Genomic DNA, 69,440 nt, shown 5'->3' on the forward strand with positions numbered 1-69,440 from the left:
AACAACCCAAAGCAGATCCACAGGGACCCCTACATGCCTGTGCATTCCCACCCCCCTGTGCGCACACAAGCCAGGAACACAAGGACAGGCCCTCGCCCATGCACCCTGCGTGGGACCGAAGCTCCCTTTCAAAATGCCCGTTCCCACCCCAAGAGGGCAGGAAACAGCCCTGTCTGGGCCAGATGACCTGCCTGCTCGCTCTGCGCCCATCTGCCCATTGGCCCATCCGCCGCCAGGGGCCTGGAGCATCCTTCCTGGGTCAGAGCCTCAGTGGCTCTCAGCAAAGGCGGCCTCTGAGGGCATGCTCTGCTTTTCTGTTCCAGCCTCCGAGGGATGCAGGCCCTTTCACCCTAGGCCAGCACCCCAGCTGCCGCTGGCCCCTCTGCACTGTGCGGTCCACTCCTTGCACCTGGAGGGCCCGGGTCCCAGGCGTTGGCCGCCCTGGCGTCTGGATCCCAAATCCCAGGGGCCTGGAGCCCCCACCCTCACCCCCCGCAGCTGCGCCCCATCCGCACGGAGTTTCTTTCCGAGTTGAATTCCCCCGCCTTTTTGATGTCACATCCTGTCCCAGCCTGCTTCCCCGCCGGCCGCCGGCCGCCGCCCTCCCCACTCCCGCGGCGAGCGTGGCGCCCGGGTCCCTCTGCGCCACGCGCCCCCGCCCCTTCCCTGCAAACTTTTGGCACCGCCGCCGCGCCGCGCCTCCCAGCCGGGCGCCCCGAGCCGCCGGGGGAGGGGCCGAGGAGCCGCCGCCCCGCCCGCCCCGCCCGCCGGCCCGCCCCGCCCCGCCCGCCCGGGCCGCCGAGCCCGCTCCGATCAATATGCAGAGCGGCCGCTCCGCGCAGCAGAACCCGCGCGCCGCCGGCTCGGGGTGCTGAAGGCGCGGGGACACGGCCGGGCGCCGCGGCGGAGCCAGCACAGCCGGCAGCGCGTCCAGGGCCACGCAGCGGCGGCCGGCGGGCACCAGGCTCCTGCGCGCCAGGACGTCGGCGGTGGCGGCGAGACATGCAACCGGCCCGGAAGCTCCTGAGCCTCCTGTTCCTCATCCTGATGGGCACCGAACTCACTCAAGTACGTGCATCCAACGCCATTTTCCTCCCCGCACGCGAGGCGCCCGCCCGCGCACCCCCCGGGAGCCCGGCGAAGTCGGGGAGCAGCTCCGCGCAGCAGGCGCCTCCCGCCCGGCCGCGCTCGGGGTGGAGGGAGGGCTGCAGGCTGACCGAGGCTCTCCCGAGGTTCCCGGGACCGCAGCCCTGGCCCAGCTGGGTGCACAGTGGGGGCCCCACTCCCTGCTGAGAAGTTCAGAGGTCAGCGTGAGGGGGGTCATTTGCTATTATCTGGTGGGAGGCGAAGCTGGATGTCAGAGCCTCTGGCATTTGCAGAGGCAGAGCTGACCTAACCCCCCCCCCCCCAAACACACACACTCCGCTCCTCTGGAGCATCCCTGCCTTTGGTTACAACGCTGCCCTTGGGGCTCCCCAAGCCTGTGGTGGTGATTGTGCCTCTAAGACCAGACCCGGGAAGGGCAGGCGGTGTGTGCTGGGCTGGGGTGCCTGGTGGGCTCCATGTGGAGGGCTGGGGGGGGGGGGGTTGTGGCCACATGCTCGGCAGGAAGTGTGTGTTGCAAGGCGCGTGTGAGTGGGGGTGGGGGGCCGCTGGGCATTCCAAGTGGGCTTGCCATCCCCCAAACAATGTATCCACAGAGAGCCCGTCTCCGGCTGGTGTTCTCCATTTTTAAAGATGCATTTCGGAGCTGGTAGGTCTGGCAGGAGGAGAGCTGTCTGTGAGCACCGTGCTGGCAGTGTTGCTCTGGCACCAGGGTGCTGGGAAGAGCCTGCTAGCTTCAGGAGCCAGGCTGCTTGGCAGTGACATTAAAATGCCCTTTGGATGGTGCCACTGTGCCACACTCTGAGCTGAGGCGCTGGCCCTTTGGAGTGGCAAGTCCAGGAGATGGGTGGGCAGCCAGCACCTTCGCCCTAAGGCCCTGAGCCCCAGCTGCCCCATCCCTCCCTCCCTCTCGGCTTCCCTTCCTCTCAGAACAAAAGACAAAACAAAAGAGAGAAGAGAGTGTTAAAGGTGGGTCACAGGAGAGAAAGCTCTGGAACGGCTCCCCTGGTTTTGCCTGAAGCCCTTGCCTGCTCCCTGGCTCTGCCCACAAGTGTAGCCTCAACCCCAGCACTGGAGGGCTTTGTGGCCCCTCTTACCCTCAGAGGCCCCAGACAACTGGCCGGGCCCCCTGGAGAGGGTCAAGCTGGTGCTGGAGAGAAGTCTCCTGGAGAGAAGTCTCCCTGCAGCGGACAAAGCCTGGCCGAGGGGTGGGCTGAACGCCGTGGGCGGACAGGTGCACGTGTGCACATGTGCACGTGCACTCACACACACTCACACCCACGGACAGGAGCACACACAGGCATGTGCCTTATTTAGACATCGCAGGGATGAGCTGGCTGGCTCTGGGTGGCTCTGGGAGTGGCTGCCCTGAGCCCCCCCAGCCTTGCGGCCTTCTCACTTCCAGGTCCTCGAAGCCCTCTTCTCAGACCTCAGCATGTTGTCCTCCATCGGTTTCCCCTCCTTGCGTCTTTGTACAGATCCCCTGTTCTTGGGGAAAACTTTTGGTTTCAACTTCAGTTGAAAGCTTTGTCTCGGCGGTTCGAGTGTTTGCCAGCCCTCTGTACCTCAGCCAGGCCCCCCCCACACCTGCAGCCTCACCCCGCATCCCACCGTCCCTTCAGGACCCCGGACAGCTCCCTGGCCCGCAGCCCTCCCCTTGGCCAGGATGAGAAATGGTGTTTTCCTTGCAAGGTTCCTCTTTCTGAATATGACCTGTGGGGAAGGTTCCTCTTTCTGAATATGACCTGTGGGGTCTCTCAGGGGACTGTCCCTCAGCGCAGCCAGCCAGGAGGCACCACCCACCCGCGAGGATGGCCCCAGCTCCCTGGGCCTGCCCCTGAGGTTCTGCCTTGGGAATCTTCCATCATAGGCCCATTATTCTTGATTGTGGTTGGATTTTAGAGCAAGGGCTGGCTGAAACTGCTGCAGGCATTTCAAGTCCAAGAAGGGATCAGAGAGTAGCTGCCTCGGCCACCAGCTCCAGAGATCCCGGCTGCACTGTTCCCACCCAGGGGGACCGTGTCAGGGTTGGGCCAGGTTCCTCTCACCTTTAACAGTGACCTCTAGGGCCTAGGAGTGGGTGTGGGTGCAGGGCTGGGATGCTTTGAATCAGAGATTTACGTGGGGACATCCATGCCCAAGAATCTTGCTTTCTTGATCCCAAAGTGGTTCGACCCTAGGACGCCCCAGCACAGGGTATCTCGAGCAACACTCCTTACCTTTGTAAAATGGGCACAATACCCCTGGGCTTCAGGAGACAGAGAGCAGAGCACTGGCAGCTGAGCTGTGTGGCGTCTGCCTCCCCTCCACCCTTTTCCTCTCCCACTTTAGGTAAACAGCTCCCCCAGCCACACCTCACTTTTAGGGCCCTTCCAAGGGGTACAAGGATCAGGGCTGCTGTGTTTATGGACTGGCCCTTGTGGAAACGAGAGCAAGTCAGAAACGTATGGATCTTACCTGCACGTTATAAATGCTGCTGGAAGGATTCAGGCAGACGGGCGGGGGAGCGGAGCACATGGCTGGCCATCTGTTCTCCCGACAGTTCACTTACAATGAGCCACTCAATCAAATGCCAGCTATTGATCGATGGCCTACTACACGCCAGGCTTGTGGGCCCAGTTGAACTTTGACCTCAGACAGAAAGACGGTTGACTTGGTCTTGTTCTGTGATTTTCAATAAAAGGGCTGGCATCTCACGCTCCTTGAGAAGCATTGTACGGAGTTTCCCAGCCAGGATGGGGAGGAGTTGATCTCTCTGTCCCAGGGGGTGGTGGCACTGCGGCAGTGCCCTAAGCTCCCAGCCCACCTCAGCTGCCATTCAGATAGAAGCATGTCCCCTCTCTGTGGTAGCCTGAAAGGGCTCAGAAGCTCTGAAATAATGACCTTTAGCCCAGCTGCCCTTAATGCCATCCCAGTCCCACCAGGCACTATCCAGTGACCTTGAGAAAGGCTCTTGACCTCTCAGCCTGGACTTCCACCGTGTGGAAGCAGGAGAGTTACACTAGATGATTCTAGAGGAAGTCTCCATACTGCGAGCCCCAGCCCTGTTCTTTCAGCCACTCTCGGTCCCTCCTTCCACACACAGTTCTCGGATGCCAGCTGGTTGGGTTTAACATGGTCAAACCTGGGCTTACGATGCTGAGCGAGTCCAAGCCTCGCCATCTGGCATCTGGGCAACGCAGTTTGTGGGGAGACTCAAGGACCTGCCATAATTACTTGTTTAAGAGGCACGAGAGAGTCTGAACCAAGTGGTGTGAGTGGAGGGAGGAGGGAGTTCTCCCCGGGAGCTGGAGAAGCCTCAGTGCAGGCGATGTTTGCACCCGGGGCCAGCAGTGAGCAGGGGCAGGGAGACGGGCGAGGCCAGGCGGGCGGCATGAGCACGGGCTCAGTAAAGTGTGTTGAGGAATTCGATGTACGAGTGAAGCAGAGCCCTTCTCGTTAGCCAGGCTAACCCCAGGCTGGGCACGGCCCTTCTTAACGACAGAACGTCCCCGACATCCTGGCGGGGTCCCAACTGTAAATGAGCACAGAGCCTCCTGAGTGCCAGCTGTGGTTGTCGTGTGGCCTCAGGCTTCACGGGGTGACCGCTCTGTGCTCAGACCCCGAGTTTGAATCGCTACTTGGGGGTCTAGGACCCTGAGTAGAGAGGTGACCCAACCCCAGCCTCCCCTTGGGGCAGATAGGGCAGGGGCCACAGAGGAGCCAGCACAGAGCTACCCCTCAGAATCCCTCTGTGCCCAGCATCCTCACACTCAGTTCCTTCTGCAGTAAAAGACTCCGACCCATACCCCTGAGCAAATGTGACAAGAATAAAACAGCACATTTTGTCACCTGCTGGATTCTGAACTTGGGCTGGAGGAACCACTGACTTCCTGCCCACCTGCCCCAGCTTCTGGGCCCCCACCTGCCCCAGACAGGAGTGGGTGTCTGGGGTTCGGGGGCCATGGGGCTCTCTTCCTGAACTAGACGGTTCAGGCCACATGGAACTTACTCCGTGTTTGCACTGCCACTGCCCGGGGGCTGGCCCTGAGCACACGAACTGCGTCCGACTGGCGTCCATGGGAGGGGTGCGCACCCCACTTAGGCCATAAATCCTCAACCCCAGGCAGCTGCTTTGTCTCCGGCAGCAATTTGCTTCTAGTCCCACTGACTTCAGCCTTCCCTAGTAAAAAGAAAGGTAATTTTCTGCTTTGGGTGGTATTTATTACTAAAGTTATCAGGCCCTGTAATCAGTATTAACACCACCGTGTAAAGTAATACAAAACTAATTACCAGCTAAACTGAATTAGATACATGGCCGCCAAGAGCCGAGGGATGAGAAGGAGCCAATTTTCGGCCCGAAAAGATGCTCTATGCATGCTCTTCACACTCTGAAACCAGCAGCCACGAGGCCTCCCATGTGGGAGCGGCCAGGGAGGGGAGACGGGAAGGGAGACGCCTGCCTCTTTGTTTTAGCTCATTACACCAGGGGCAGAACCAGTAACAAGGGTTCACATGTTTTGTGTTACCACACGTCAAACTCCCGGCCCAGCGCTTATCTGGGTCAAGTCATGACAGTCCTCACAACCCTGTTGTTGCCCTCATCCCCAAAATGAGGAAACTGAGGCTGGGGAGGCAGAGTAAGCTGTCCAGTGGCCCAGAAGTAGGTGACAGACCCCAGGTGCAGTTCCAGCTCTGTCTGACACCCGTGACACCCGAGTTCATGTTCTTGTTAAGAAAGAGAGAAAAATGAAAAGCGGTGAAACGGTTCCTATGTCTGAGAACCAGTGAAAAGGAGGCGCCTGGTGCCGTCCGCTGGAGCCCGACGGCCTCTGCAGGGCTGCACCGAGCGCCCGGTGAGCTGTGTCTCTCTAGCTGTGTGGCCACATGCTCGCCTGCTGCCGACCTTGAAACCTGGCTTTTAGCAGGGGAACAGCAGGGCCCGGGGAGGAGTGCTTGGCGGGGTCAGAGCATGGTGGTTCCTTCCTACCACTGAGGATGGGTGACCTTGGACGAGTCCCTTCCCCGCTGAGGGACTGAGATCTGAGAAGTAAGAATAGGACACCGTTGTAGTTGGCTCACAGCTCCAAGTCCGGGGAAGGTCTTCCTAACACCGTCTCCCCCTTCTTCTGTACCCAGGTTAAGTCTCACGACAGCTGCCTTGGTGACAGTGGGGGACGGTGCCTTTGCTCTCGAGCAGTGTTTGAAAGATGCGGGCTCTGCTCGTTCTGATCTGGGAGATAGGAAGTTGGACCGTATACTGCTGTGTACATTTAACATCTGGCTGGTGGTCTGTAACAGAGTAGGGTCTGGATTGAAGGGTCCAGGTGAGAGACAGGAGGGTGCCAAACCCCCAGCTTCGGTCCACACCCAGCCGTGCAGGTAAGAGCGTCACCCCGGAGACGCTCAGCTATTGCAGCTATTGCAGGTTTAGCGAGAACAGGAGGTGCCCTCCAGAGCTCAGACCTCAGGCAGACACTACTCCAGCGTGCAGAGGGGCTCGCATCGGTGGGGAGGGGTCTGGAAAGAAAGTGCCTCCCACCTGCTTCAAGTGATGCTTTGGGTGTTTGAGGGTGGAAGAAAGTGCAGAGTTGTGCTTATAAATATAATAAGTAACTTACTGAACACCCCAGAGTGCTGGTGTTAAGTCTGGACTCAAAGATAGAGCCGGTCATTTGCAAACGGCCGTGCTCTGGGACATGTGAGTCCCGGTGCCCCTGCCCCGCCCACGCACCCGAAGGCCGAATCTTGTGCTATCAACATAGTGGCAGTCGGGGAGAGGGGCTCAGTGAGTGTCATCAATTGAGTTGCTCCATGAGCAACTCCTGGGATTTCAAATCAAGCGATTTCTCCAGAGACAGCAGCCTTTGGCGAAGGTGGCTGAGTCCTGAGGCCAAGTCCGGCTCAGCAGGCAGGGGGTCCTGGTGGGTGTGAGATGGCATGAGCTCTAGGGCAGGAGCTCCAGCTCTAGAATCGGAGACACCGAAGTCCTCTGCTAAGGACCGATGCTGCATCCTGGGTGTTTCCTGCATCCCCGGCGGCACCCCAGCGTTGACTCTCAGATGTTTTTATAATGGACGCCCCTTTCTGTTTTGCATGCTGATCAATTATTCATGTCGAGGTCAATTACTTATTCATAGAGAGCAGCCTGTGCTTCTCAGCCAGTTGTGGCGAGTTCCCTGACCTGGGAAGCCGAGCTGGTAACATTTGTGGGGCCCTGAGACCAGGAGTGAAACCAGAAGTCAGCCCAGAGGGCCATATGCCTGCTGAATTATCCTGTCCACGCTCTTCAAAGTGCCTCCCAGAAAGGGACCCATTTCTTCTGGGCAACTAAGAGAATGGGCCCCGTGGCCTCAGGTCTGGACTGGGGCCAGCCCCAGGCGGCGGTTATGGGAGCAGCAAGAAACCTTCCGGGCAGCGGCGGGGGGCCGGGGGAGGGGCTGGGGGAGGCGCTGCCCACGGCCGGCTGGCCCGTGGGCCTTCTCGGCCCCGCCTGGACACGCTTCCTCGTGGCATCGGGAGAGCAGCAGCTCTGCTGGAGCGCATGTGGCTCTGAAGGCTTCTGCTCAGACGTGGCAGCTGTCCCCTCAGCTTCCCCTGGCCAAAAACGTCAGGCCACACAGCCAAGCCCAATGCCATCGGGCAGGGAGGCCCTGCAAGGCGCCTGGCCGCTGGCCGGGAGGAAAATCCTCTTACTGGAAGGGCATGGGAGCAATTGCCTCCGAGTCTGAGTCCAAGTCCAAGTCCGCCCCCCATAGACCCAGAGGCCACAGAGGGGGCGGGGTGAAGGGGACGTTTGAGTCGGACTGCCTGTGTTGGTTCTCTGTGGCTGCTGGAGAGAGGGTGCCCAAGGTGCCCAGCCCCAGACCGGTGCTCTCCTTGCTCCCAGAACGTTCTTCCCCTCAGAGACAGTGCGTGCAAAGGACCAACGCAGGGTGGAAGGGGGCAGAGCAGCGCATGAGCCCCTTCCTCTCCCCTCTTTCTGCCACCCCTTCTTTCTGCAACCATCCTCCCCCTCCCTCTCCCTGCCCCCCCCCACTGTGTGCAAATAGCTTGAGGAAAATATGCATATTTTTAAACAGAAAAAGAGCATCCACACTCTGTCCTTTGAGGATGTCACTTTGCCAAGGAGCAGGGGGACTGGCTGCACCTGAGCAAGACTGTGGACTGGAGACACTCAGGTGCTGCACAGCTGTCACAGGGCTTCAGTAGGTTGTGCTCTGGCACCGACACATGCCTGTCCCTAGGCAGCAGGTGCTCCCCCAGTGATGTGAGGAGGGCTGTGAAACCCAGGGCAGTGGAGGTTGGCGTTCTTGTTTGCACACATGCTGGTGAACCTGGGCCGAGCCCCGCAAAGTCAAGGCTGGGATGAGCTGGAACGAGGACGGAAACCTGGCCGTCCAGTGCGTCACATCTGGTGGCCCAGCACCACGGGCCTGGGCCAGAATCACTCAGCAGGGAGGGGGCACTCACGGCCTTCCCATGAGGGCCTAGAAAGTTCTGGCAGAAATGTGTCTGGTGGGTACCGTGCACCATGGAAGCCTTCAGGTGATGGGGCATCAGTGGCCATGCAGGTCACGCTCCTCCCGGGATTCATGCGACCTCACAGTGGCCACGTGCTATGGTGTGAATGTTTGTGTGGCCCCAGAATTCATGTTGAAACCCTAACCCCCAAAGGTGGTTGCAGTAGAGGTGGGCCTTTGGGAGTGTCTGCCTCCTGAATGAGGTCAGTGCCTTACAGTGGGGCTCCAGGAGCTCTCAGCCCTTCTCCTCATGAGGAGAGGACCCCTACATGACCGTGCCGGCACCTGGATCTCGGCCTTCCAGCCTCCAGGACTGTAGCAATAAACGTCTATTGTTTGTCAGCCACCGGCCGGTGGCCTTTTGTTACAGCAGCTGAGCTGACCGAGACACCATGCTGTCTGAAGGGCAGAGGTGGGCCATGTGCTAGAGCTTGGCCTGGGAATAGCTGGGCTCATCATGTGACCTTGGACAGGTCTCGTCATCTTTCTGAGCCTCACCGTGACAGGGAGCCGGCAATCGCACATCCCACGGGCATCTGTAAGGATAAAGGGACATTGTGCAGTTCACTGCGCAGTCAGTACAATATGGTTACTCAGAGCTGCAGAAAGGAGCCCTGGCTTCAAGGGAAGCCGTGTACAAACTGGGATTTAAATCCCTCCGTAGGCACACTTGGTGTTGGCTGGAGCCATGGATCGTTTAATCCAAATGCCTTCATTCTTCAACAATCCATAGTTTGCATTTGGAAATGCTGTGTAGCCTCCTAAATCAAATTAGACTCATTGAGGCTTCCTGATGACCCTTTCAAATGCATTAAAAGCAGTGTGTCTTCTGTGGAATCTCAGATTGTGGACACTGGAGGGCTCTGCCTCGGCATTAGATGAGTTGGGAGTAACTCCCCTCGACCCTCCCAGCTTGTTAAGGCAGCTGGGGTGCAGACTGGAGCGGCACAGGTGCCTCTTAGAGCAGCAGGTGCTGGCCACGGCCCTGGGCAGCCCTGTCCTGTCCACTGTCCCTGTCTGCAGGGCGGGGCGGGGGGAGACACTGTGTGTCCATTCAGTTCTCTGTAAACAGAGACAAGTAATGAAGAGATGACCAGGATTTAAAGGCATCGGGGTGGGTGTGAGTCAGCTTTTTCTCCCATCGCGCTCAGATTCTTTGACCTCCCCGGTCAGCTTAGTCCCCAGGGAGGCAGAAGAGTTCCCAGGCTTGGGCTACATCTGACAAGCCCAGTGCGAGCCACTGCAAGCCACATTTTTTAAAGGCTGCTTCTCAGGCAGCCCTTAGGGGATGCCACAAGCCCTTTTCTGGCTCCCCAACATGACCGCAAGCTCAGGATGATATGATAGAGAGTTTCAGATCTCCAGGCCAGCCCTCACTGCCTGTCCCCTACAGGGTGGGAGAGAGCCCCCAGGCCAGTCCTCCAGCCGCTCTTTGGAGCAGCACTCGGCCGCAGTGTCTAAAACCACCTGGATTTCCTGCTCTGAGAAGTGAGACGCCAGCCAAGGTGGCACTCTTCAAATTTCAAGTACCCACTGCAAGTCCATCCCTGACATGAAATCAAATCAGAAGTTCTCCAAGACCAGGAGAAGTTCTCCAAGACCAAGACCCATTGCACCTGCCTGTCTGAGGTGTTGCCTTCCCAGCATGTACCTGGGAGTATTTCCAGGTCCCATAATACCCCCTCCATGCGTAAGTCTATATACACCTCATCTCTTGTCCATGGTCTTTAGCCAAAAGCAACTGTGAGAGGTGGGAAGGACCCTGGTGGCTTCAAATCTCCCCTCTGCTACTTGCTTGAGCACCAGTCACTCGGCTGAGGGTCCTCTCTGGGCATGCTTGGTCTTGTGCACAGTGTGGATGACAAGGACTGGCACCCTCACTGGGTATCCCGCCTGCTGCTGCGCCAGCTCAGTCCTCAACACTGGAGAGGTAGGTTACCATTATTAGGCCCATTTTAGAGATGGAGAAACTGAGGCACAGAAGGGCTAATTACCTTGGCCAGGGTCTCACGCCAGTAAGTAGCAGAGGCAGGGCTCAACCCCAGTCTGCCCAGAGCAGAGTGATGGTTCCAAGATGCCTTTCTCCGCACGTGCTCGGTTGGTTGTGAGGAAGTGTTTGTTCACACATGGTGTCGGGCCATGGAAGGTGCCGGAATCTGCTACTGTGGTGTGGCTGTCACTTCTGTCCTGGTGTTCGGCATGCTGTATCCCTGTCTTGGGTTTGATCTGGGGTCTGCAGCCCACTGTACCTGACGTCTTCACTTAGTAGTAAATACCTGTAGCTTCTGAGATGGACGGCCTGAGGGTTCTGTCGGTTGGAGTGGGCTGGATTGGTTCCCACAAAATACGAGGTCACTGCCCTTTCTGCAGTGGGCAGTGGTATGAGCGGTTGTGGCGCTAAACCTGTGTTAAATGTGCATTGAGAGAGAGGAGGGCACTGGGCCTGGGCCCTGTGTGGTGCCCGCTGGGTCTCAGCAGACCATGCAGTACCAGCTCGCACTGGGAGATGGCGCCGTTCCCCAACAGTTGGAATCTGTGGCTTCCCACTCGCCAGCTGCCACAGATCCCAGGTATTAATCAGGAAAACAAATCACAGAAACACCTTCAGCTGGCAGGTCTCACGCCCAGCACTCAGGCCAAGGCCATCCGGCCTGTAACTGAGCCCCCTCTGCAAATAGGGATGGAGCAGTGAGCTGGTGTCCATCTCAGGTGGGCCTAGGGAAGGCGGGCTCCTTCCTCCCAGTGTCCATCCGGGAAGGGAGATTAATTTTCACACAGGCAGAGTGTAGGGAGTGATGGGGATGGGGGAAGGGCCTTCCCAAATTGCTGGGAGCACTTAATGGGAGGCCTGGAGGAAAAGCCTTTCATCCCGGGTTAGTAGAAATAAGCCCCATGAAGGTGTTTGACCCAGTCAGCCCCAGGCCCCGAGGACACTCACTGTTGTCCTCCAGCTGAAGCCGCCCAGGGCTGGGGCCTGGTGCCAGCCTCTCCTGCCCCCTGCCTGGGCACCCCGACTGTGGCTCCACCCCTGCCCCCAACCACAGACCCAGGGCCCCACCACCACACCGCTCATGGGCAGGACCCCTTTAGCGCCCCTGCCTGGATGCCTGAGCCCCAGACCTGGTTACACCCAGCTCCTGCTCCGTATCTGCACACCCCTCACGCCCGCACCCAGGAGCCCACACTGGTGGGTGCCCGCAACCACCAGAAGAATTCCTTTCTCCCAAAGGCCTTCCAGTACCTGGCTCCCCGGGGCTCCCAGGAGGGCCTTTCCCTTTACACCCTGTTCCCCTTCCCCAGCTCTGGGGCGGGAGACCCCGCTGAGGGCTGCTTTGGACCCGACCGAGCGCCCGCTCTCCCGGCTGCTGGGAGCCTGGAGCCACCCGTGAACTCCGTCCCCAGCGGCCGGGGTGGGGCGGGCCCTGGGCGAGGGTGGCCTCTGAAGGGTCCGCGGGCCTCGCTCAGCCCTGCGGCGTTGGGGGCAGGGGGCAGCGGCCGGTCAGCGGCTCTGCGCCGCGGGCAGCCTCTCTCTCTGCGCCCGGAGGCGGCGCACCGCGGCCGGGGCGCGCGGGAGGGTTTTTATGATTTAGGCGGCGGTGGTCTGTCTTTCCTCCCGGGTCGCCCCATGCCAACTCCTAGCGACTGAGGCTTGCAGACCTCACAGCCGGCAGCCAGGGGGCGGCGGGGAGCCGGAGCCGAGAGGAAAAATCCACCCATTTTCTGGGCAGATTGCGTCGGCAGTCGCCCGGCCTTGTCCCCGCCTCCCGGCCTCGGCCCCCGCGCGCAGTCTGCTTGGCGCTCAGAGCCAGAGCCGGGAGGCCCTTCCCGGCGGCGGCAGGGCGCGGAGTGACGCGGCGGCACCGGCACCGGCACCGGCACCGCACCCGGACGGCGGCGGGGCGCGCGGAGGCCGCGGGCAGCCTCTCTCTCTGCGCCCGGAGGCGGCGCACCATGGCCGGGGCGCGCGGGGCGGCGGCGGCGGCGGGCGGGCGGCGGCGGGCCGAGGGGGCGCGGGGACACGGCCGGGCGCCCCTGCCCGCCGCGGTGCCCGCCGCCTGAAGGCTGCCCGGGGCGCGGAGCCGGCGCCGGCGCGGCGCGGGCGCAGGAGGCGACTCGAGGCGCGATGTCGGTGCCGCTGCTTAAGATCGGGGTTGTGCTGAGCACCATGGCCATGATCACCAACTGGATGTCCCAGACGCTGCCCTCGCTGGTGGGCCTCAACACCACCAAGCTCTCGGCGGCCAGCGGCGGGACGCTTGACCGCAGCACCGGCGTAAGTGCGCCCGCCGCCCGCCTCCGCGGTACCCCCACCCTGGCTCCCCCCGACCCCCAACCCAGGGCTGGGCAGGCGCTGCGAGGAAGCGGGCACCGGGGCAGGGGCGCAGGCAGGGGGCAGGGGGCGGCTCCTCTGCGCTGCGGTAGTGACCCTGGTCCCCACGCCCCCCAGCCTGGCCACTCCCGTCGCGCTCCCTCTGTCCTCGCTTCCTTGCTGTGCCTGGTCCCCTCTCAAGGTGGAAGATGCCAGCTCAGGGACTCGGGCTTGGAGTCCTCCTTCAACTAAGAACAAGTCCCTCGCTGATGAGGTTAGGACACAGAGGCAGGGACTTGGGGACTTGTCCAAGGTCACCCAGCAAGTAAGGGGTGGAGACGCGGCCGCTCAACCCCAGCCTTGCTGGGTCCGCCCAGGACTCTGGAGGAAGCCCTCCCTACTTTGGAAAAGCAGGACTTGACCGGCCAGGCCTGGGCTGGGGAGCTGGTGCCCTCTCCTGCCTGCACGTCCCAAAGTCCCAAGGCACCTTTCGCTTCCCATCCCCAACCGAAGGTCCATCCGAAAAGGGTGAAGAGGGGCGGGGGCTAGGCCCCTGGGTGCCACTCGCTGGGGAGCTCACCCCCTTGCCTTTCTTGCTCCCCTCCCCGGGTCCTGCTTTCTTTCTCAAGGCCTGGGGGAGGGGGCGGGCGCCGGGCAGCTTCTGGGCAGGACTGACTTAGACTCTGGCTGAGAGGCTGGAGTGAGGCTGAGCTGGAACCACCGTGAGCCTTGGGCAGGGCGCCCAAGGAAGGGGTGCGCCCCAGGCCCGGCTCCCCGTCAGCTGAAAGGAGAGGTGAAGGACACGAGGCTCCTCCGCTCCCTTTTTGCCGTCAAGGGCACAGAGCTCTGGGAGGAGGCCTCCTGGTGACCCCCTCCTAAGACACTTACCGCCTCACCTGCTGTTTCAGGAATTGCCTGCAGTGTTTCCTTCTTAATGACTTGCTCCGCCTCTGGTTTCTGAGCTTCTGGGGTTGGAAATGAATGAAATGAAATGTATCCCCACTCTAGTTTCTCAATACCCAACTTCTCCCCATCCCCGTACTAAAAATAGCCCGAGGTGACCTAAGGCTCCCAGGCAGGCTGCAGGGGCTGAGCTCGGGGAGTGTGTCAGACCTCCGCCTTGCGTACCTGGCCCTCACCATCACCTGAGCTGGGCTGCAAGGGGACACCAGCCACTCACAGGTCTAGTTTCTTGGTGGCCCTTGGGCACAACTCAGGACTGAGATTGGGTGTGACCCCTGCACAGCCTGTCACCGAAACTTGGTGATATCCACCAAATGGCTCGTGGGTGGCAGCTCACGCAGAGCTGAAAGCCTGGCGTTTTCTAGGGCAGTCTGCGCCAGGCAAGGCGGGAAGATCGCGGGGGCTTGCGGCTCGCGGCTCCCTATCCTCCCAGCTCTGGGCTAATAGGCTGTTGGATCCCAGCTATTAATGGTATGACAGTGGGTGCTTCATCTCCGAGCATCAGGGAGCAGCAGCGAGAGGCTGCACCAGCCACCACAGCTCGCCTTAAGGGGGGGAGATCTTATTTCCCAGTTACTGCCCACTGAGAGTCAACCAGCGTGGCCTTCCTGCCTCCCTCCCCTCTCAGCTTCGGCCTGTGGTTGCCCCTCCCTCTACCTAACGAATCCATTTGGTCAGATGCCAAAACTCCAATATGCCGTGAATTTAAAAATCCCTTGAATTTAAAAAAATTTAAAGAGATGTCTGAGCCTGTCTGACTCCCTTCCAGCCCTGGAGACCCTGACTGGAGACTGTCTTTGTTCTCGGGGACCCCTTCCCTCCCTGCGGTCAGAACATGTCTTTAGATCGTTTCTTTATGCTTCCCCCGGGGGCTGACCGTGGACAGTCTTCCCTGGCGCCCTCCTATGGTCTCACTCTCTCTCCCTCCTCCCTCCCCATCCCCCGCCCGCTCCAGGTGTTGCCCACCAACCCTGAGGAGAGCTGGCAGGTGTACAGCTCCGCCCAGGACAGCGAGGGCAGGTGTATCTGCACGGTGGTCGCCCCCCAGCAGACCATGTGTTCGCGGGATGCCCGCACGAAACAGCTGAGGCAGCTACTGGAGAAGGTGAGTCTGTGCGGGGTGTGCGTGCATCTGTGCGCGCAGGCGTGTGTGCCTTCACCGATACCAAGGCGTGGCCAGCCTACGGGGTCCGTCCCAGCGCCAGGGCCTCGCTCTTCCCCATTGAGAACATTTGCGAATGGATGAATGGATGGAGACTCCCCAAGGGTGGCCCAGGAGGAGATGGATAGACCCTGTCACTGCAGGGCCTGCTCCTCCACACGGCTGTCTCCCCAGTGAGGCCCCGCACCTGCAGTCCTCAGGGCTCTGTCCCCAGCAGCTTCCTGGGACCCAGAGATGCACGGCCACTTGGATTTTCCCTGAGGGGATTTTCTCCCTGCCTTTGAGGGTTGGACCTGGCCACCGTGGAGGTGTCCCTGGTATACAAGCAGATTAAATCGTCACCTTTGTAACCCACGTGGGAACAGCACTGAGCAGTTCGCATAAACATTTTCAACCCAACCCATTTTCAATCTTCACAAGAACCATGTGAATTGATGAGATTTTTCACGCTTTTTCAAGAAGTGGAAATTTGGGTCCAGAGAGGGGCACACTCACTCATCCCACGCAAACAGCCAATTAGCCGAGGGCTGGCACTCACACTCCAGGTGCAAGCTGCCCACCTGGCCTGGCAGCCTCTGCCCCACAGAGGTCGCTGCTCCTGGTGGCACGGCCCACTGGGCTCCTGGCACATCCCACCCCAAGAACCCTGGATTCTCGGAGAGCCTGAGTGTCAGGGTCCCCTGGGAGTTACCGAGGGAAGAAGTGGGTAGGCCCTTCTGTTCCACTCATCGCCCTCCCCAAGGAGAGGCGTCCCTTCACACCCTGAGAGAGTGGGGCCACACCGCACACCACACACAGATACACACATCACACACACCAAACACCACACACAGATATGCACATCACACCTACACACAAACATATACACACACCACACACGCTGCATACACAAATACACCCGCCTCACATACACACAAACACATACACACGCCCCACATACACCGCACATATACACCCACACCCACACAGCAGTAAAGCCGTGGCTTTTCCCTCAGTTGGGGGACAAGAGAGGAACCTTCGGGGGATGGGGTCCTGTGCTGGGAGGATGGCCCTTCCCAGTGCTGCCTCCCCCCAGAAAGGCCACAGCAGCCTGCAGGAGGCCCAGGTCAAGCCCAGCTCACCCACAAACCCTTGCACAGCAGCAGGCAGAGCAGGTCCCTCTCTTGGACCCCGTTTCCCAGACCGTCTCATCACTGGCCATCAGGAGGGCATGGGAGGGACCTTGTTTCCTCAGGTAGGAGTGGCGGGCAGAGGGGAGGCCAGGTCAGGCCAGCAGGGTGGAGGCTGGGCAGCAGCTTGTCCCTGGAGCCTGCTCCCCTTAAAAGGACAGAGTGTTCTATGTTCTTTAGCCACTGAGTAAGTCATTTAAAAAGAATGAAAGCAAAACGCGCTTACCAGATTCCACAGACATTTATTAACACCAAACTAGACCAAAGCCTAATTGAGCCTTTAATTATTCAGAACTGTAGAGGAGAGAGGTGGAGCTTGGAGGGGCCTTGGGGACTGCCAGGGGCAGGGCTGGGTGCTGACACCAGGACCTCCAGCTCCCAGGAGGTGACAGAAAGCCAGCAAGGGTTCTAGAAAGCTCTAGGAGCCCTGGGACTGCAGCCCTTAGAGCTCTCCTTTCTGCCTGCTTATAGGCCATGGCATTACTGCTTAAAAATGTATAACCCTGTTTATACCCTGTGGGCACTGCTTTCAGAGCACAGAAGCCATTTGCTGTAGGGGCCTCACTGCCCAGTTCATTCTGCATGAGGAAGGGGCAGGGCAATCACCCCCTTCGCTCCCTGTCTTCCCTCTTTTCTTACTGAGGGGCCAGGGCAGGGTGAGGCTGGACAGGGCAGGAGCAGGGGGGAGGGCCCCAGCACTGTCTGACCCCGTGCTCTGTCACTGGGGCTGGGCACATCCCATCTGGTTCCACTTCTGCGTGATGGCTCCATGTTACACTCCACCTGCGAGCATCCCATGCAGAGCCTGGGCCCCACACCCAGAAGCGCTGATTTTCACTGGCCTGGAGTCCCTGGGAGGCACCTGGGGTCAGGGTTGAGGACCACTGGGGACCCTCAGAGTGCAGCCGGCGGGCTGGGGCCTGTGCTCTGTGCTCTCTAAAGACACAGCTCTGAGTTTGAAAGTGTGGGCTTGGGATCAGGCCAGGCTTTGAATCGTGGCTGACTGCTATTGTGTGAGGGCAGACAAGTTTCTTAACGTCTCTGAGCCCTGGTATGAAATAAGACTCGAAATAGCGTCCACCTCCCACAGTGAGATAAGTAACATGACGGGCTCAACACCGTGCCAGGAACATTGAAACTGTTCCATAAATATTAGCAGTTAGTTACTCCCTCAAGGCCCGGTGTGCCTGCACACACACCCACCCACACACACACCCGCCCACAGGTAAGAGGAGAATGGATGCGCTCAGAGAAGGGGCGACAGACCTCCACCTTCTCCCCTGAGAGAATCCCACGGCTGTAACCTCAGGCCCAGTCATCTTTGCAGTTGGCCAGCAAGGGGAAGAGCTGTAGGCCAGGAGGTTGTGTATTTTGTTGTAAGGCAGCTGAGTAGCTTGGAGTCTTTAAAATGTGTTTTCTAAATTTAAAACTTAGTATTTAAAATTTTTAATTTGTTAAAAGCATTGCTTCTTTGGCAAATGAAAAGCCCATTGTGCTGTGTGCAGCCCCCAGTTAGAGGATCAGACCAAAGCCACCCTGTTGGCTCAGCAAATTGTAGCCTGCGGCCTTTAATCAGGAATCTTATCCCCTGGGCTGGGGGTGGGGTCTTGACTGGTACCACCTTTTGTGTCCCTTCCTCCCAGCCACATGGCTGCAGGGGTGCTCCTGTGCGACATGCGGCTGAATCCTGTGCTGGGGTTACAGGTGTGAAGGGGGCCCAGTCCCCCTCCCTCCCTGAGTCTCCTGTCCAACAAGGTGGTTGAGACAGGTGTGCAGGTTACTGCTGTGCAGGCATTGTGCCAACAAGGTGATGTTTCCAAGTCATATACAGCCACTTCTGGCTTAGCTCACCAAGGAGGCCTTCCTGGAGGAGGTGCCATTTGGGCTGAGCCTTGAAAGGTGAAGGAAACCAAACATTGCAACTTTTCTCAAAAGAGGTGCTGCAGTTATTCAAAGTGACAGAATAAGACAGGTGAGGGGGTCAGGGAGACTTTAGAAGATAGAGCGCATGTATTTTAGTTCCCATAAAACATCCAAAGAGAAAGCATTGGAGAGAGTCAAAGTCACCCACATGTTGTATTCTACCAACTGGAATTTTTCAACAGTTTGTGTGTGGTGCTTTCAAATAATGTCATAAAATTCCTGGCATTTTTAAATGTCAAGATTAACAAGGCCAGTCTTTTCCTACTGAGAAGCCTTTTGCTGATTTATTTTATTTTATTTTTTATTTTATTTTATTTGGGAGAGCGGTGCAGTAAGGTGTAAAAACCATGCTATCGTCTCTTCTTTTCACTGACCAAGCGAAGCTGAGCCTCCTACCAAAATGATTTTGTTCCTAAAAGGGAGAGTATTTTGAAAATCAGCAGAAACTCAGAAATGAAGATTTGTGGTTATGGAGGCACCGTCCTCCCTTGCGATTGGACTCGATTCTGAGCCAGCACTCCGACGCCACTGCGACAATCCTGAGCCTCGTGCCACCGCCCCAAATGCATTTGCACAGAATCGCAAGCCAGTTTCCTGAAAATAAAAAGCACTGGCAGCTGGCTGTGCTAAAACTGTTTTTCTTGTAAGCTCCCTGAAACCCTGTTGAATATTAAAGTTCCATCTTGAGGCGAGACTCAATTCAGACCTGCCCGTAAGGGTGTAAAACACGATCCTTCATTTTCTGGGTGATTGATGCCTGACTCTGGGCCCCGAGTGTACATGTTTGCAGAGCAGTCATCTACCTATGATATTGTTGGGGGTGATGGATGGCCTGCGAGGCGGGGGAGGGAGGCCCGATGCCAGATCGGGCAGAGCCGCCTCTTGTTCCTTCGTTGCGCACGCTCGCGGCCACCTTCTCGGGGAGACACCCATTGAAATTTAAGGGGCAAGAGAAGCTGTGCCTGGGTGAGGGAAGCCCCATGTGCCGTTCCTCTTCGCAGGCGCTTATGTCTGCCTAACTGGTTTCATCCTGCTGAGTAAAGCGAGTAGGAGCCACTCCCCAAAAAAGAAGGGAAAACTCACCCAAAGCCACAAGCCCAGAGCCGTGGCCCGTGGGGACCCGGGGCCCCTGGCCTGCTTTGCACCCCGGCTGTAAGAGCGCGCTCTGGAAGATGGCAGAGGGAATGTTTACGAGACCAATTTGCTGCGTTTGGGGAGCACTTGGCCCTAACAATCCCCAAAGCTGGTGATTAGCTAGTAAATAATGCATCGGCCGCTTCTGGTTCCCAGCGTGTCGGCCATGTGGAAAGGTCACTGTCACGTATTAGGATAAGATTGGCTGGCACCTGCCACAGCTCCTTCCTTGAACCTGTTGCCTTTTTGACAGGTGCAAAACATGTCCCAATCCATAGAGGTCCTGGACCGGCGGACTCAGAGGGACTTGCAATATGTGGAGAAGATGGAGAACCAGATGAAAGGACTGGAGTCCAAGTTCAAACAGGTGGAGGAGAGTCATAAGCAACATCTGGCCAGGCAGTTCAAGGTATGTGTGTTTCTGCTCCTCCAAGACTGGGTTTGTTTCCCTCCAGGCTTTCCTTTCCCTCCAGAAATAGCAGTTAGGAGACGGGGCGGGGGTGGAGTGGGGTGCGAGCCCAGCAAGGCTTGCTCCTTGCTGTCCTTGGACACAGGGGCAACCTGCTCTCGCCCTGAAAGGGGGAGGCCTGGGCCGAGGTTCCCAGCACCTATTAGCTTCTGAGGCCAGGGGTTCCGGGTTCTGAGCTTCTCGAGCCAAGTCACAGATTAGCTGGGAAGGGACATCATCGGTCCCTGTCGTTCAACAGCTGCTGCAGGTAAACCACATTAGCCGAGGATTAGCTTAATTGATTAGAGCCATTTCTGAGCAGGGATCACTCAGGGCAATTTTTCACGTCTGACCTAATTTAGCTATGACACAGCTCACTGTAGAGTCACAGGGAAGAAAGAGAGAGACACCAACATCTTTCTCACTTTGTGGTAAGTGTTCCTAACTCTGGACCTTAAAGCCGGAGTTTGACCTAAAATTATATATACATATGTATGAATATGTATATATACATCTAGAGTGAACGCAGCTTCAAAATTATTAAATTGAGAAATTATGTGCACCTTAATTAAGGTAGACATGCATGTTAATTAGAACTCTAGCCCAGATATAAATGAACAGGTCAATTACACAGCCCCGCTTGACTGGAAATTGCTGACGCTGACTTCTGTCCTTTCAGTGCTAACGTTTTCCTTTGATGTGCTCCTGCATGAAGCAAGAAGGAACTTGCTTTTAAAAGTGGTACATTCTATAGACGAAATAGCAAGCTAATGAAGTTACAGATCTATATTATAAATAAAACAGCAGCAGGCCTGATCCCATGGTGGAGGAGAAATGAGTGGTCGGAGGCAGATGGACATAGTGTCCTTGCTTCTGCCGTGTCATCAGGAGTTGTCCTGGAAAGAGATTTTGACCTGCCTGACCATAAAGAGTTTGTGTCTCTCCTTGAAAGGCCAGCACTCCCTTCTCTGGGGTAGAGGCAGATTCCTCTAAAGATGAGGGGTCTTCAACAGCCAGGGCTAGCTCCTCTTTGCAAGCACTGTCCACACAGCCATCTCTCCCAGTCCCCAAATCTGGGGCACTGTGGCTCTGGGGGAAGAAAAGCAACCCTTGCCTTTTGCCATGCTTTAATTGCATTTAAAATTGCAACAAATTGTTGTGAGGGAATGTATGTAAGTGTCAAAGCAGTTTGTTTGGACTAACTCTAGCACTGAAGTGTGATTTTTTTTTTTTTAAGTGACCGTGAAAATATTTGTCTATGAATGGCTATGTGTTTAAGGCAGGCTAGTGAGGTAGCTCTTCAACGGTATTTCATTTTCTTACTTGCAGGGCTAACTTAAAAGCGTTTTTTCAATGCCGCAGTGACTGAAGAAGCATGTAACCATGTAACCATGAAAGAGGGCCAGACAGCTTTTTGCACCCTGCATTTTTACTATTCTTTTCCAATACTTAGCACCATTTCACTAAGGAACCTTGAATCCATCCACGATCCTCTTTTGCATGCGACTGTAGATGCATTTCATGAATACTTTGAACCCTTGTCAATGCATTTTTTGAAAAAGAAAAAAAAAAAAGAAACTTTGTGTATGTGACTTAAAGCATGTAACCTTAAGATGTTGCATTCTACCTGACAATAAAGACCTTTCCCAAATATGATGGTGTTCTGAAGACTGTTTAATATGATCTTCTAATTCTTTTGGACCAGACGATAAATAAACCTGTAACTAAGGCGGGAGTGTGCACAGCTCCCTTGCCTAGGGAGAAGCCAGGCCAAGGCAGGGTGTGACAAGTTTTTGCACGCATCGCACTGAACCCAGCTTATTTTAACCTTGCAGGCAATAAAAGCGAAAATGGATGAACTTAGGCCTTTGATACCTGTGTTGGAAGAGTACAAGGCCGATGCCAAATTGGTTTTGCAGTTTAAAGAGGAGGTCCAGAATCTGACGTCAGTGCTTAACGAGCTGCAAGAGGAAATTGGCGCCTATGACTACGATGAACTGCAGAGCAGAGTGTCCAATCTTGAAGAGAGGCTTCGTGCGTGCATGCAAAAGCTAGGTAGGCCCGGCACCCTGCGGGCGGGGCGGCTCGGCCGGCGCCCGCCTGGCGACCAAGCTGGCTGCGCCAGTGTCACCTCGCGGGGCCGCCTCGTGCAGAGGCCAGCTTGTAGACCCCGCCGAGTTGCACATCGGGGAAATCATAGGGTGATTTTAGATGTGACAAACCATCTGAAGAGTGTGTGCGTGCGTGTGTGTGCGCGCTGGGGTGAGTTCTTAAGACACGAGCTGCTTAGGGCTGGAAACGTACATCTCAGATTCCCCACAGGTTGAGAATCTGCGGAAACTCCTCAGATTCTGCACCGCGCAGACCAAGAGCAAATTGGGCCGCCCCGCGGCGGGAGAGTTACGGTCCCCGCGAGCGAGGCAGCGCCCCCCAGCGGCCCGGAGGGTGGAGCCTGTGCGCTCCCGAGCTCCTTGCTCTGGTCGCGTTTTCTAAGAACTCACTTTGGCCCCTCTGAGTACTTTCTTGTGATTGAGCACCCGCCTGCCTTATCAGCCTCTCTACTAATTGCTTTAACAGGACACGTTAGTGCCCGAGCCCGCTTTTAAATAGCACACTTGAAATCCCGGTTCCGTGCCTACGCTTTCTCCCTGAAGATTAGCAGGCCCTGCTCGTCCCCGGTTTTGAAACAGAGGTTGCTCGTTTCGCAGTGTATTTTTTAGAGTAACCCAGGGTACTTTTGCTGTACGAAGACTCTTCCCTTTAGTTTTATCTGATGTTCTAACTTAATTCCCTTTTTATTCAACCCCCCTCCACACACACACACACACAGACACAGTCCAGGTACCTTATGATAAATTTAAAACATCCCAAAAGAATCCACGCTAGTGCTGTCATCAGTGAAAGAGAGAGAAGACGCAGAAGGCAAGGAAACCGAGTCAGCCAACCCTTTCTCTGAACAGGTTCCCGCGCCCAGGTTATTTTCAAAGCTGCTCTGGGTACCCAGGGGAGGCACACACTTTTTAGTCTCCCAGCCCCAGAGAAAAGCCTGAGAGGTGTTGGTGTGAAGAACGAATCAATGTAACGTGCACACTCTGGCTGTGTCACATGAGTGAGTGTCTCCTACGTGTTTTCAGTGACATGGTGCCCAAGTCCTGGTGTATCAGGGGCTGGGTGACCTAGGACAGTCCCAGGAGGGGTCTGGGATGGATGGCCTCTACCGGCTGTTCCATTTTGACACTTTAAGAGTGCGTGTGATGTTTGAGATGTCAGCGACTATGGGGCTGTGTTAATGACAATGGGGCTAAGTGGTTATTTCAGTTGGGCATGGTCTTTGGGTTTCTGCCCATAGTGACCCCAAGCTCACTGTCACCACTCTCTCTCCAGACCCTCTAAACCCTCCCACTTGGGGGGAGGGGGTGTCTCTCTTGGTCTCTGAAGAACCCATAGTGGGGGGTATTTGTTATTTTTTGCCCCAAAGCATCATCTTCCCTCCCTGGTACACAGGCCCCGTATACCAGGGAGAAGCCAAGATAAAACCCCCACATTTTTCAGTTAACGGATCGAAAGCAAAAGAGAAATTCAGAGCAAAACGTTACAAACGGTGAGGAGCTAAGGGCTTTCTGAGGGGGATGCCACTGCCCGGGATGAGCAGTCTGCCCACCTGGGCCCCGTCTGTTGTTAGAATCTGGATGAGTTTACCTTTCGGCCTAGGCTCTTGGGGCTGTCACATGGTTACCCTCGGGCTGCTAAAGGCTCATTCGGGAGTAAAGAGAGGACGACTAGACCCTCAGAGGCCTCTTTCTTGTTGGAGGGCAGCCGCGTGATTTCACCTCTGGGTTAATTCTTTCTTCAAAAGACCTTGACGGTGTAGATAGACCTGCTGAGTCCGGGTCTGCAGGTGGGGCCCAGGGGTCCGCGTTGAACCAGCACCGGGTAGATTCAGATGAACCAAACTAGGAGACCCCGCCTGGGGGAGGCAGTAAGTGCCACTGGCACCCGTGAGACTCTCCCAAGGACTAACCAGCTTGGGTGTCAGCCCCTCTTCATCTGTAAACGAAAGTGGAGGAGTCCCTGTGCCCTGGGGTTACGTGCAAGTTCATGGATGTCATTTACATCACGTGCTCCGCACTGTGCCCGGCACAGAGGAGGTGGGGGGGCTAGATTGGTAGGTGGGTAGAGACAGATGATAGATAGATAGATAGATAGATAGATAGATAGATAGATAGATAGATGATAGATAGATGATAGATAGATAGATAGATAGATAGATAGATAGATAGATAGATAGATAGATAGATAGATAGATATAGATAGATGATAGATAGGTAGATAGATGATAGAGTTGACAGATGATTCATAGACAGTAGATGATAAACAGAAGGACAGACAGATTATAGACAACAGACTGATGGACAGATAGATGATAGAGGGACAGACTGACAGGTTTGGCAGCTGCTGCTGTTTCCTCTTCCAAGGTTTCCGCTCAAGCTCAGTAGCTTAAGGACCAGCTAATAGCCTGTGGCTGCTTAATTCAGTCCTAGCGAGCGGGCACGGTCTTAGCAGCCCGGCTCCTCGCGAGGAGGCTGCCGACGGGCTGGGCCAGGGGAAGGCAGCCCTCTGCAGTGGCACTGGTGCTGACAGCTGTCCCCAGCAGGCAGGACGTAGGTCCCGGTGGCGGCACTCCCTTCCCCGCCCCCTGTCCCTTGGATCCTGGGGTACAGTCTGGGCTCCCTGGGCTCGTGCACAGGGCGTGCATCCTGGAGCTCAGCCTCCTCCTCCTGAGCCTCCTCTCCCCCCTCCTCCCCCCCCCCCCGGGCACTCGTGATGAGAGAGGGACACTTTCATGGACCGACGTGCCAACACCGCACCGCGCGGCTCTGTCGAGGTGCCTTTTTCGATCCTGTCAGCTCCCGAGGTTTTGGCAGAGCCGGTCTGGACGGAGAACCAAAAATAACTCCCCGACTCAGGCGGGCGGCCTCCAGCCCCGGGCGGAGCACTGGGCCCCGGGCGCCGGCCGCCTCCCGCCCGCTCCCATCTGAGGTGTCAAGGCTCCTGGGGGCGCTGAGAGAGGAGGGAGAAGGGGGGCCTGGCAGGCGCGGAGAGGGGCTGGCACTGCTGCGGGTCACAGCTGGACCCGCCACCTGTTTCCCAAAGTGGCCGGCTCCCCTTCCGAGCAGCCACAGACCCGAAGGTCCCGCACGGGCGGGACCGGGCAGGACGCAGTGCTGCTGTCCACGGCAGCCCCTGGCCTGGACTTGGCTGAGGTGAACCCCGTTTTCTCCACACCCTCAGCCTGGACTCGCGATAATGATAACCGTGCGGCCTCCGCCGGGAGGGGTTCCGCGCCAGGCGTGCGGCGGGCTCTCCATTGCTTCCCTGCTGCAACCCGCCGCCACCCTCGGAGGCGGGTGTCGTCACTGCAGACAAGGGCGCCGTCCCGACGCCACACCCGCCTCCGGTCCCCTCTACCGGGACAGATGGTGAAGCAATGGACTGGCGAGGACTTTCTGAGAGGAATGATTTCACCTCTAAGTACCTGAGAGATGAGTCATTCACTCTTTCACTCATTCACTCATTCATTCATTCATTCATTCATTTTGGACCACTCCCAGGCTGAGTCTTGGGGAAACAGATGAGAGCAACAAGTTTCTTGCCTGTAGCAGTGAGACCCACACGCTCTTGTCTGTGGCCCCAGGAAACGTGTGGTCACCAGCGCAGGTCGGTGAGGACGGATGGTGGGGCTCGGAGGGCGAGGTCTCTGGAAGAGGCACGGGTTTGGGTCCAGCCACAGAAGACAGGTGGGAAGGGGGGTGGCATTCCAGGTGGAGGAACAGCTAGGGCAACGGTGTGGGCCCCAGGCAAGGCCTCTGAGCTGAGCTGGGGTGCCGGCCCCCCATCTCTGTGTCAGAGTGTGATGCAGAGGACAGAGTATGGCCTCCTGGTCTCCTTCAGCTGGGCCTGGAGGGAGGGAGGGTGGTACAGAGAGCACATGTCCCCACAGCAAGGCCACCCACCTCCCACCTCGACGGGGAGAACTCCTAGGGCTCAGGAACACGCTGCCCTGGAGGCGGGCTGAGCAAGACTTAAGCGGCTGTGTGCATGGGACACGTGGGGTTTTGCATGGCATGGTGGCTGCCGGGGCCTCGGGTGCAGCCTGGGAGACCCACACGGGCTGTGGGAAGGGCAGGGGCTGAGTCAGGAATGCTGGGTTCCAGCTGCAGCAGTGCCCATGTGATGGTGTGGCCCTGAGAATGTCCCGCCTCGTCTCCAGCCTCCATCTGTGAAATGGGAGGACCCCGAGGTCACGTCCAAGGCCCACTCCATCCCAGTGCTCCCTGATCCGTCAGTGCCCCCGGAGCCCCAGCTCTCCGGCCTCTGGCTCTTCCTCCAGGCAGGAGAGATGTTCACCATCCAGGGAAAGCTCAAAGGTTGTCCTGTGGGAAGGCAGCCGGCCCGGCCCGTGGTCTGGTTTTGCCCAACAGAAGGGACGAGAGTAGGGAGCTGTAGTGAAGGGCCCTGTTCTTGCCTCATGAACCCAATGGTGGCTCACAGTGTCCTGCACGGAGCCTCACCGCCTGCCAGCAGCATGCCGGGCGGGTCCAGTGCATTCTCTCCAGCAGCTTTAGGAGGCTGAGCTCTGCTGTCCCCATTTCCCAGAGGAGAAAACCAAGTCTTGGCAGGCTGACTGCCTCCCACCCAGAGGTGCTGCTCCAGCACAGCCCACAGCCCCCGGGGGAGGGAGGGAGGCCCAGCGGGAGGGCTGCCTCTCCCTCCCCCGCTACCCTGGCCTCAGATGGTCTCTGTCCTGGGGAGGGGTGGCATCTCTGGCCCTTGGCGCTAGGGTGTCACCAGGAAGAGTCAAAGTGTGAGCCTCTGTCTAGTATGGTTCCCAGACTGGGAGGCGGCGGGGACCCTGGCCGTCGGGTCGGTCAGGACTCACTCTCCTGCGCTCTGGCTCTCTTCCAGCGTGCGGCAAGCTGACCGGCATAAGTGACCCCGTGACCATCAAGACCTCCGGCTCGAGGTTCGGGTCCTGGATGACGGACCCTCTAGCCCCAGAAGGTGATAACAGGGTAAGTGCCCCTTCGTTGGGCCTGGCTCTGGGGGTCGTTCGGACAAGGGTGCTCTTATAGGATTGGGTGGTCTCCGGCCCTCACGCAGATGCTAATGTGCCCACCTACCTGGAAAAGCACGCCAGGGCCTATGAACTGAGTGGAGCTTGGTGCCCCGAGTGGGTGTCACAGACCAAGGGCCAGAAATGAGGATGATGGCAGCCGTGAGGAAGCGGGGTCTTGGTAGGGCCCTCCCTAGGCGTGGGCTCCTGGGGCTGGGTGGACACACGGAGTCTGAAACCTTTCAGACAGTCCCACCCACCTCTGCCCCGGGAGGAGAGTCCATTAGGCCTTTCTTGTTTAATGACATCTCATTTGTATTTCATGTGCTCCTCCTTTCATGGCTGATGGAAACCGTTCCTTTTGATTTAGGAAAGAGGCCAAGTTCTTTTTCCTAGACTCCCCACCCCACCCCACCCCGGGGGTAAAAATTCAAAAAAAAGAAAGAAACAAGCGCCGCATTTGTCTTGATCAGGGCCTGGGGTCTGTTGGAGCCCCTTTGGGAAGTGGGGAGACGAGGGCTGGTGGGCTGAGAGCTGGGGACGTCTGGCCATCGGCCACTGGGCACTATGGCATTTTGGAGCCTTCCTTCAATGGAAGGTTCCGCCCAAGTTCTCGGTGGAGGAAAGAAGCTCTTTGGGTTTCACTGTCCTTTCCTGTCCACCAGCCTGACCACTGTCACCCACATCCAGCAGTGGGAGTGTTGATCAGCCCCTTTCCTTCAGCTGCTGGTGGGACAGTTAGAAAATAAACACTTAAAAGAAACATCTCTTCCTCTGGGCCGGATGGAGAAAGGGGCTGAGAAATCTGAGATCCAGACGCTGCTCAGATGGGTCGCGGTCCCTCTCTCCTGAGATTTCCAACCTCTGGACGCCCTTCCCCATTTGGACATTTAGAAGGCGTGACCTCGTGTATTTAAAACGTGAAGTGGCACCTGCCCTTCTGGCACACGTCCGCCTTCTGGGGAAGACAGATGTGGGGACAAGGACTGGGAGGAGACCCCCGTGTCACCGGGCAGGGGAGCAGCATCTTCCTAGATGCTCATCCCAGCGTTTCCCAGAGAAAAGCTCTGCGGGGGCTGGCGGCCCACCCCGGATACGATGGGGGCCGGGCGTTTCAGGGAAAGGTGGTTGTTTTATTTATTTTCTGTGTCGTGACAGATAGCTGGTGCTTACAGATTTTCTAACAATTTCATTGGCTAGAAATGAAATGTTGCCCCAGCTGTTTCATTTTCCACATCCACCTGGAAAACCCACCTCTGTTCCGTGTGTGGTTAGGGAGGCGCCCTTGCCAGAGATGCTGGTGACGGTGGTGATGCGGAGGTAAAGCCGACAACGGCAGATGCCGAGGGCTGGGGGCTCTGTGCCGGCTCTGCCGAAGCACGTTGTGTATGTCGTGACCCCACCAGCACCGGCGAGAGTAACGGCGCCCACACGCAGCGCATGCGGGCCCTCAGCTGGGCACACTGCGGCCTGTCTGGGGCCGGTCCTCCAGCGACCCCGCCTTGTGGAGATCACGGTCATCTCCACGGAGCTGATGAGAAAGCCCAAGTCCGGGAGGGTCGCGTGCCTTACCCTGGTTCCAGGAAAAGCTGGCCGCTGGTCGTAATAACAGATGTCTACGTCGGCACTGGCGTCGCAAGCTGAGCCTCCAGATACCACCCCCTGCAAGTGCCCTCTCCCCACCTCTTGCCTGCAACCTGCCCACGCCTCCGCCACACACCCGCCAGCCCAGGCAGACCTGGTGGGATTCGGGAGCTGGAAGCACGTCTGGCACTGGATAGGCCTGTCCCCTGGCTCGCTACCCGGGCGGTGTGGCTCAGCGCTCAGCATCTGTGCTCAGACACCAAGCACGGGCTCCGGAGCCCGCCGCGTCCCTCCCCCACACCCGAGGGCGTGGACTGGCGAGGCTGTCGAGGTGGTGATGGATGTGTTTGATAATTAGACATCTATTTTCTGCTTGATGACTTGCTCACCCCCCAGGAAAGGCGGCCTGGTGATGGACAGAGGGCGGGAGGAGAGCTGCTCTGGGCGGGAGGAGGGAGCTGGGCTGGCAGGGCCGCCGGGGCCCGCTCGGAGCGCTTGGGCAGTTGGCAAGCCCGGCTCGGGCCATTTTGAGCCATGAGCTCAGTACGATGGCCTCCAACTGCCAGCCGGATAAGTGACAGGTCCCTGGGTCCTGCCATTGATCTGGAAGAGACTTTTGTTTGATCTTTTCCATTCTCCCCTCCAGTTTTGATTGCACACACGCAGGAGACCAATAACTCGCTTGGGGAAAAAAACAAAATCAATGCCAGCGGCAGTACAGGCTGCCACGGAGGGAGGGAGGGCGTGGTCAGAGGGGTGTGGCCAAAGGCTGAGGGCGAGGGGACTGCCGGAGACCCTGGTGGGGCCCGTCCAAGCTAAGGGGGCAGCCCGGCTGCCAGGTCTCGCTGCCTTTGTGCTGAGCCTGCAGAACAGGGTTAGCTGGGGTTGCCTTGGCAGCCATGCGTCCTTGACTCGTCGATTAAGCACCAGCTGTGTGCCAGGCACTGTGCGGGGCTCTGCTGTTGCTCCACCAGGTCCAGAAAATGCCTTCTTTCGGCGGGGACCAGCCCGGAAGCTCTCACCCCAATGCCAGGCGCTCATCCCCTGTCCTCTGCCAGGCTGTACTCCTCCCCCAGGAGACCCGTGTGCTGCAGGGACCCTGTTCCCCAACGTTGAGACACGTAGCTCTGACTCTGGAACCTTCTAGAGTCCAGCACCCGCTTCCCTCCTATCTGACCTGCTTCTGCCGTAGGACCCCAGCCCTGCCCACACCGACATTATCAAGGGGACCCCCGGGGTGCATGTTCAGAGGGGGCTTAGAGGGGCATATTGGAAGCCTTCACTGAGACACTATGCGATTACGAACAGCAGCTGTTAAAAGTCCTCCGTGTCATCTAAACGGTGTCAGAGCCTCTAGGTATTTCTAAGGGTCACTTGGAATCCCTTTTCCTGAAGGTCAAATGACCTGAAAGGTGCAGCCATTCTGTTCGATGTGGTCAGTGGCCAGACGGGAGCCTGCACAGCGAGGCGCTCGCTCGGCACACGGGCCTGCAGTGAACTGTCGTGGCAGAAGCCACAGTGGCTGTTGCAAAACGGGTTTGAGCCCATAGAATGCGGAGGCTGTGGCCGTCCCCCATCAGCGGAGAAGTATCACACGGTGGGGGCTCTGAGGGGCCCTTTCTCCTTCCGGCTTGTAGCCCCAGGGGGTGCCCTCGGCTCTCCCTCCTATGTCTGGGGCCCCCATCCTTCAAGCAGGAAGGCTGCACCCTGTGTCCAATCTGCCAGTTTCCAGGAGAAAGAGGCAGTTGAAAAATCCTTAGTAATTTGATGCCAGTTTCACCCAGTTCTGCCCACAGAAGGGAGGCACTGGGCCCTGGGTTACAGGGATACCTCAGACCCCCGCCCCCCCGTCAAAGGCCCAGTCGTAGGGGGCAGGCATTTGCACACATCTGCAAAGTGCTCGCCTTGCTGAGATGAGGAGAGGGCTCAGGCAGGGACGTCACTGAACTGTCCTGAAAGAAGCAGGGCGCTCCCCATCTCAGGAGGCAGTCAAGAAGAGTCAGGAGGGCCAGTTTTGGGTGACATGGTGGGGCGATCTCCCACACCACCCTGCATCCCTCCCGCCCCTCGAGGCCCTGCACTACCCTCGTCCTAATCTGTGACCACATCACTGAGGGCTGCTGAGGCTAAAAATACTAAAAGCCTCAAATGGGACCCAGTTGAGGGTTATTTTTTTAATCTCATTAAAAATAAAAAGCACCTCTGAATGGATGTCTCAGGAACAAGGTTCTGATTTTTTAAATTTTGAATGCACGTGTAATGCCGGGTCTGAAAGCCGCCCTGTCCCAGCCTCCCCTGCAGCGTGGCCCGTGGCGGGTGGAGCAGCTGCCCCGTGGCCACACAGATGTGCCGGCAGCCACGGCAGCCCCCAGCTCCCCCTGACTCACTGCACAGCTTTCTCATTTGCTCCCATATTGGTTGAAAATAACTAAAGCATTTTGTACAAAGTCTAGACAGTTTCGAGTCAATTGGCATTAATCGGAAATCTTTTCCTCCGAAAACCCAAACTGGAGCCACTTCTGGGTTTGTGATCTTGGTTGATTTCGACAGTCAGGCCTTGAGAAACTCGAATTCTTCCCAGAGAGGCAGCTTGCCCCCAATTGACAGTGATGACACTCGCCCCGTCCCAAATGCCGGGCCGCTCGACAGTCAGCCTGGTAGGAGGGAGAGTGCGGGAGGTTGCCCTTGCTGGTGACCTTGAAAATGAGTCAACACTGAGACAGGAGCCGCCCAGCGCCGTGTCTTCATCCAGGACCCAGGCAGCTGTGCCCTTTTCAACGCTATCTCACTGGCTTGGGTTTTCATACACAGATGGAGTTTCTTCTGTCCCCAAATAAGTATGAGCACCTACTGTGCGCCCCGGGCCAGGGAAAGAGCAGTGAACCAACGGGTGTGCCTGCGGACCCACAGCCCAACAGAGGGCTGGGCCTGGCGGCCGCTGTGGTTTTCCTTGCCACCCACAGGAGACGCGGGTGCCCGGAGCTGTCGGTTCCCACACCCCCCTCCCTGGCAGGTCCCCAAACTGGATGCTTCTTTGTCTGGGGGAAAATAGCCCTGTCTCCTTCTGAAAAGTGCCCTGAGGGCTTAGGAGGAGGGCCTGGCATTGTCCGTTTTGACCCTCTCCTGGTCCTCCCGGCTCCTCGGGGCAAGTCTGAGAGGAGCCGGCTCGGGGAGACCCCGTCTCCCCCAGAGCCGCTCACGGTCTGCTCTCTCCGCAGGTCTGGTACATGGACGGCTACCACAACAACCGCTTCGTGCGGGAGTACAAATCCATGGTCGACTTCATGACCACGGACAATTTCACGTCCCACCGCCTGCCGCACCCCTGGTCCGGCACGGGGCAGGTGGTCTACAACGGCTCCATCTACTTCAACAAGTTCCAGAGCCACATTGTCATACGCTTCGACCTGAAGACGGAGAGCATCCTCAAGCAGCGCAGCCTGGACTACGCCGGCTACAACAACATGTACCACTACGCCTGGGGCGGCCACTCGGACATCGACCTCATGGTGGACGAGAGCGGGCTGTGGGCCGTCTACGCCACCAACCAGAACGCCGGCAACATCGTCATCAGCAAGCTGGACCCCGTGTCCCTGCAGGTGCTGCAGACCTGGAACACCAGCTACCCCAAGCGCAGCGCCGGCGAGGCCTTCATCATCTGCGGGACCCTCTATGTCACCAACGGCTACTCGGGGGGCACCAAGGTCCACTACGCCTACCAGACCAATGCCTCCACCTACGAGTACATCGACATCCCGTTCCAGAACAAGTACTCCCACATCTCCATGCTGGACTACAACCCCAAGGACCGCGCCCTGTATGCCTGGAACAACGGCCACCAGATCCTCTACAACGTCACCCTCTTCCACGTCATCCGGTCCGACGAGTTGTAGTTGCCTCCGCCTGGACGCCGGGGTCCAGGTCCTCGCCCGCGTGGAAACCCTGTGACACGGCGGCCCGGACAGTGCTGACGAAACCCATCGCACCGGCTCGGGAAACGGCCGCGGCGGGGAGTCCCGCGTCGCGCCGTGCCACGGCCTCCGCGTTTCTCCGGCTCAGGCCGGAGGGCGACGGATTGGGGAAGAAACCCCCCCCCCCAACTTTGCAGCTGGAACTGCAGCCCAGGGCTCCCCTCGCCGCCCCGGCCCCCCTTTTTTGGTCAAATCAAATGACATACTAAAGAAGTCAGGCGATGTCTGTTGGCCGGTTCTCGCCCGAGGACAGCCCGCCGTTAGGATCGCATGGACCTTTCCTTAGACCGCGGTCGGCGCCGATGGACGGGCTCACCGTGTGTCTCCCGGAGCCCCCGGCCCTGGTCGCCCCCGGCGCCCGGAGGGGTCCACGCAGGCTCATCTAGCTCGTACCCCATCGCGGCGGCTGCTCCCCGACCGTGTGTTGTGTCTTAGATTAACGTGCCGAGACCCCAGTAGCCCGTGCCCCCGTGTCTAGTGGCCGCCGTGCGGCGGCCGGCGTGCGTGGCGCGGCCGGTGGCGGTGCCCGCCGCGCGCACACGCCTGCCCGTAGTGTATTGTGCAGCGTGTGTCTTGTTTCCTTGAGGTGGTAACTCTGTGCGTCGGTTTATGCAGTGGATGTTGTCATGCAATGCCGTAGTTTGGATCAGTAAATGGATGGTTCTTGTCGCTAAAAAGAAAAATAGTAATCAGTGTTCACCCTTATAGAGAGATAACCGAGTTCGTGAGAATCAAAGGGACTGTTCTCCTCTAGTCCAATGATCTAGACCTTGTAGCCACAGATGAGAAGGGCTCGTCGGGGGAGACTTCGGTTTCCGACGGGAGAGGAGTGTTCCCGCGGGCATCGTGCAGAAAGAACATTTTTTAAGTAAAAAAGAGAGGAACTTTGTACTCTCCAGCTATCTAAGGAACAATAAACATATTAGGAGATGTCTGTGTTTCCCTTGTCGTTTCTGAGGGGTTTTTTTAAATGATGAATTCTTCCAGGTCCTCGAAGACCTAGTCGAGGGTGAGTGTCCCCTCAGAAGGGGAGGGGAGGCCCCTGCTTTAGGGAGTTGGCAGCGGACACGTTCCCTTGGGGTGTCTGAACACCCATCCCCCAAAAGTTGGAGCCTGGAGGTCATCTTGGAGTTGCCCTCCCCGTTTGGGTGAATCAGAATGAAGCCTCCACCCCTGGGAACCCCACTCCGACCCCACCCCTGCCACCTCCACCTGCCAGGCTCCCCCTAGGTCTCAGCTGGAAGGCGTCTGGGACCTGCACTTACTTTGGATGTGGCAGGGGGCACCGGCAGAGACCCTGCTGAAGGGCGGATGAAGGGAACCCCAGGCCCGCAGCGGCCAGTTTGCCCACCAGGGACTGTGGTGGGTCCAGGAGGCGAGCGTCGGGCCCCCTCTGGGGTCTGGGTCCCCAGGCCTTGGGGACAGAGACCTTAGGACATCCCAGGAGCCCAGGCCACCATCGGCCATGCCGATGTCGGGCCCTGGCTTGGAGCAGGTCCTGAGGTTCCTGAAGACAGGCCACGTCCAGTGTCCCCAGCCCATCTGGAGGGCCCTGGGCTTCGTGCCGGTCAGAAAGAAACATTGTAACTCCTTTCACCAGACTGTGTTTGGGACCCGGGCTTAGAGGTCCAAGGTGTGCTGTGGCCTCCCCACCCCTCTGCCCTGGGATGCCAGCGGCCCCGTGAGCCTGGCCCAGCTGGCACTGCCCGCAAACCAGTGAGCAAACGAGCTGACACGTTTCCAAAACCAGTCTTCCTGAGTTTCCGTCATTCATCCTGGAGAGACAGCTGGGCCAGAACCCAGGCGGGGGATTGTTGGCGGCACTTGGGTGGGGGCGTAGCTGACGTTCACAGTGCTCCGTGCTCACGGGGACTGAGAAAGCCCAAGAACCTACGACGGTCCCCGTGCCCACTCGGTGGCTGGAGCCAATCAGGGAAAGGGGCAGCTGGGGGGGTGGGGACTATACTAGGCTTGGTCACAGTAGGCACCTTGTGATTGGACCTGGCCAATAGATGGGGAAATGTGGAATGAAAAATAGGTCAGAGGCTCCCTGGCTCGCCCCACACACACCCCCTCTGGTCAAGGATCACAACTAAAGAAGGAAGGCTGCCGGCTGCGTCCCACCTACCGGGAGGGTGGGCATTTCCTTGGACCGTGGGCGGCTGCCCCACCCATGGAAAAGATGATGGGCCCTAAACCACCGTTGGAGGGGCAGGGGGGCCGTGGAAACGTGCTAGTGATTGTTCTGACTCAGTGTTGGGGCCACTTCCCCACCAGGCCGGGGCCATGCCTCTGTCTCATGCCGGCCCCCGGCCCCTGGGCTCCACGGCAGGGAGACAGTGCCGCCTCTCGCCTGGCACAGGCCATCTCTCAACCCCATCGCACCTTGGCCCTTCCCATCTGCCCACCCCCTGCTCTGCCCACCCAGACACACTGCTCTGGAGCCCCTCTGGTGCCTTCCGCTGTGCCCTCCCCACCGCCCTTCCTCCCCTTCCCCATCTCAAATGACAAAAGGTCCTCGCCTTCCGGCAGCTTCTCATTCCCCATCTCCAAGGAGAAGTCATGGCATCTTCCTTTGTTCTTTTAAGGGCTCCCCGCGTCACCCTTCTCTCATCTGCCCTGCTCCCCAGTGTCTGGGACTCTCTTGCACCCACATGTGCTTTGGGATCCACCAAGCCCAAGACCAAAAATCCAAAAAGATCCTTGCTTTCTGATCACTGTGGGCAACCATGACATCAAGGAGCTGGCGACAGCGGCATTGAGGAGGGGAGAGGGAGGGGATGCCTCTTCCTCGCTCAGAGCCTCATTAGCGCGAAGTGTCCCCTCGAACCACCGTGGGACCAGCCCACAATTAAAATGTACAGAAGTGAGGTGCATTTCCATGCTTTTATGTTCACAAATTATCTTGGACGGAGACGGCTCGCAGCGTCCTCCCTGTGAGAGACGGCAGCAGGCAATTCTTAGAAAAGCCCGGGTTTCAGTCACAGTCCAAGAGGCCACCGACTACTCCCGACGTGACAGATGTGACAGGCCCCTGTCCCAGTGCAACCAGCGGGACTGTCTTATCATTACAGCTGCAATTATGGGCCGGTGACTTCGTCATTTTCCCTAATGACAGAGGGAAAAACGAATGTACAAGTACCTGTTCCGAGTCACCAGAAGACAAAATAGTGGCCTGATGGGTCCGGAATGGATTTACTGTCTCAGATGGAGTATTTGCGAGGGAAAATATTCCTCCAGGATATTAAATACGCAAGAAAAATGGTCCCACCTGCGAGCAAATAAAACAGCCAGCCTGCCACTAAATCTCCCAGATTCCAATAGCTGAATATATTGGCTGATGGCAGAACATCTGTAGATGAATTTTCTTTATTAAAAGTTTGGCTTGGAATCAAAGCCTAACCACGTTTGGGTGCTTGGAGGACAGAGCATGAGACTCAACTCTGGAGCAGCCGGGCCTGGAGTTCTCCTAATTTCCACAGGGTCCTTGTTCCCCAAGGAAGCCCGTGATGGGTGAGCCCACACAGGCGCCTGGGGAACTGCGAGTCACGACATCCACGTGGAATATATAGAAGGTTTGCGAGAAGGTGGCTTCTCCCGTCCCAGCTCTTGCAAGTGAGTGGAGAGGAGGCAGCTGTGTGGGTGGAACGGTCACCTCTGGGTTCTTGGGAAGTCTGGGGTCACCGTGCAGGTGCCAGGCTCCTTCTGTGAGAAAGGAGCTTAGGGCCATGGGTCATTTCAGATAGCAGGACACACCGAGATCCGGGACAGGACGTTGTCATCAATTGCAACATCTAACGTAATTCCTTTGAAGGTTACCAGTGGAAACTTGAGCACAGATGAGACTCAGAGCCGTGTTAGCACCATCCTCCCACCCCCACGTGCCCCTTTGACCTCACGCTTCCTTGCAAGAGAGGCACCAGGCTCCCTGTCCTCAGATGGAGAAACTTCCTCAGGGGAGCTGAGCTCCTGGCCCATGAAGGAGGGTCCACGTCCACAAGGTGGCACGGGCCCCGTGGAGACACATCGATTTCCTGTGGGTGAGTTGTTTCTGAAAGGGCCTTCTGTTTTAATAAATCCACTGTTAGAGATTATTTTCACAGGCCACGAGAATAAGTTATGGAGCCCCCTTTAAACCCAATAGCAAAGAGAGGCATCAACTGGGGCCCACACCCCACTTTTCTTATACAAGAGGCACCCTCTGCATCTTGTGGTTTTCATGTGACAGTTTTCTCTGAGGGTGACATTAGGAACACGGGACTCTGCCTTGCTCCTTTGTGTGGCTGTGTGGTATTCCATCGTGGACGCGGCAGAGTGTATGTCATCAGTGCCACCCTGGGGGTATCTGGGTTGTTTCTACTACTCAGATCTTAAGAATAACCTCAGCGAATAACTGCGCGGTCACGCCGCGTGTTTGCACGTGATAGGTGTCTTCGGCAAATGCATCCGCAGAGGCTGCACCGGTTCGCCTCCCTTCCAGCAGCTTCCAGGCGCGCTGGCCTCCCCACGGAGCGTTAGAAAATCACTGGGCGTTTTCCAGTCTGGTAGGTAAGACGTGGGTTCTGCCAGCAGCTCTTGGCTTTCAGGCCGTAGTCGGGACAGTTAGGAGGCATCTCCTCGGAACGCGCAGGGCTCCCTTCTTGCTGAGACGGCAGTGCCGTCGGGGCCGTGTCCTGTGAAGTGTGGGTGGGGTCTTATCTTTTCCTCGGACGGCATTGGCCTGCAGACTGAAGGGTCCTGGGTTTGATTCCGTCCAAGGGCACATACCCCAGTTGCAGGCTCGATCCCTGGTCGGGGCATGTGCGGGAGGCAGCCAGTCTGTGTCTCTCTCACATCCATGTTTCTTTCTCTCTCTCCCTTCCACTCTCTCTCTGAAACAAGCAATGGAAAAAATATCCTTGGGCTAGGATTAAAAATCAGTTAATTAATTAATAAAAGACGTGTGCACAGTGGTGCCTTCGTGGCACCTCCCCCACGGCTGTGAAGTCTCACCCGGGATCACCACCAAATCCCAGTGGGCTTTTGGCTTTGGGCTATTTTGTCGGATCAGCAGAGATGACCGGGGTTTGGGGATACTGTGTCTCTGAAGAGTTCTTTATTCTAAACAGTGCGGAAACCCTAAGACCGCTGGGACTCACCAGGCGAGGGCCTGTCCCTGAGGTATCTCCGGGGGGACCCCCGGTACTAAATCATCCCCAGTTCTGGACGTGCACGGGGGAGGGCCCACAGCAGCCGGGCCCACTGGTCAGCGGCAGGCCGGCCCTGAGCCCACACGCGGCCCTCCCGCCCTTGCCGGCCTGCTGGCACGCGCGGCGGGTCCTCCAGCTGGTGAGTCACCGGGCGCTTATTCATCACACAGCAGGCAGCGGAAGGTGCTAGAACGGTGTGCCCGGCAAGGATGCGGGCTCGTCCTGCAGCCCGGGTGCTGGTGAGTCACCGATGCGGGCGCTGAGCGGGCGGTGGAGGGAGGCCAAGGGCTGGAGCCTGCGCCTGCTCCACCCTGACTGGGGGCGGCTGGCGGGTGGGGGAGCTGACCTGTCCTCTGGGTGCCCTCCATCCCGCTGCGCTGCCGGGTGTGCACGTACATGTGTGCAGTGCAGCAACACGCCTGTGCACACATTTACACGTGCACACCCATGCACACGCGCGCACACACAGGCTGCATCCAAGCCCCAACCAGACGCAGAGCAGCAGCAGGTAGGCAGGTGGCCTCAGACGATGCTCCTTTGGGGTTTAGCCTCCTTCCTGCAAAATGGGAGCAGTGATCGCCCGGCCTGCTTCGGGGGCGACTGCTGCTTTAAAGCCTCACCCTGCCGGACCTGGGCCACCAGGCCTTCCAGGCCCCAGCGGGAGGCAGGGCACAGTCAGGAGTGAAGTCACCGCTGTGGGCTCTCTGTCTCCTCTCCCCGCCTGGGCCTCAGCTCCCTCCCCTGGCCCGGGCCTGTGGGAGGGGTGCTGGGCGCATTACGGTGATGCTGGTACATGTCCCCCGTTGTTGGCCACGGCTCTACCACACCTCTGCCCAGGCTGGCGGGAGCACCAGGCTTCACATGGGACGACTTCGGGGGTTCCAGCCTCAGGTGAAGAGCCCTGTGGCCCTCTCCAGCCTCCTACTTGGTGTCCTGTGTCCTCAGCCGGTGATCCCTGGCCCTTCTCTCCACCTCAAAGCCATTGCTATCCGCATTCCACAGGTGAGGGCAGAGAGGCCCAGAGAGACTAGTTAAAGCCTGAACAGGTTAGCACAGCTAGTTAGTGGTGGACCTAGGGCACTCGCTGACCGGAGGGCCTGATTGGAGAAAGTGGCACCATGGTCACAACTGTCTTCTACTTGGCCAGTTTCCAGAATTGCTGGTTGGATCGGCTCCCCCACCCCTGCGTTTCTTCTTCCCCAGCCAGGCCCGGGAGGGAGGGAGGGAGGGAGGGAGGGAGGGAGGGAGGGAGGGAGGGAGGGAGCAGCAGCTGACGCGGTGAAAAGAAACAGTAATTTCCTTATTGATCTTCTCCTTCCCGCTAAGGGCTTGAAAATAAGGTCGCCAAGAATGATGTTGCCCGCGTGCTTCGTTGTTTCATTTTGCTTATTGAATTCCTGTGTTATTCCTGGAGGACGTCCCTCTCTCTCCAGCAGCTTCTCACTTCAAGGACATCAATGGCTCGTTCGCCCACGTCTCCTGAAAGCTCGTTCTGCGCCAGCGACTCGAGCACAGACCCCATCGGCGGTCCCCGAGGCAACATTACAGCAAAAGGTGCCCACCGGCCCGGGCGTCGCCCCTGCCCCCCTCCAGGCTCCTCGCCCCTGCAGCCGCCTCCTTTCATTAGCCGACCAGCGCTCGCTGCTTGTCTCCGCGCCGGCGCGTTGTCCCGCTAAATTGGCTGCGGCAGGTGTAATAAAGACGAAAATCGGGCTCCCGAGTCAGGTCCGTCGGAGGAGCTGCCTGCCGTTAACTCGGGCAGGGCCCGGAGAGGAGGCGTCCAATTAAAGTTGCCCAGCAGCGCGGCTGCAGGCCTGGCCTGACTCCTGGGGCTTCAGAATGGCTGGCGTCGGCCAGAACAGGAGCGCCCACTGTCCTTCCTCCCAGAAGGATGTCCATCCTCAGTGGTCCCCCAAAGACCTGCGTGAAAGCTGCCCTGGGAGGTGGCTTTGCAATTCAGTTCTGCAAATGTTTACCGTGTGCCCAGGTCCATGAAGGGCCAAAGGTGACACCGGCCCTCGGGGCTCTCTGTCCAGCAGAGACAGACACAGTTCCAGAAGGTGGACACGAAAGACAGGCTGAAAGAGATCTAAAAGGTGACTTTCTGTAAGAAACACCCCGGTCTCCACCCCTCACCTTCTCTTGCTCTCCTCCTGACAATGAGAAGGGTGGTAGATGCTGAAGGTAAGAGTGACCCAGCTAAATCCCTGCTCCTGCACCGGCCAGTGCTGCGACAGTCACTCCAGTGACCCTGGAGGGGCGTTGATATCAAAGCTGTAGAATGAGACATGAACAGGACCCACCCTAGGATCACATGAGGAACCCCTGAGCCAGCCATGGAAAGCACGGGGCCAGGCGGCCAGACCTGGGCACGAGGCCGGGGGCCGCAGAGGGGGGATGGCGGGCCGTGCAGCGTGGGTGCTGGGCGCCGCCTGGCCTGGCCAGCTGGTCCTCGGGGCTCCTGCTGCCTGAGTGCACTGTGCCGGGCTCCTGGCTGAGCCCCTGGAGGCCACCCCATCATTTTGTTAACACAGCAATCACCGTTGCACAGGCTGGGAAGCCCAGGCTAGGAGTGGCCAGGGGACCTCCAGCGGGCCGGTTGGCTGCGCCGATCATCTTGCTGTGCTGACGGACCAGCTTCAAGGTCCCACAGAGTGACGACCAGAGTGATGACCCCATTGCAGAGCCACGAGGCCACCCACCCACTCAAGAAGAAACTGTACATGTTGGGTCCACCGGTGCTGCCACCAATGGCACACAGCGGAAGCTTCACACGCTTGCACTGGCATGTTTGCCCCAGGGGTTCTCCTGGCCGATTTCTTCTCCACGTGCTGGTCAGCTCGTCTATAGGAGGGTGTCCATCAACCCGTCTGTGAGTATCTGTCTGTCCTGCCCCCTGTGGAAGACAGCCCTGAAGGAGACTCTCACCTTGCATCCCTGGGCCCAGCTCTGTGCCTGCACAGAGTAGGTGTTCAGTAGACATTTGCGGAATAAATGAATGACCATGTGTAGCTGGTCTCAGGAAAGCCTAGAGGAGACCACTGGTTCGTGCTGGGAACAGACCTTCGGAACGCAAATCAGTTCTCCATTCTGATGGCACAAATCTTTGTAGACCCCTCGGAGGTTCCCACCGTGCGCTGAGCCCCTGAGAACAAGAAGAGGTGTTCTCTCCCCCCCCCCCCCCCCGCATGCACATGGGTCTCGTTGGGGAGGCCCTTTAAGCACTGGGGCCCCGGGGTCCAGGCCCCAGGGTCCTTGGGGTATCCAGCTGCAATTCTCTGTAATGCGCAGGGTGAGTCTCGGCTTATCTTTTCTCTGCTCCTCAAAACTAAGATTTGGGTCACGACACAGAAAGGAGGAGAGGACCCCAGGAAACCCTGAGCTCTTAGGGGATGTGGGGGCCTGTCACACATCCTCCTTGCTTTTGCTCTGTTTGAAATCGCTCCAGGCCCCCGACCGGGGAAGGAGGGAGGAAGCCAGCCGGCTCCTCTCCTGACTCCCCAGGGCTCCCTGAGCGCAGTGTCTGCTCCAATGTCCGGGCAGTAGGCACAAGGAGCAATTCTGTGTGTGAATTATTCAGAGCAGCCGAAATATGAAATGAAGGATGGAGGCAGTGTGTGCGGAGACAGACTCAGACGGCAGATCCCAGCCAGAGCGCTCATCAGGTTGATCTCGAAAACAAATTAGGGGTGAGTTATGGAAACATTGCTTCATTGGATACAACCAGTTGTTTCAAGAGCAATACTCATAAATTGTTTTCCTGCAAAAAGGTTTGGCCTCGCTGCTCTGCAGGCTTTCTGGGGATGCTGGCTGAGGTCCGCCTCCCCCCTCCCACTTTACCGCCAGAGCTCCTGGAGGGCAGAGACCCTGTGACTCACTCACCACCGGGTCCCCAGGCCTCACACCTCGAGGTGCATCATAGGTGCCCAGTGGATCACCCTGGATTAAGTCATACTTCCAGTTGTCCCACACGAGCCCCTCATGAACATCCCACCCTGGACCCAGACTATGTCCCCGACCCTGGAAAAGCCAGCGCTGTGACCTCTGTCCTCCTGCTCTGGCCCCAGCCAGGATCTCAGCAACGTGCCTCCAGGCAAATCGCCACAAGCTTGCGATCATGCAATCCCCATTACTATAAAATTATCCCTAATGGGGTGCCGCTGGCTTGGGGTCTGCAGCACGCTTAGGGCTGTCCCCAAAGACGTTGCTCATTTATGCTTTGCTTTGAAGGCTCATTTTGCCCTGAGTCAGGGGCACCCCTGTGGTAAAATTGGGAGCAGAGGGATTATACAGATATTAAAACCATTAGGTAACAAACGAACCCTGCAAACGCCTCAGGGTTCTCGAATTTTCCCAGCCTGTCGGAAGGGCAGCAGGGCCACTGGGTCCGGCCCTGGGGAAGTGGGCAATGACTCTACTCGTCAAGGCAGCACAGCCCTCGTGCCTGGGAAAATCTCCCCAGGGCTCCAAGCATGAGATGTGGAGACAGGTGTGCCCAGGAGCTGGGGGTGTAGGTCAGGGTCACCCTCCTCGGACAGGCTTGCTGAGCCTGGGCAAGGCCTTGCCTTTCACCCCCACTGTCCCCTCAGAGCAGCCTTAACATTGTGCTCAGCACCCTAAGGTCCTTCTATTCTGACGTCCCAGGGTTCCGGTCACTGGGTACCTGCTGGGCTGCGTGGAAGGCCTCACCCAGAGCCGCGGGGAGCACGAAGACTGCTCCCCCCAGATGTCTGCACAGAGGGCCCGTAATTCCACGGCCTTGAGGTGTTGGCTGATGGGGGTCAGATCTTCCCATGGCAAACTGTGGGTTCAGGGGCTTCTTAGCAGAATCGGGGAGGGGCGGGGGTGAGTTCACGGGAGTCCACTTGGGGTATGACAGAGGGAACCGAGGCACAGGGCTAGGACCTGAGAGAGGCGAGTGGGGCACCGAGGACACAGAATTCAAGGAGGCAGCCGAGGGGGAGGCCGGCCAGGCTAGGTGTCTCTGCTTGGCCTCAGTCACTGGCCTCACCCCTGGATAAGAAAAAATGAGCCTCCTTCCACCTCAAGAGGCAGGACCACCAAGGGGGCAGGTGCAGGGAGGGGCGGGTCTCAGCTGAGGCAGGGAGAGCCTTCCCATGGCGGTGAGCTTCCCGGCACTGGCGGTATGCAAGCACAGGGGAAGAAATGAGTGGCGGGGTGTCAGCAGATCGGCCCCCAGTATGAAGGGAGGGGCTGGATCAATGGAGTGACCTCCGAGTCCCTCCCAGCCCCGTGGTGTGTGACTCTGAGTCTCGGGGCAGCCTCTGCCCAGCTTCGTGAGGGTGGCCCGCAGCAGCTGTGCTGGGAGGCGCCGGGCCCACCGGACCCTCTGTCTCTGTGCAGCTTGGACCCGTTTTCAATACATCAGCCATGGGGCCAAGAAATCTCTCCTGCTTGGCCGGCCCCGCCCATCTCCCCACAGACGGAGCCACCACCACCCTCCCCCCCCCAAGATGCCATTCCAGCCTGTCTCAGTCAGCAGAATATCATTTTATTGATTGGAGATGCTGGGCTCATGGATTCTCTTCTGGGGTGAAGTATGCACTTTCCTGTCGCTTCTCATACAAATTGTAAAATGGATTGTGCGTGTAAAAGGGCCGCATAAAACACTGGCCCAGAGAGCTTCCCGGGCCCGCTGAGTTTATAAATCAGGGACAGGACGTGACAAGGACTCTCGGCCTCCCTTTCCGGTTGTAAAATGGTTCACTTCTAAACTGAAAGAGACGTGGGTCCAGGTGTCCTCGGGGCTGCCAGAGGGCACAGGACGGCCCCAGCATGGGTGCAGCGTGTCGCCGAGCCTCAGGGCCCCAGAGCATGTCACTTGTCCTGGGGAAGCAGCAGGGCCTGGCACTGGCCGTCCCAAACGCAGGCAGAGCTACCCCCCTGCCCTGCAGCGAACCAAGAAGGGGGAGGGGCTCACGCTGGGGCCTCTGTGGCAGCAGCCAGCAGGAGCGAGGGCACCAATGCCACTTTTTTTCTCTGGACAACAGCAAACAGGTTTTCTCAGGAGGCGGAACCAGGGTGAGGAGGGGCGGGTGGGGAGGGCAGAGCTCAGACCTGGACGGTGACAACCTGGGGCCCTGGCAGAAGACTCCAGTGGGCATCTCCTGCCCCAGCTGACGCCTGTGGAAGAAGCCAGAGACCTCCGACCAAGGGCACCAACAAGCCTCGGTCACTGTCTGATTCGTCCCTCATCGCGGCTGTGGCGGTGCCGGCGCTGACGTCGGGAGCCCGTTTCGGAGCATCTGGCCGCATTACTTAGTTGCTTAATGACGGCGGGAGAAACAGGGTGTAATCGCCCGTGTTAACATGTAATTTATTCTGCATCTGTAATTATGTTTTGCAACCAGTAACGAAAGCGCCTCCCGCTTCTCTGACGGCTGCCACGTGCCTCAGGCCTTAATGAGGATCAGCCTTGGCGCCCCAGCCGGGTGGGCGTCAGTCAGGGCCCAGAGGTGCTATTTTCAGGCCGCGCTGAAGCTGGGGTGATGGGGGTCAGGCTGGGTCACACACAGACAGAGGGGCCTGTGACTCTGGTGAGCAGAATAACAGCCCCACAAAGACACCGTGTCCTAATCCCCGGAACCTGTGACTACGTGACCTTACACGGCCATAGGGACTTTGCAGATGTGACCGAGTTAAGGGTTCTGAGATGGGAGGTGACCCTGGACGATGCGGGCGGGCCCAATGCCATCACAGGGGCCCTTACAGAGAGAGGCAGGAGGTCAGAGCCAGAGAGATGTGAGGACGGAGGAGGGTCGGAGGAGAGAAGACGCTGCTGCTGTGAAACTGGAGGGAAGGGCCCAAGCCCAGGAGTGTGAGGCTCTAGTCCTGGGGAAAGCATGGAGACGACGCCACCCAGAGGGGACCAGCCTCCTGAAGGGACCAGCCTCCAGAGGGGACCAGCCTCCAGAAGGGACCAGCCTCCAGAGGGGACCAGCCTCCAGAAGGGGCCAGCCTCCAGAGGGGACCAGCCTCCAGAGGGGACCAGCCTCCAGAAGGGACCAGCCTCCAGAGGGGACCAGCCTCCAGAGGGAACCAGCCTCCAGAGGGGACCAGCCTCCTGAAGGGGCCAGCCTCCAGAGGGGACCAGCCTCCTGAAGGGGCCAGCCTCCAGAGGGGACCAGCCTCCAGAAGGGACCAGCCTCCAGAGGGGACCAGCCTCCAGAAGGGACCAGCCTCCAGAGGGGACCAGCCTCCTGAAGGGGCCAGCCTCCTGAAGGGGCCAGCCTCCAGAGGGGACCAGCCTCCAGAGGGGACCAGCCTCCAGAAGGGACCAGCCTCCAGAGGGGACCAGCCTCCAGAGGGGACCAGCCCGGCTGATGTACTGACTTCAGGACTTACTTCTGACCTCCAGAACTGTAAGAGCATAAATGTGTGTTGTTTTAAGCCACCAAGATTGTGTGATTTTTTCCAGCAGCCATAGGATACTCCTACAGCTGCCCCCTCGGGTCTGGGGGAGGTCACAGAGAGAGATGGATTGAGGGAGGCAGGGGAGGGAAGCGGGAGAGAAGGTGGGCTCTGTCCAGAGACACAAAAATGCCCCCTATTCAGACCCCTGCCTTTGGCTGCTCCCCACAGAAGGGAAACCTGAGCTCCCCCTCCTGCCAGAGGCACACCCACTTCCTACCAGCAGGGGTTGAAGGTGCTCCGACTGTGTGTTGGGGAGGGGGCACGGGGTTCGGGTCTTACTGCTGGGATCTCCATCATCATCCAAACAACCCTGGAGCACACCACCCACGTGAGGGACCCTGGTGGACTTGGCTCACCGCTGCGTCTGGGGGCTCGGGTGGTGGAGGGTGGGCCCAGCTCCTCCCCACGGCCCCCCCACCTTGCCTCCAGGTAACGGCGCGTTGTCAGGAGTTTGGTTACTGCTGGGCCTTCTGCTCAGGTCCTCAGCCCCAGCCCCAGTCCCATCACAAGGCCTGGCTCAGGGGGAGTCGGGAGGGGGGGGAGGGGGGGGGAGAAGGGGAAGGGACTGACAGAGAGGTGGAGGAGAGGCCGCAGGGGCCGCACTCCTGGTCTCTTCAGACCCCTGGCTACTCTTTGGTGAAGCCCCGGCCAGGACACAGGGACAGCTGCCCCGACACCCCAAACAGCCCAGGCAAAGCTCCGCAGGGCATTTCAGGCCTGACCCCGATGCTGGATCCATAGTGTCATAACAGTGACCTTGCTTTTCAACTTCCAGCAGCTACTGGGGATTGAGCCCCCGCCCCCTGCAGGAGGAAGGAAAAACTCTGGGTGGAACCCTGGAGTATCTGTGACTCCAGGGTAGCCACCTGGCCAGGAGAGAGGACTGTCTGACAGGGACCTGCCACCCTACCTGGGAGCCAGAGCTTCTAGAAATCCCATCGAACCCATTCTAATCCCGTGATCTGATTTCCCCAAGGATCAAGCTAAGACACCTGACAAATTTAGACCCAGCAAAAGTGCTGAGTCACGCCTGCCTGTTTGGAAAACAGAGAGCTAATTAAGTTACTGCTGGGAGGAGGCCATCAGCCAGGCAGTGGAAAAACCTGCTGAACTCGGTGGAGCTACTCACTCAGAGCTGTGAATCCCCACGGGCCACCATTCTTCTGGCCTGGCAGAGGGCTCCAAAGTGGGATGGGTACAGGAGGCCCACAGGAGGGGGAGCCCAGGCCCCACACCCTCCCCACCAAGGAAAAGCAGAACCGAGAAAACTCAGGTGTCCGCTGGTGAGTCCAGCTGGCCCTCCAGACCTGGGCCCTGCAGACCGTGGGCTCCTGGAGGGCAGACCCAGGATGTCGTGCCTGAGGGACACTTCTGAGCCGGGCATTTGCTCAGCGCTGGTTAAAACGTGAGGAAGCTCTGTGCTTCGGCGCTCACAGACTGGCCATGAGGACACCTAGGGGCAGTGGGCTGAGCAACGAGGGCAAGTAAAACTGAGGATGCTGTTGCTGGCGCCCGATGAAGGAAGCGAATTCATGGATGAGGCCAGGTTGTGAGAGGCAGGCAAGGATGGTTAGAGCCCAGATTTGAGCAAAGGAGACAGCATTTGACTTCGAAGGGCTCTCTTAACACACACCTGCCGACACCCATTCTGGAAAAAACTCTCATGGGGTGGGTACGAGGATAGACCAAACCCATCTGACCTTCAAGGAGCATGCACCCCATTCAAACATGTAACAGACAGGATGGGCTATGAAGCCAGGTCCTCTGCCCCCCTGGACCTACCCTATCTTCTTGGCCCCACCGCCCACCCCCATCTCATCAGCACAGGCCCAGGGGCTCAGGGAGGGAAGAAGCCCACCCTGGCCCCTGGCCCAGGTCCTACAGGTCCTCTCAGCCTCTCCACCACACTTTCTCTGGGAGGAGACATCACCGTTGCCGCTACGTAGAGGGGCCATGCCCCCAACACATAGTAGAAGCAAAATCATTTTTTGTTGAATTATGAATGAGTGAGCTGATGAAAGAACACTCATCTTGCAAATACAATCCAGACTCGCCCCTGAGGCCTCTGCTCACGGAGCCCTAGGGGCCCTACTCATGTTAACCTCTGGATGAGTTTCCTGTCGGTAGGGTTATCCCTCCCAAGGCCCTCTCCCAGCTCCTGGTGGCTTGTAGATGCATCACCCCCATCTCTGCCTTCATCGTGGCGTTCTCCTCATGTGCGCGTGTCTGTGTGTCTGTGTGCAAATGTCCCCTTTTTATAAGGATGCTGTCACGTTGGATCAGGGCCACCCTGCTCCAGCCTGAGCCCGTCTTAACAGTTATATCTGAGAAGATCCTACTTCCAAATAAGGTCCCATTCTGAGGTCCTGGGGTTAGGACTTCAGCACAGGCACTTGTGGGAGACATAGTTCAGCCCAGACGCCCCCACCCTCCTGTCTCCCCTGTTCTGAGCTGGCACATCACAGCCCACTGCTTCCATCGGTTCTGATGACCCCCGATCGTCCCGCAGTCCACCCTTGGCCTCCCACACAGGTCTCAGGGTCCCGTCCCGCTTCCTCGCACCCAGCGCCCTCCGAGCCCAGCACAGACTTGGGCACCCAGAGTGGATAAGATGAGCCTCATGAGTTGACTGGAACAAGCTGTGGGCGCTTTTCTCTCCATCAAATGCACGCCCACACCCCCTACACAGCCTGTCCTGTGCAGCAAGGGACAGGTGTTGTTGGATGATGAGAAGGACACATAGCCCCGGGGAGGAGGGGCGGGGAGCACGTGCCCCTCCGCTGCCAGGTGGGGACAGTTCAGCCAGGGCCCCGCCAGACCTGCCCTGCACCTGGAGCCCCGAGCTGAGGTGTGTTGGGTATTTCTCTGGAAACTGTACCTCTCTTGTGTCCCCCAGAAGGCTCTCGAGCCCACATCATACCACCCCCCCCCCCGGGTTCCCCCAAGTCATACACAAGAACTCCGACCTTCCTGGCTCCCAAGGTTTGGGAAGCAGGGTGTGAGGGCGGTTAGCCCCAAAAATGTCCCTGCAGGAGGCAGCTGCACAGGGCCTCAGCCCCGAACAGCAGCTGCAACTCCAGGTGATGCAATTCCCTGTCTGGGAGGAGGGGAGGAGGGTTGCCACCACCCGCAGGGTTGACAGCGTGACTCATCCACAGCGGGTCCCCAAGCTCCTGCCAGGGCCCAGAGGGCAGGCCTGGGACACTGACTGGGGGCTGCAGGCAAGAGATGCTGACAGCTCCCCTCCTGAGCCTCACCACACGGGAGGCTCCATCTGGTGACCTGCCACATGTTCCCCATGCCACAGGCTGGTCCTGAGGCCTCTGTTCTCTCTGGAGCCTTCTCTGCAGAAGGCCCCGCCCATCCAAGCTGAGGGTTGCTCCCTGCCCACCTCGTCCTTCCCACACCTCCCTCAGCTGGGGGAAGCATCTGGAAGCAGCCTGGCTCACATCTGCTGAGCACCCACTCTGAACCCAGCCCTTCCAGGCTCATGGCTGCAAATACTCTGTACACAGCAGGGGCTCGGAGACCAGTCCAGCCCAGCTTTCCCTGCGCACTCCACCCTCACTCCACACTCACTCCTCAGCTGCCTGTCTGCACGTGGGCATCTAGTGGAAATGTCCACAAACGTGCACGGTGCACGTCAGTGTCCTGGGGTCACCAGGCAACTTGGGAGGCACAAGGGTCGGACACACTGAAGGACTTCCATGTCGACATGTGGCAGATGTCCGGGCCTCCACTGCAGAAATTGCAACACAGAGATAGACTGGCACCCAGAGGTGACTCTCAGCGGGCAGAGCCCTATCAGTCCGGTGGCTCATTAGGGGCAGCTCAGGAGGCAGCCTGGGGGCGAGTGCACATCTGAGGGCGGGCACGCACTGGGATCCAATTCATCATTGTTTTACCAGAAGTTCTCGAGGGAGGAGGCAGTGGACGTGTGACCCACTTCTGCTGGCTGGCGGCACTGGCGCCGGCGGAAGCGCCATGGCAACCAGACGCGCTGGCGCACTCGCACCAGCCCGCGGGGCTTCCTCCCGAGACCAGCGGGGAGCAGACACCCTCACCTCCCACAGAGGAGAAAAGACGCCGCTCTGTGTACAAGGGCAGCCCTTGGCCACGTTGCCCTCCCCAGCCAGGAGCCCCGGATGGGTGGGGCCGTGCCAGCTGGCCCTCTGGACGTGTGACAGCCACCTGGTTTGGCCAGATGGCCTTGCTTCTCCTGATGTTCGCCTGCCCACCTGGCCTCTGACCAGACATTGAGCAAGGGGAGGTCTGCAGGGGGCGGGGCAGGGCGTCTGGGGCAGCCCGGGAGGGGCGAGGGGAAGAGCGATGGTGTTGGTGAGAACACACGCCCTCAGGTTCCCCTCTACCAGAACGTGTCCGCTAGTGGGTGCCACTCTCCCCTTTCCCGGAGGAGGGGACGAAGGTTTGGAGCAGCTGGGGTCCTGCATCTTACCCAGAGTGGGGATGGGATCCAAACCCACTTTTTCCTACCTTGTCCTAAGATACAGCCTCAAGTCCCAGTAAAAATGATATCTACCAACTTGATTGAACATTAATGGTCTCCCCTCCCCCAAATTGAGGGCTGACCCAGCTGTGCAGCAGAAGGGCTCCAGGTGGGCAGCAGGGGAGGGCTCCAGGTGTGCAGCAGGGGAAGGGCACCAGGTGGGCAGCAGGGGAGGGGTGATGGGTGTGCAGCAGGGCAACCCTCTTCCCTGTCCTCCATTCCAGCTTTCTCAGGACTGCAGTTCTCTGAGCCGGGAACCCCCTGAGAGTGCCAGGCTCCGGCCCTCAGATGTTTGTTAAAATAATGCATCAGGATGCTCTGGGTTCTTCAAAGGCAGAGCTCCCCGGAAGCTGCATCTGTGCCCCTCTGGGTTTTAGGGTGCTTTCCCTGAGGCGTGACCATACCCTATCTACAAGCACTGGTGTGGCTGAGGACACAGTCCCAGGGTGAGCTCCCCTCGGAGCAGAATTCCCCTCCCCGGGCTTGGGCGTGGGCTCCTGCCGGCCTCCCTTCTTCCTCCATGATGGGCCCAAGGAGGAGGCACCTTGGCGGCTGCTGCTGTGGTGCAGGTGGGAGCATGCACTGATGGGCACTGGGGCCTGATAGCCTGCCCCCCAAGTCCTCACTGCCGCCCTGAGTCACCCCTGCCTGTCCAGCCACACCAGCCCTCCCCACCCTTTCCTTTGTCCTCAGCTCTGCCCCAGGCCAGTCTACGTCCAGCTGGGACCTGAGCCTGGGTTCAAACCCAGACTCTGGCTGGGAGGTGCCGTCTGATGTCAGGGTAACTAGTCTGTGAAGTAGAGCCGACTCCGCGAGGTTTGTGAAGATCATCTGAACGGACACAGAGGCTATGGCTGTGTCATAATCAATGTTAGCGACACAGCCAGGTGACCCCCTCAGAGTCTGAGGGTCACCCAGCCTTCTCTCCTAACCCCCGTGCCCGGCCCACTCTCCAGCTCCTAGGCCCTCAGCACCCCCACATGTCTGTGTCTGCCTGTGCGGCCCCTCTTCCCGGCTGGTCATCTCCTGTTCTCTGCCATTGAGAGCCCGCATATCACTCCTGCATTTGCTATTCGTGTGGGAATCTTTGCCCTGACCCATCCCCCATTAGTCACATTGACTCCGAGGTACTGTGTCCTCTGAGGCTGGGGCCACATGGAGGTCATCACCAAATATCCAGGACCTAGTGCAGGTTGGGACCCAGCCACCTGACCGGTGCGGTGGGGCCAGCCTGCTGGGCAGGAAGTCAGGCCCGAGAAACTGAGGACCCCGCATCCTGCTGTGTCGTCGGAGCAGCTCAGCACCCTCTCGGTCTGTTTCCTCCTTAGCAGAAGAGACTCAGGAAGGTGACCCCCACAGTGGGAACCTGAGCCCCGCCTGCAGGAGGGTCTCAGGACCATGGCCAGCACCCCTGCTCAGGGAAGGGAGGTCACCCTGGGTTCAAATCCCAGTGCCTCCTATGAGCTGGGGACACAGGCAAGTCTCAACACCAGCCTGAGCCTCAGTAAGGTGGGGCGGCCAGCCCCTGGCTTTTCCCGGCTTCCACAAGACGAAGGATGTAAGATTCCCAGCTCAAGGCTGAGCACCTCGAAAAGACGCAGTGGTTGTCCCTGGAGATGACTTTGCTAACTGCTCAATAAAATATGTCCTGAATGGATTTCGCCTTCAGCATCCTGCTTACGTGCAGAGCGCCCGGGATGGGCCAGCGAGCTGCCTCACACAGGCACGTGCACACACGGGTGCACATGCACACACATGCACACGCACATGTGCACTCACACAAGCTCGCACACAGCGGGGCCCGGAGGGGGCGCCCTGAGCGACGTCAGGGCGGCAGCGGCTGACAGATCCGTGGCCGGCGGCTGACCTGGGAAGGAAGACGGATGGGCTGCCTGCTGCCAGGAACTGCAGGAGCAGCACTTTTCCTTCCAGCCGGTTAATGTCGGTTCCTTCCAGGCTGAGCTGCGCATTCTCGGCGGGGAAGAGGAAAGGTCATGGACACCCCGAGACGGGACGCGCTGGGCCGGGAAGGGGCGGCCTGGCGGTGCTGCCCAAGTGCGTGGGGCGTAGGGACGCTGGGCTTGCTCTTCCCAAGTGTGAAACGGGACTGGACCAAGCCAGGGGCCCTGACACTGCAGAGGGTGGAGGGCTCTCCTGGGAGGCGGGTGGGGCGTGTTCAAACTGCGTCCTGGTCGGGAGAGTCTGGCTGGCCCAGGGATCCAGGTCAGCACCCTCCCCAGGCCATCCTGGTGCCGGCGGTTCCCAGCTGAATGTATGGAGATTTCCCAGGAACTTCCAGGTCACGCGCAAAGCCTGCTCTTTCTGGGAAGGGGGTGGGTGTCCTTGAAGGCCACCCAACACCGAGCTCCACCACGCGGAGCTGCACGGCTATCTCACCCTCCCGTCCGTGGAAAGAACTGACCTGAGGGACTGGCAGGAGGAACAGTTCGGTCCCTGCTCGCGTTTCCTGAGGTCTCGTCACACACAGAGAAAGTTGCTCACTACATTTCTTCATTAAAGGTTCAGTGAGGTGGGGGACCAGGGGGGTGGCCTTCAGCTGTACGTCACAGAAGCCTAACCACGGTGATTTATCCAGATTCAGATTTTTTCAAAAATTTAACCCAATGGTAAGTGCAGAGGTCTGCCCTCAGGGCCACAGAGGAAATGCTACAGTGACATGGGGGACCCACTCTCGGCCTCTTGGTCACAAAATGGCTGCAGCACCCCCAAATGAAATTCCCATTTTAGGTGGAGGAAGAGGGAAGGGTGAAGAGCAAAAGATATAAGCAGCTGCGTCTGCCTCCCACAGTCAAGAAAACAGCTTTAGCGGGAGCCCCCCACCAGGTGGGTCGTGTGCTTGTATCTTGGCCGGGACTGGCTCTGGGAGGTGGAGTTGCAAAGACCTACAGGTGAGCATGTTGCTGGGCCAAACGGTGTTCCTGGGGGGTGGGGATGGGGGTGATGTTGAGTAAGCAAGCCACTCGAGGATACCGTCACCACCATGAGACAGGAGGGACATGGGCCAGAAGGGTCTGCACTGGGCTGAACCAGAGGCATTTTCTTCTGTGAAGTGCTCCTGAGCACTTGTTAGTTAGGAAAGCTGACTCCTCAGCAGCTCTGTCCCTTGTTAGCTGCAGAGAAAGCCACTGGACCTGGTCCACTCTATGTGTCCTCATTGGTTACAGGGGCAATGTGAGAGTTGGCCACGGGGCGTGCATGCGAGGGCGTGTGTGAGGCTCTCAGCCCACAGTGCTCAATGAGCCGGGTGCTCCCACCACAGCCGGGGCTCCTTTGCTCATCTGCAGAGACCCGGGGCCGCAGGGCCATCCAGAGACAACCCATCTCTGGCCTGGGCCCCGCACCGGCTTCCCCTGTCTGTCCTGGGGAAACAGTGCTCTCTTCATTCCTTAAAAATCACCAGGTTGGACTTCACCAGCTGCCCTGGAGGAGAGAAAACTGGGTGGAAAGGCCTGGGGCAGGGGCTCCGTGAGCCCGGGCAGGGCAGGCTCATGTCCCCTACGCTTGCCTCCCCGACCAGTCTTGCAGCCTGGCAGTCACTGAAGCCTCAGGCCCAGGACAGCTCCTATTGTGGCCCAGGCCCCAGGGGCGGAGCTCCACACCCACAGCCTGAAGTTGGAGAGCAAGTGCTAGAATTATTCTGGGGGCTGGGCTTGGCACCCACTCTCAAGGACAGAGGCTTCCAGAAATAACTCTCAGAGGATTACAGCGCAAATCCCATTTAAAGCCCGTTCTAGGATTTGAGATGAGGGGAGGGTTGGCTCCTCCCAAATGAGCCTAAGTTGGGGATAGCTTACCTGTCTCCCTTCCCTTCCCTTCCCTTCCCTTCCCTTCCCTTCCCTTCCCTTCCCTTCCCTTCCCTTCCCTTCCCTTCCCTTCCCTTCCCTTCCCTTCCCTTCCCTTCCCTTCCCTTCCCTTCCCTTCCCTTCCCTTCCCTTCCCTTCCCTTCCCTTCCCTTCCCTCTTCTTCCTTTCTCTATGAAAATAGCACGAGGAGCCGCTGCTTCTCAAGCACGAGTGGCCACGCTGAATGCCTTCCACATACTAGCCCACGTATGTTTAGGACACTCCTGGTGTCACTATGGTCACCTCCCACTTCACAGGTCAGGAGACCGGGGCTCCAGGAGCAGAAGCCTCAGCTCAAGGCTGCAGAGCGACAGGCGGCAGAGCCAGGGTTCCAGCTGGAACTCTGACAGCAAGCCTGAGCTCGCGTGCATCTTGCTGTGATACGCCTTTAACATTTTTTTTTTTTTTTCCAGTTCCAAGGTGGTAATTGGAAAACGCAAAACAAAAAAACAAAAAATCAAACCAGCTGTGTTCTTTCCAAAAAAACAAGAAACAAAACCCCGAAACTTAATTAGAAATGCGATTTGTCCAACAGTGTCCTCGGGTGTCTGGAACACAGCTGGGAGGTCAGGGGGCAGGGAAGCAGGCAGAAGAGGGGGCCTGGGGCCAGAGCCCAGGTGGCTTTGCTGGCTGGCCTCCAAGTTCGCCCAGACCCACGGGCTCAGCCGCCAGGAGCGGGAGCCGAGTCATGCCTGCTGACTCCAGAGTCGTGAAGGGCGCTTGTCCTCTGGGGAAACCGGTCCCATCCCCCCTCCGAGAGCAGGGTGCGCCTGAGCCCGGTGCTTTGACGGAGAAGATCTGAGGGGAGTCTGGGTAAAAAGCAGGGACAGAAATGGGGAAACTGGAGGCTGATGAGCCCCACCCAGCACCGGCTGCAGGTGTGCGGCTCCGTAAGAAGCACATTAGGCCAGGTGCCAGCATCACTCATGTGTCCCCACGGAGTGGGGGGTGTCTTCCATGGCATGGAAACCCCAGTTCTTCCTGTTCATTCAGCGGAGGAGACCAGAGCCTTGAGATGACAGTCCCCAGGCCGGCCCTCTCCTGCCCATGGCACAGCCCCGGGACACGGCTCCTCCCGGAGCTTTGGGACTCGGGGCTCCATGAGGACAGAGGAGGCCTCCCCTGGGCCTGCTCACCCTGCGGAGGGGGGCATGGTGCTCCAGATGTCCTTCCGAGGCCCGGACTCCTGAAAAGAGCTTGTTCCTAATCCCAAGGATGAAGGACTGGCCCCCTCCAGCTGAGATGAGCACCATCACTGTGAGGAAGAGCGGAAACCTGCCAGCCACCAATAAGGTGGGAATGCTGACTCCCCGGGTGGCACGGACTCGGCCACAGCCTGTGGGGCTGCGTCCCTGGGCAGAGTCCCTTGGCACCCTGAGCCCAGCGCGGCGGCCTCTGTGCCGCTCGCCTTGTTACCTGCAGAGACCACGGCAAGGAGGCCCCAGAGAGGAGCGTCCCCACCCTGAGGTAGCCACCACTGAGGCCAGGACTTGAGCCTCCGCCCCAGGGAGGTGGGCAGCAGGGGCTTGGGTGCCTGCCTCCCACACTCAGGGTGGCATCTTTCCAAGCTGGACTCCTGCCAGCCAACGGGGCCTGCGTCGGGGGAGTGACCTAAGGCCCAGGGGAGAAGGGCAGATAGAAAGTGCTTCGCAAACACCCGAGACTGGCTGGGGTGTAGGGGCCTGTGTGACGAAGAGGCGATGGAGCTTGATTCGTGGCCAGCGTGGTGCCTCCTTGATGCCCTGTGGGGTCTGGGAGGTGAGGCATGTGGCAGGTCACTTCTCTTTCTTAGCCACAGGTACCTGGCCAGAGAGCTGACGGCCCAAGGCTCACATTGGTGGGGACGTGGAGTTGTAGCCGGGGACAGAGCATGTCACTTTCCTCTCCTTCCGTAGACAACCGTGACTGTGACGGCACAGTGCCTCCTGTCCTTTCCTGCTTCCCCCCAGGTCCTCCGGGGGCTCAGTCTGGTGTGGCTGCTGAGGTACCGAGGATGGGGCCCAGGAAGCCGGGCGGTGGCAGCTGGGAGGGCCAGGCGGGCTTGGGGCGCCCCTCCGGAGACTGCCTGCGACCCCACAGCCCCGGCTGAGTGACACACCGGGGCATTTGTTTCCGGGGCTGGAGCGGTGTTTATCGTCGCTAATGTATTTGCTCGGGAGGGAGGTGCCGCAGCGTCTGTACATTGAGGAGCAGGTGGTGACGGGTTCGAAAACCTACATGGAGATGAATTCGCATGTCGGCCTGCTGGGCTCCAGGGAGCCTGCTCGCCTGCACGCCACCCAGGGGCGGCTCGTTTGTTTGGGTGAAGGGGGGGGCGGGGACGAGCCCCCATCTATCTGAGTGTGCACCGGAAGCTTCTAGAGTGCCCTGCTCTGGGCTCAGGAGCCTGTGGGGTTGAGGGCTGGGGGAAGCTCGGGGACAGTGGGTGCCAGCGGGAGTCCAAGGGAGGCAACAGCCCAGAGGCCTGGCATTTAGAACACCAGTTCCAGATTCGGCCCTTGGCCACCGACCAGCAGCAGGCCTTGCAGTTAAAGACTCAGAAAACCGTGGGGCTCCAGGTGGGGGTGGTGCTGGAGTGGGTTATGTCTGCAAATATTTCCTCCCCCAGCCCCTGCCCTTACCCCGTGGGAAGAGCCATTTCCCCAGACACCCTGGTGAGTGTGGCCAGTGGGACATGGGCAGAGATGACCGCCAGCCAAGGCCAGCAAGGGCCATGAGAGCCTCCCATGTTCCATCCCGGCAGGGGCCACATCCAGGGACAGTCTCACAGGCCTGGATGCGGCCCCCCCCAAGTGCGTGGCGGGCAATGGAATTCCAGGACTCACAGCTTTGACAACCTAAAGCCTCTCTAACGTGCTAATTAGCGTTTTCACGTGGCTGCCCTCGGGCCTTCCAGAATGTCACAATACATCCCTCCTGGTTACCCGCTCAGCCTCCCCTGGAACACGCCTACTATGTGTCTCCTGGAGATCCTCCTTGGGCTGGGGGGTGGAGCAGGTGTCCCCCCACAATGCCCAGCCAAGGAGCAGCTTGCAGCTTCTAGGGGGCCCGGGGTCCTTGGGACCCAGAAACAGCAGTGTCCAAGTGAAGGCCACGGTCACACAGTGACTAGTACACATGAGTTGGGGTAAAAAGAAAAAGGCAAGAAGTGACATGAGGTTCTCTCTACCATGGACAACAAAGGAAGAAGAATGTTTCCATAGGTTTGGGGGGAAATGGTGTTATTTGGCAAGAAAGAGAGAAACCACCTGCAGCCTATTGTTCTAAGAAGCCTACAGGCCTGGGTGGGGTCCAAGGCTCCTGATTTCCCGCCCAGGTTTGGGCCACGTGTTCACCTGTTCAGGTGCAGGGTGGGGGGATATGACCAGGATTATACAGATGGCTCATGAATCAAGGCTGGGTCACCTACGTGATGCTGAGTGGTCAGGAGCCACAGCAGGATTGGTGCTGGGAGGGATGGTGCTAAGCACTAATTACCAAGTGTGCTGTCTCTGTTCCTTCCCCATGCCTGCCAAACTGCACTCTGACCCCACTCCAAGGACTAGGGGGCAGGGGACATTCCACCATTGTAGGAAGTGACCTGCCCTTGCTCTTCCTAGATGGGAAGGAGGGGATGTGAGGACAAGGGGCGGCTCCTGGCAACTATGCTGTGACCACGAGGCAGCCAGCCCAAGGATGAAGCCAACACATGGAGAAGGCAGAGCCAAGAGAGATGTAGAGCAGGACCTGATCCTACTGTGCGTAGGACCCAGAAGCCCCTGGGAGCCTTGGTTAGAAAAAGAAAAAAATCCTCATTGTTGAAACCAGTTGGAGTTAGGTTTTAAGTCTCCTGTAACCAAAGCCTCCTGACTCAGATCCCTGCCACTGAGCCCAAAGTGCCTGGGGGCTCTGGAAGGGCCTCGAGTGATGCTCCCATTCATCCTCATGGTGGTCCTAGGACCTGGGAGCAACCTAACTTCCCATTTTACAGATGAGGGGACTGAGGCTGGGGGAGGCTCAGCGGCACACAGGGATCATGCACCCAGGACACAGAGGAGCCAGGATTTAGATGCAGGTCTGCTCGGCGCCGACGTTCCAACTCTGACTCCCACCCTACTTAGTCTGGAGTGTGGGAGCTGGAGCAGTCCTTGGGGACAGGAGGCAGGAGATGAGCGAGCAGGCGTCTTGAGCCCAGGCGCCTCTCCCAGACTTCTCGGCAAGGGAACGGGGAAGGAGGCCAGCCTGCAACCAGGCTCCCTTTGCTGACCAGAAGTCATCTGGTCCCCTGATTGTCAACTGGACAGTGGCTGATGGGGGGGTGGGGAGGCGGTGTTCACATCGGGGAGCTGGGACACTCGGGCACCTTCCATGGATGGAGCAGTTATGAGGCCGCCCGCCCGGCTGAAAAATGAGCCTGTCTCCAGCATCCCCACAGAAACGCATCGAAGGTTCCATTTGGGGAATGGAGCCGGTGCCAGCAGGCGGCGGGGGAGGCGGGCGGTTTGCTGCTGTGCGGGGTCCCGGGCTGCTTCGGGAAGGCAGCCTTGGGGGAAGCAGGTGGTATTTAGGCCTGACTCGGGAGTTTCAGTAAATGCCATTCCGAGCTCAGGTCCCCTCTGACCTCTCCTGAAGTCAGTGCAGCGTGAGTGCTGCGTGACCTCCTGTGACCCAGAGCCTCGCTCTGAGACTGGAACCGAGGGCCAGCGGAGGGGGCTGCCCCGGCCTGGCAGGCACCGATCAAACACAGGACCCCTTGTGAGAGGGACAATCAAGCTGAGACCCCACGGGGGAGCCTCTGGGATTTGCTGCCAGCCCTGGGGCAGCAGGACATGCCACAGACCGGGTCTCAGCTGAGACCAGCAAGGTCAAGGCGAGGCCATGGGGGCGAGAGGTGGGAGCGTGAGCAGTCAGGTGTCTGTGGAAAGGACGGGGGGGGGGGGGGCGCTCGCGTCTCTTCCAAGGAGAGGAGGAAGGCCTCGATTTCTCAACTGCCCGTGGGTGGAGACCACCCGCTTTTGGCAAATTGTTGCCTGGTGCTTCCTCCCCCGCTGCGTGCGTGACTGTGGAGCTGGGATCATCGGCAGCGAGTGGGCCTCTGAGGAGGTGTTGGGGTGGGGTTGTCTTGGCCCAGTTTTAAAGATGAATCTGTTAGATCCTGAGCAGTGAAATCGCACACTAGCTGGGTGAACAAAATCGGAGTGGAAGTGTGATAAATAGGAGTCCATCTGCCGGCAAGTAGCGCACATGTGTCCTCAGGGGTTTCAGAGTGACCCCCTGGCAGTGCAGTGGCCACGGGGCGGGCCCCCAGCCACATCTCTGGGAGCACACCTGTCCCCTCCCAGGTACCGGAATCTGCTTCACCAGTGCAGCTGGGACACTTCCGAGAGGCTTCCCTGGGGAGACCTGGGGACCGGCTGTCACTGTGCGATGTGCCTGCGTCCAAATGATCGTGGCCACTGGAAAAGTCATGGGACGTGCTTCATGTGACGGGTTCCAGGCAGCGGTGGCTCAGTGTGACCACGTGACCAGGTGGCAGAATTGGTGGTAGCATCAGGGAGCTATCTGGCTTTCTGTGTCCAGCGTGATGACAGGGAAAGAGGCCAGGGACCACTCGCCACTGTCGTTGGAGGTTGGCATTGAGCTCTGGTCGGAAGAGGCACTGGCTCTGATGGACTCTGGCCTGTGTGGTCCCAGCTTGGCATAAGCCCAGACCTCTGGCCCCCGTGTGGGTGGCCCCTGGGTGGGGAAGGCACCTGGGTGGGTCTGACGGCCACAAACCTAAGCTTGGGGTCCCCTTCCCAGCTTGTAAATTGGGGACTGCATGGACAGAACCTGAGCCCGGTTTCCTCATCTCTCACACTGAGGATAACTGTGCCAGGCACATAGTGTGGCTGCAAAGAGAGGTTATACCCCTTTCCTCTACCTCCAGGTGGCTGTGAGTGACACCACGCACCTGCCAGGGGTAATAGTCACCCTCACTGACCCAGCCTTCCATTTTCACAGCAAGGAGCATGCCTGCCCCTGGGGGTGGGTGCTGGGAGGCGGGACTCCCGCGGCAGCCCCAGCCCAGGCCCCCACACTTGGCCCAAGGAGCCAGTGGGTGACAGATCTGCATTCTCATTTTACAGCAGGACTCATTTCCAGCTTCTGTTCACAGGGGCTCGCTTCTGCGGGTGGAAATTCACCGGATTCCTGAAGCCACAGATGACTTTTAATATTCCGGGACTTCTCCATTTTTTACTGATTTAATTTCTGGGGCTATTAAAGGTAGCCCGGAGAAACGCCATCTGTGGAGTGGATATAGACTGGAGACAGAATTTCAGCAGCGAGACTGTAAATTTCCACTTTATCAGGGAGCTTGGTATCTAAAATCAATCTGGGGAGGCATTGGGATGCTTATCAGGAGAGTGTCTCAATCAAGGGCCTCTTCTCGTGCCGTTTTTCATTCCGATCAATGGGCTCCTGACAGGCTGGGGCCCGAGCAGGGTCCTGACGTGCGAATCTGAACGCAGCTCCAAACGGCTGGAGGAACTGCCCTCGTAAAACAAAGTATTTGAGGGATTTTGTTATTTTTATTAATATTCCAACAGTCCTGCCTGCACTTGGTGTCAGTAACAACTGGGCATATTCCTGATGGAAGAGCTTCCTGTCCGCGGGCTGGACCTGAGTGAGCAGGTGCTCCCCGGCCTCAGGTGTGGCCACGTGGAAGAAGCCACTGGTCAAAGATCCAGAGATGGGCTGTGAGGTTCGGGTGCCAGGCAGCCCCTCCTCCGAGGACTTTTGGCCTCTGGAGTTCCCTACTGCTCCGTCCGCAGCTATTTAGTAGGCGCCGAGTGTGTACGAGGCACTGAGCAACCGAGGAACCAGCAGCAGGAGCACCACCCTCATGTCATAGAGGTTGTATGTCATCTTGACCCAGACAGGTCATGGCTTCAGCCAGGTCATGTCCTCTTCTTAGTAGCTAATTATGTCCACCCCCGACACTTCCCTTTTCTGTCTGTCACAGTCTAGGTCACTAGACACCCAGCCTGATTGCCCTGGGGCCAGGCACCCGAGAGCTAGGGGCGGCCCCCAGGTCCCAGAGCCTGGAAAACAAATTAGCTCGTGCACAGCGGCCTAGCTGACCCTACTCTGCCTGCCACACAGACTGGCCCTGCCGCCCCGCACGTGCGCACATGCACACACCTGCACACACGCACACAGTCACGTGGTGAAGCCCCGCTGCATGTGGTCTCTGACTAGGGTGACAAGCGCCTGTCTACGGGGCCCCACCCCAAAGGCTTGCCAGTGTGGTCCCTCTCTAAACAGGATTCTTGGTGTCTAGACAAGCCCCTGGAGGAGGGTCCAAGTCACCTCCCCAAGGGAAGGAGTGTTCTCTCCATAGAGTTCATCCCCACCCAAGGACCCCAAAGCGCCCTGGGGACTCCATGAGAAATTTGGTCCCTGCACCTGGCTGCGAGCCCACCCTCCCTCTCCCACTGAAGCCCCTGCTCCCTGTCACCCACTCCCCACCATCCCCCAGCTCTCCCAGCCCCAGCCTGCCTTGCCCTCTCTTCTTCATTTACCCAAACCCTGCCTGTCCTTCCCAGGCAAGCTCAACCCCCTCTTCCAGGAAGCCCCCCATCCTCCCTCTCACTCCGTCTCCTCTCTTTACCCGAGGTCTGCAAAGCTTCTCTGGCTGAGAGTTCTTGTCTTCAGCTGGGCACACATTTGGCACTGAGAACAGGTGGGTTTCTTTTTGATAAAAGGGACCTGAAAATGGAGGCAGCAAGGTTGGGGCAGCAATCTGGGCAGATGGCGGCATGCCCTTCCAGCTGCCACGTTCTGGAATACTCTGACCTTTGTTTTCTCTGGGATTCCAGGGACAGCAAGGGGACAGTTATCAATGAAAGGAGGGGGCTCCAGCTGCCTGCTCTGACTCGCCCCACCTCTCAAGGTCAAACCCTGCGGGCCTGACTGGTGCAGACCAGCACCCTGGGAAGCCCAAGTGCTCTTCATTGCCCAACAGACATTTCCAAACCCCAAATGCTGCTTCTGAAATAAATAACACGGAAACAAGCTGGGCCCCGTGGCGCTGAGGACTCTCCCCACCCGTGAGCAGCTGCCCTCATCCCACAGCCATCCCGGCGCCTATCCTTGCACATCCGGGCCGCTGACTGTCAAGCCCTGAAAGGTTAATGCGGGGAGAGGGCTGATTGCTTTAGCTCTCAATAGCCCTCACTTCAGCCAACACGTTCGGTATCCGGTATCCGCAATCACCTTCATTACCAGCTAACACCTTCGTTAACAGTTAATTCCTCGGCCAGGCAGCTCCTCAGCTGGGAGTGGCCGTGGGCAAGGTGGTGTGGCCGCTGGCGAGAGGGGGGGCTCACAGAGGAGGGCTCGGGGCCTGGGGCCCGGGGCCCAGCTGGATCCAGAAGTCCTCAGGGGAGCCTGCCGAGGCCCCTTAGATGTGGAACCTGGTGCCACTGTGAAGCCAGCACCTGCAGGCTGACCAACTCCCGCTTTCCCTGCACCGCCTTGGTGAGCCCTCACCTGGCTGTGACATCAGGGGCGCCCTTGCTCTGTAAAGGGCCAGATAGTAAATGCTTCAGGACTGCAGGACTTCGGGACTCTAACTACCCAGCTGGGAGCATGAAGCCAGAATATGTGAACAAATGGGCGTGGCCATGCACCAATAAAACTTGATTTACAAAAACAGTTTGGGGCCCAGGAACCGTCAGCCGGGAGTTATTGAGGCCACTGCCAATGGCAGCTCCCAAGTCTATGGAAACCCCACAACTTGGCCACTTGGTATCCTCTAATCTGGTGTTCCCTGGCCTTGGAGACTCCCCTCCACCCAGAGGGACCCTCCTGCTATGGTCTGATGCTCCTGTCATGAGCATGTCCTCCAAACCTCATCTCTGTGACATGGCCACGCAGGTTCCACGCCCCCAGAGCTGGAGCAGGTACCAGCCTGACCAGGGGAGATCCTCAGGAGCCCTTGTCTGGACAGACCAGCCCTCTGGTCCCTACACCAGCACCTGAGAGCAGAGCAGCCCCTCACTCCTCACCAAGCGCCAGAGTTGGAAGTGTCAGGAGTCACCCTGGGAGAGGGGACACCTTGCACCAGTGGAGATGGGCATCTTGGTCAAAGATGATGAAGTGCCTGTGAGACCTGGAGATGGTGCCCATAAATCTTTCACATCCAAGGGCTTTGGGTTCCTCTTGTTTGAAAAAAATATTATGCATGAAACCAGCACAGAGGATGCTGGTTTGTTGACCTGGGGTTGGAGTTTGGGGACAGAGTACAGGAAGAAAGGAGCTTGGAACCCTGCACAGGGTCTGGTGAAGCCTTGCTGAGTACACAGCCATGCGTTTGGGGAGATAACAGAACCAATATTCTGGGTACACCGTGCTCAAACTCAGGAGTTTTGTCCAGCAAAAACAGAGGGACCCCACTGAATCCGCAGGCACCCCCCACACCCCTGAGAGGCTGTGCCTTAGGAGCAGACTAACCCAGCCCTAGAGAAAACCCACCGTGAACCTACCAAATAAAACATACAACGCGGCCTGCTGGGCTGGCGGGCAGGCTCCCGCCTCCCCCCTGCTTTCCCACCCTGATAAGACGGCCGCCCCGTGGGGTGGAAATTAAAGGAAAGGATGCATGTCGGGTGCCAGAGTGGCTCCGGTACCATTATCGCGGGTAGGAAGGATTAGGACATCTGTGACTTTCTAAGCAAAATGGTCTTGACACCATGACACCAAGGAGGAAGGGACGACCCCTTCAGCAGGCAGGCACTCCACCCCTGCTGCTCTCACCACCTGTCCCCACACCTGGCCTGGCCTGGGCTGCCGCCCGCTGAGCTCTGAGTCACGGGGACTTAGTAAAACGTTCTCACCTGTCCCTCCCACCGATGTCCTTACTCCTTGGAGGGAAGTCCCCTGTCCTTGGAAGACCTGCTCCCGGCCATCTGGCCTTGTCAGCTGCGGTGATGTGGAGGAGTGGGGGAGAAGCAGCTGGCCCGAGGCTGAGGATTGCTTCGGGGCCCGGCGCGAGGAGGGGTTCGGAGGCTGAGCGTCCGGGATTGCACAGTGCTAATTACTCTGGATTTGGCAGGAACCCAGGGAGCTGCCGGTAGTGTGACCCCCAAACACAACGTGGGGGGGATGGATGACTCAGGGAGCATCATTCCTAAGTTCTGCGGGGAGAGAATACTCCAGAATAAAGGCGCCTGAGTCCTCCTGTGGGGAGGAAGGGTTGGCCAGGTTCCAGAATCCCTCTCCCCAACTTGGCAGTGGGCACAGGTGGGTGAGAGATGGCACTTCTGGGCAGTGCAGCCCCCTGGCTGGAGACACACCTGCCCCATGGTCTGCAACACCTGAGAACTGATCACCCATGACCCCACTGACCTCGCACTGACCCTCCCACCCCCAGAAGCCCTATACCCTTCTCACCTGAGCACAGGGTCCTTAGCAGGGATCTGGGAAGGGCATGGACTGGGTTCAAGGTCATCATGCCCAGTCCCTGCCTTGGGGCAGACAGCCAGGCACCGGAGGGACCCCCTCTGCCCTGCTGGCTATGGGACTGGGGAGGCGATGTCTCTGATGTGGTCGCTAAAGCAGCCCCAGCGATAGCACCTGGCAGCTGCTGCTCAGGGTTAAAGGTCGAGACGCAGCGCTTGGCCGGTAACGAGCACATTTATCCTGTTGTCCTGGCTGTAAAAGCAAGTGCAAGAAACAGGGCACAGGGCACAGTGCTTGGTAGCTCAACCGGGGTTGCTTGGGCCACCCCAGGGAGAGACTTACTTGCCAGAGTCTGGATGACACTGAGACTGAGTGGGCAGGAAGGACCTCTCCAGGCTAGAGGGACGAGAGGTCTCAGTGAGGTCTAATGACATCCTCAAGGATGCCTCAGAGTGGCAGGTGAACAAAGTGAGGGCCCAAAGGGGCTGCAGAGAGGGGTGGGGACTGGGCAGGGGTGTCAGCAGGTGGCCGCATGGAGGGCCAGGTGAGGGTGAGACCCTGGGGGGCAGTTCAGGGGCTGGCATAGGGCAACCAGGTGTGGTTGCTCCTGTTACAAGGTTTGTGCCCCACCATGAGCTGTCGTCCCTGGTGTCCAAGCTCCACCGCGCTCACTGATCCAGTTCTGGCTGCCCCCCAGGCACAGCCCAAATAGAGTCAGGTGGGTTGGAGGTCGTGTGGTAGGAAGGCCAGCATCACACAATAACCTCATCTGCACACTACGGGCGTCAGCACACGCTCGTGCTGGGCAGAGGACAGTGGGCAAAGCAGATGCTACCATCTGCAACCTGACCTCGGGGCAGATTGCTCCCGGGGAGGGACACCAGCCCTGACCCAGCAGGTTTGACGGCAGCTCCATGCTGACGGTCAACAGTGGGTATCCCCTTAATTCCATCAGATCCCATGCCAGCCTGAGAGGCAGGAGGGGTGAACATGGCCGAGTTCTGACGGGGCTGACAGAACCCAACCCCCGAGCTCATGCGAGGGCCAGGGGCAGGTGTGGCCCAGCACCCAGGGTGGGGTAGGGGGAGGGGGGCAGGGGGCTCCCGAGTCAGCACTGGAGCCAGGTCCTCACAGGTCATTAACTGTGTTACGGGGACACCCTGATGAGTGGAGAGCCTGGCAAATTCCAAAGCGCATGCTATTTCTCAAGGCTGCAGCCAAGAGTTCTTCTTTCATTTTAATTAGTTTGCTGATACGAAAAGCACAGCCAGCGAAATCCCTCGGGAGAAGTGAGGACCCTGTGACAGCCGCTATATTCTCAGAATCGGCCACTCCTCCTGCAGGCTCAGCCCAAGTCAGCTGTGCCCCTTGTCAGAGAGAGAGATGAGGTGGGGCCTCGGGCTCTAGGAGCCCACCCCACCCCACCCCAGGCCCAGATTGGCCACATGCCCTTTCAGCTCCTCCACTGCTGGCCTCTCCCCCTGAGCCTCCACTCATCACCCAGAAATTGGGCTCATTCGGACTCCAGTTCCTAGCAGCCCTCAGAGATGACTCCCTGGCCTTGCAGCTTCTGAGGGGTCATGTGTCCAGCAGAGGCCGGAGTTCCCGCCTGCCCAGGGCTTCCCACCAGCCCCCCCCCCCCCCCAGGGCTGCGTGGCCCGGGTGCAAATGCTGGGCACTGAGCTGTACTTCCTAAGAGCCATATCAGACATTCTTGATCTGTTTCCCAAACATTAGAAACTGTACCTGGAGGGACCCAGGGACCCAGCAGCTCCTCTTTCAGGAAATTGTCTCTGAGAGCTAAACCAGCTGAGCGAGCAAAGACCTCACAGCAAGGACGGTCACCGCTGTGCTGTGTACGAGAGGAACACGTCTGGAAACAGCTCGGAGCCTTTCCACAGAGTGGGCTGCATTGATCTCCAAGGTCCGTCCATGGTGCGGATTCACGGTGGGGGACCAGCAGGAGTGGGGTGTGGAGGGTGCCAGCCAGGCACAAGGCCTGCACCAAACCCTGTGCATGAGAGAGCTTCGTCTCCCCGAAGCCTGGGACCGGTGCTTTCTGAATGGGAAACTGAGACTGCCTCACCCCAGGTCTCGCCCAGCCTGATTCTTAGCAGTGACTTGGTGTAGTAAAGAAAGTGCCACGTGGTGCAACATTTATGGGTAAGGACGAATGTCCGCCAAACAAGAGTGTGAGCACAGAGCCGTCTGACTTGTGAAATAAGCACGTCTTTCTGCACAGAGACGGCAGGAGCTGGAGGGGGTCAGGATTCCTTCTTCAGAGTTTCTGGATTTTCTCAACTTTTTGCAATAACTATGGATTAATTTTATAACCAGAAGAAAACAATACAGCTATTTTAAGTCTGCAATTGGCACCTCGAGGAGGGGAGTGCGGCAGGCTGAGATGAGTCACCTGGGACACGAAACTGAGCAGCTAAGAGACTCAGCGTCACTGAAGGGCCAAGGACTGCCCCTGCCTGCAGGGACCAGTCCCTTACCAGGGGCAGGGACCCCGGGGCCCTCGAGGAGGGGGCCCAGGACAGAGAGGTATGCGTGGGAGGGAGGAGGGTGCCGGTCCCTGACAGCCACAAGACAGCTTTGTCACCAACATATGGGACAGCCTTCTGCTCTCCCTGGCTGCTCTCTGCCAGCAAAGAGAAATCAGCAGCCCACACTTAACGCACACACACAAACACACGTGCAACACCTCTGCCGGGGAGGGGCAGGTGGGCGGGCAGTGAAAACACAATGTCCCTCTTTGGAATAGCGATGGGGGAAAGGATGCAGCCTGGCCCAGAAGGAATATCCTGGTTGAGCAGGGTCTGCAGCCGTGGGGACGGTCTGCGAGGGCCACCCATACACCCTGGGGACGCGGCCCAGAGGGGACGTGACCCAGCGTCTGGACACCAGCAAAGAACCCTGCTCTTTGCAGCTCTACGAACCAGCCTGCATCAGATGCTGGGGCCTGATGAGGGATTTCTTCCTGTTTTGCAAAGTCCCGTCTCTGCTTCTGAGAAGAGCACACATCCCACCCCCTCCCTCCCTCCCCCCTCCCTCCCTCCCTCAGCAATGAAACGAGAAGCACTCTGACCTCCTGTTGGCTTGATGGATGGACAGGGCATGGAAAACGACGCAGGCACCACCGATGACGGCCACAGGCTGGCAGGTGAGGCTGGAAAATTAAACCAGCCTCCTCGGGCCATCCATCATTAGAGTCTCGTTCCCTGCCCCCTGCCCGGGGTCAGCTTCCACCCTGAGCAATCTATCAGCCGGGTGGGCCGCACTGTCACAGGGCGGCATCTCTCCGGGCAGCTGGGATCAACCAGGCGCCCAAAGCCAGTCGCCTGCCCACTGACTCAGAAGGGCCCTTAAAGCTGTCCTAGATGAAGGTTTAATTGAAGGGTAATAAGGCGTCTCGCGCGTGTAAAGGACACAGCTCTCTTGGAATTAAGCATCATTTAAATAATCGCCGCTTTCTCCGCATGGCCCGGCCCCACCCCGCCAGGGCTGTGCCGGCTCTGGCAGAGCGTGGTTTATCTGCTCATTTATGATACATGCGTGAGAAGCAGGCAGCCCCCTGTGCTCACCAGGCCCCATTTGGAGCCCTCCTTCCTGAACTGGGGGGGAGGGGGAGACCAGCCCCAGGTGGTCTGTGGGGTCCTGTGACCAGTCCTGGCCAATGAGACAGGAGCTGTCTTTCCAGGCAGAGGTGGCTACTGCGCCCAGGTTTCTCTCTTGCCTGCCCTGGCAAGGCCACTGGCTGGGCACAGCGTCCACCACAGTCACCTGGAGAGGGGCTGGCCCCAGAGCAGTCTCTGTGTGTGGGAATGAGCCCCCATCTGTGACACCATGAGGACAGGTCACCACAGGGTAACACAACCCAGGTGAATGTCCCGCATGGGGCCCTACTGTGTGCTGGGCTGGAGGCTCAGGGCAAAGAAGAAGATGTGGGTCTTACCTTGTCGGCCTAGATTAGGGAAGAAACCTCAGAACTGCTTCCGATTTTCCCATTTTGAAAATGAGGGACTAGGTTCTGAGGAAGGAAGGTCACCCCCAGCTGGCCAGCAGCAGAGCCCTGACTTGCACCGGTTTGGTCCTGGAGCCCAGGCTCCCAACAACCCCTAGGGTGGAGACACTGTAGGAGCTCTCATATTTCAGGGTGCGCTGGGGGATCTCAGATGGACCCCCTGGGGCCAAGAAACCAGCGGGGGTCAGAAGCAAGAAGTCCCAGCTTCCCTGTCCAGCCATCTGGTCATTTTCTGTAACATGGTCCCCTGAAGGCGCCCACTGAGGCTGGGACTTTTATGAGCAGAGTGAGCCGGGTCACAGCCATAAACGCCATCTCATGAGCATCATCTGATAGGGACACACTGGTGTGGGGGGGAGGGGTGGGGCAGGTTTATCTACATGGGAAACTCCATGGTTTGTCAAGCGTTGGAAGTCTTTTGACAAGCATTTGTGGTCAGCCTGCTATATGCACAGCACTCGATGCCCTTGAATCAGGCTTTTTGTTGTTGTTGGGGGGAGTATAAATTCAGGCTTCTCTGATTAACATCGTTTCAGGGTTCCAAAGTCCTGGGCCCATCAAGAATCCTGGGAGGACTTCAGGGGCACTCTGGCTGGACCCGCCCACTATCCTGGAAGATGCTCAGATTCCTTGACCATGTTTCCAGGAAAGTCAACGCTGCTCCCGAGCCCCTCTGAAGACAGATTGCTCAGCTCCCCCGGCAGCAGCCAGGGCCACTTTGGGCCACCTGGAGTGTTCATCGTATGTCCCAAGGTCGATGGGTGCCCTGACGGGTACAGTCTTCATGAGGACCAGCTGTGCCTTGGGCTGGCATCAGCGGCTTGTCTGGGCCTCAGGCAGCATCTGGCCTTGAGGACACTCCCAGGTGCATCCCTCTCAGGCCAGGGTGACTCCTCACCTCCATTCTTGAGGAAACGTGTCTCAGGGACTCAGCGCCCTCACACTCCCCCACCCAGAGTCCAGAGCTGGGGAAGCCACCCACCTGCCCCCCTCCCCCGCCTCCTGTCCCTGGAACCCTGGAGCAGAGCCCAGGATGACACCACTTCCCTCGTGAGACATCAGTCCCCATCCACCCTCCCCAAACATCAAAGCCACACAGTGGAGGTCTCCCAGAGCCCATCCTTGCAGGGTTCCCTCCTTCCTCCCGCACGAGCACCGTCCCCCCCAGATGTCCATGGAATTGAGGAGCCTTCACGCCCCCTCACATGTAGCATCTTTTTCAGTCCTCAACGTGACGAATAAAAAATTACAGAGGTGTCAACAGGCTGGTTAAAAATAGCCCTGTTAAAAGGTGAACCGTGGTGAGAAACGCAGGGGCGGGGGTTGGGGATGCCTGTCTTGCCTCTGTCCCACCAGCGTCCTGGGGACGCCAGCCCTCCCCAGACTCCGCACCCGACCAGGCTCCCTGACGTGCGGCCGCCTCCCGGCTCTGCAGGCCCGTGATGTCCGCGCCAAGCCAGAGGGATGCCCGTCCGCTCTTTAATCTGTTTTTAACTCAAGGACTGTGACTTCCCAATGAACGGGCTTCATTAGGTACCATCAGCTGCTCGAAAAAGAAAGCAAGCGGCCAACCATATGCCACACGCTTGACCAGTCCCGCTGTCAGAGCCCG

At 58.5% G+C, this 69,440-nt stretch overlaps 1 protein-coding gene across 7 annotated transcripts; it reads left to right on the top strand.

Annotated features, from left to right (window-relative positions):
- The first annotated feature begins 790 nt into the window (after positions 1–790).
- OLFM1 (olfactomedin 1) lies at positions 791–33,313 on the top strand. Of its 7 annotated transcripts, XM_081152030.1 has the most exons (7): positions 12,414–12,457; positions 12,686–12,879; positions 14,834–14,983; positions 19,520–19,675; positions 21,550–21,769; positions 26,681–26,787; positions 31,631–33,313. In XM_081152030.1, exons 2-7 carry the CDS (start codon positions 12,730–12,732, stop codon positions 32,303–32,305), a joined length of 1,458 nt encoding a protein of 485 aa, XP_081008156.1. In that variant the 5' UTR covers positions 12,414–12,457; positions 12,686–12,729; the 3' UTR covers positions 32,306–33,313. The 7 variants fall into 7 exon arrangements, with proteins under 7 accessions (XP_081008162.1, XP_081008158.1, XP_081008160.1 ...); XM_081152032.1 differs by lacking the exons at positions 12,414–12,457; positions 12,686–12,879 and adding an exon at positions 800–1,068; XM_081152031.1 differs by lacking the exon at positions 12,414–12,457 and having other exon boundaries at positions 12,661–12,879.
- The last annotated feature ends 36,127 nt before the right edge of the window (positions 33,314–69,440 follow it).

The sequence above is a fragment of the Miniopterus schreibersii genome, assembly GCF_964146895.1.
Source record: "Miniopterus schreibersii genome assembly, chromosome: 11".
Classification (NCBI taxonomy): domain Eukaryota; kingdom Metazoa; phylum Chordata; class Mammalia; order Chiroptera; family Miniopteridae; genus Miniopterus; species Miniopterus schreibersii.

Excerpts from the sequence above, each read along its gene's own strand:
- OLFM1 (XM_081152030.1), top strand. The coding sequence starts at position 12,730 with ATGTCGGTGCCGCTGCTTAAGATCGGGGTTGTGCTGAGCACCATGGCC. Across the intron at positions 14,984-19,519 it reads TGAGGCAGCTACTGGAGAAG|GTGCAAAACATGTCCCAATC; the intron begins GTGAGTCTGTGC and ends CCTTTTTGACAG. Across the intron at positions 19,676-21,549 it reads ATCTGGCCAGGCAGTTCAAG|GCAATAAAAGCGAAAATGGA; the intron begins GTATGTGTGTTT and ends TTAACCTTGCAG.